This window comes from Peromyscus eremicus, chromosome 7 (genome assembly GCF_949786415.1).
Source record: "Peromyscus eremicus chromosome 7, PerEre_H2_v1, whole genome shotgun sequence".
Taxonomy (NCBI): Eukaryota; Metazoa; Chordata; class Mammalia; order Rodentia; family Cricetidae; genus Peromyscus; species Peromyscus eremicus.
Window position 1 is genome coordinate 15,274,239 of NC_081422.1, and position 72,089 is coordinate 15,346,327.

The 72,089-nt window shown below is 38.0% G+C and overlaps 2 protein-coding genes and 1 pseudogene across 2 annotated transcripts; all 3 read right to left on the bottom strand.

Annotated features, from left to right (window-relative positions):
• Positions 1–7,882: 7,882 nt before the first annotated feature.
• Positions 7,883–8,839, bottom strand: LOC131914081 (olfactory receptor 7G2-like). Its single transcript, XM_059266675.1, has one exon. The coding sequence runs from the start codon at positions 8,819–8,821 to the stop codon at positions 7,883–7,885; it is 939 nt and encodes a 312-aa protein (XP_059122658.1). The 5' UTR covers positions 8,822–8,839.
• A 21,415-nt stretch (positions 8,840–30,254) lies between these two features.
• Positions 30,255–56,411, bottom strand: LOC131914627 (vomeronasal type-2 receptor 116-like; annotated as a pseudogene).
• A 5,530-nt stretch (positions 56,412–61,941) lies between these two features.
• Positions 61,942–62,622, bottom strand: LOC131914082 (olfactory receptor 7G2-like). Its single transcript, XM_059266676.1, has one exon. It carries the CDS (start codon positions 62,620–62,622, stop codon positions 61,942–61,944), a length of 681 nt encoding a protein of 226 aa, XP_059122659.1.
• Positions 62,623–72,089: the final 9,467 nt, after the last annotated feature.

The following is a 72,089-nucleotide window of genomic DNA, read 5'->3' on the forward strand; positions in this document are numbered from 1 at the left end:
GTTACCTAAAAGCAGGTAAATCAGGCTGCTGGGACAGTCACCCAAAGTTTCTTTGCAACCTTGGGGCATCCATCTTTGGTCTATAGGCCTAGCATATCTGGCAAACTTGCCTGTGAAGTAGGGAATTTTGAAGGACTGTCCTATCTTGTCTTGGCAAAGTTCAACAGTTGCCATTTTTTGTGTCCTACTGGTCCAATTTGGTCAGTAACTGTCAGCAATTGAGGCAATGGCAGTTTCTTTGTCCATATGGCTAGCTTTTGCCAAAAAGAAAACGTATTCCATATGGAGTTACTTTGATGCCCACCATCTTCTCTGCAGTACTTTGGTGCTCCCAGGAGCAGATGTATCTCACTCTCGTGAAAAGTTTAAATCATTAAAATATTTTAAATGTCATATTCTATAGGTTTTTGAAGTGTTTTAAGATTACCTATCTATCTAAAATATATCTCTGTATACCTAGAAAACTTAACTAACATGACTAAGTTTGACTATTATAGATGACTATTAATCTATGTTTCTTGATTATACATTATGTTTTAAATGAGTTGCATAAACATAATGTCTTAAACAATAGTTGAAGTATACATATAACAAAATTAACTTTCAATTTGTACCAATAAACTAAAATTCATACCAATGTAAAATAAGTAAGATTAATAGTTGTCTTTTGATTAAAGTATATTCAACAATCTACCCATTTATCCTATCATTTCTATATCCTCTCTTTTTCTTTCAGAAAAAGTTCCCTGAATCTAATCTCATTGTTTAGCTTTTTCCTGACCTTTATCCATAACAACTTGTAACCAACCTCCCTAAAATGACAATAAATATCCATAACCCATTTTGAGGGGATATGAGTATAGTTTTCTAGACTACTTCCTGCTGATTGGGAGTGCTGGTAATTTTCGTGGGACCATGAGAAAACTCAAGATTATGGTCAATTCCTGACTGGAGAATTTTGTGAGTCTGGATCATCTCAACCTTGGAGCCTTTCTGGATGCAGAACTCAGAGGAAACAGCATCAGAGGTGCTCTGAAATGTTGGATTATTGGGGCGTTTGTTCTCATCAGAGATTTTTCAGGGGGTATTTCTCAATCAAACCTGTTTTTTTCTTAACCCAGAATGAATACACAGCCTCTCATTTTCTATGGAAATAAAAACAGAACCTCTTTCCCAAAGTAACATATCTTTTGACTTAAATTTTGAAGTCAAAATATTTTTAAAATATATAGGTTTGTTTAATCTAGCAGCTTTCATAATCAAATGTATCTTAGCAGTTATCATTTGTTCATTAATTGTAAAAAAATTAAAGACAGTATAACAACATATAATATCCACACTGTGTATTTTCCAACTTTATGTGGCTAATCATATTTTTTTATTATTTCATCCCCCTTTTAAGGGTTTTACTATTACTTTTAAATAATATTTTAAAATCTATGACCATTTCTACTCTTTCTCTTCTCTGTCTCAAACCTACACACATTTTTAAAACATACTGTGACCTATTCAGATGTCTTTTTGTCTGAATCTGAACTTACTGTCTATCTTTTAACCCTTTTTGTCTGCATGAACAAAACCCCTAAATCAACCATGCAGCACATTGCTGGGAGATACCTCTCTGTATTGTGGTCTGTGTGAGACTACAGGAGTCTGCCATGTTACAGCTTAAGCCTACATGCCATGGCCAGGGTATACATCTCTATACCACAGCCACATGAGAAACATGAACTAGGAAGCTGTTCTTGGCCCTGTTTTCTCTCTAGAACCCCTTTTTAAGCTTTCTCAGGCTTTTTGTGGATGCACATACACATACCCCACATTAAGCTACCATATGTAATCAGATGTTTCCTGTCCAACTGCCTGTTCCCAAATACCTGACAACCACTTCTCAAATTACTGCACAGAGGCTTATCTTAATTATAAATATCCCAGCTTATGATTGAATACATACCATGTCTGTCCTTCCGAGTCTGGGATACTTCACTTAGGATGATATTTTCTAGTTCCAGGATGATATTTTCTAGTTCCATCCATTTGCCTGAAAATTTCATGATGTCATTGTTTTTTACTGCTCACTAGTACTCTATTGTGTATATGTGCCACCTTTTCTTTATCCATTCTTTGGTTGGAGGGCATCTAAGTTGTTTTCAGGTTCTGGCAATTATAAATAATTTAGACATGAACATAGTTGAGCATGTGTTCTTGTGATATGATTGAGCATTCCTTGGGTATATGCCTAAGAGTGGTAAAGCTGGGTCCTGAGGTAGATTGATTTCCAATTTTCTGAGAAACTGACATACTGATTTCCAGACTCAGAAGGACAAACATGGTATGTACTCACCCATAAGTAGATAGTAGATGTAAATCAAAGGATAGCCAGACTACAACCCACAGCTCCAGAGAGGCTAGCTAACACGAAGGACCCTAAGAGAGACTCATGGATCACCCTGGAGAGGAAAAATAGATAAGATCTCCATGGGCAAACTAGGGGTGAGGGCGGAAATGGAGGGTAGGGGATGGGGCATGAGAACATAAGGAAATGGGATGGTTGATCTGGAACAGAGACAGAGTGGGAGAGTAAGGAAAGAGATATCATGATAGAGGGAGACATCATGGGAATAGGGAGAAACAGAATAAAGGAAGTTCCCAGGAATCCACAATGATGACTCCCCTCACTCCCGCCTTAGACTACTAGCAGTAAAGGAGAGGTGTCTGAACTGGCATACTCCAGTAATCAGGTTGGTGAATAATATCCTAACAGTCATCATAGAGCCCTCATCCAATAATTGATGAAAGCAGATGCAGAGATCCACTGCCAAGCACCAGTCTGAGTTCCTCCAGGAGTTCAGTTGAAGAGAGAAGAGGGATTCTGTGAACAAGGGGCATCAAGATCATGATGGGGTAACATGCAGAGACAACCAAACCAAACTAGTGGAAACTCATTAACTGTGGACCAGTAGCTGTGGAGCCTCCATGGGACTTGACTAAGCCCTCTGCATAGGTGAGACAGTTGTTTAGCTTGACCTGCTTAAGGCGCCCCCTGGCAGTGGTACATGAGCAGGCTTTTTGGAGCCCAGTGCTTATGTTGAGACACCTTACACAGCCTTGGTGCAGGGGGAGGGGCTTGGTCCTGCCTCACCTGAATGTACCAGGCTCTGCTGACTCCCCATGCAAGGCCTTGCCTTGGAGGAGGTGAGAATGGAGGGTGAGTTGCAGGGGGAATGGCTGAGGGGCAGGAGGATGGAGGAGAGGGGTGTCTGTGGTTGGTAAGCAAAATGAATAGAAAAGTTCTCAATAATAAAAAAAGAAAAAGTAATAAATGCTCTGGCAATAGCTCAGGTTTATTACTACCTAGCTCTCACATTTAAATTAACCCGTATTTCTATTTATACTTTGCCATGTGGTAGTACCTTTATTAACATGGTACGTTCATCTCCTGCTTCCTCTGCAGCTGGCTGGCAACTCCTGACACTGCTCTTCTCCTTCCCATCCTAATCTGGTCTCCCTGTCTATACTCCCTGCCTGGATACTGGCCAATCAGAGTTTTATTAAACCAATTTGAGTGACAAATCTTTACAGTGTACAGGAGGATTATTCAACATCAGACCAAGGCAAGCTGTAAAAGAAAGAATTTAATTTAGGGCTTAAAGATTCAGAATGTTAGAATCCATGACTATGGTGTTGGAGAACTAGGCATTAGGCAGGCTAAAAAGGTGGTAGAGTAGTCGCTGAGAGATCACATCTTGACATGCAACCAGAATGTAGAGAGAGAAAAGGCCAATGGGAATGGTGGGAAGTTGTAAAACCTCAAATCCTAACCCCACTGACACACTTCCTCCTATGAGGCCACATCTCCTAATCTTTAACAAACAGTTCTACCAACTGGGAAAAATAAATATTCAAGCATATGACCCTGTAAGGATCATTCTCATCTAAACTACCATAATCCCTTATATCTTTCTGGTAAAGGTGGATATTAACATATATTAAAAACTGTAATAATTGTGATAAATTTCTGCCACCACAAGCACTGCTGCTTATACATTTCTAGTATACAACAGAACAGAGCTCTTACATCATTATTCATATTAGCTGATTTTGTTATTTCATAATAGTTATAAACTATACATTTATTAACTCTAAGTGTCATGTAAGTGTAAAAGTGTTGTGATGAATAAAGCTCACATGGATGCCTTCACAAGTGTGACTCTGGTGTGTGCCCTTAGGTTGAAGTATTTGTAGTCAACATTCTGGAAGTCAGTGGTGAATGTATAACTTAATTTTTTATGACTTTCATGTCTGCACATTTAGGCATCTATAGGTCAATATGATTATCACTTCTGTTACTAGAAGTTTCACCATAATAAAGCTGCCAGGTTTTTGCATTATTATCAGTGTTGACAATTCCCTGAAAATATAGATTTTTCACAGAAACAATAGATTCAAAACAGCAACTGTACTCACAACCTGAAGAGCTATTTCTAATATCAAAACTCGGTGCTCATATTAGACATAATTTTCACCCAAATACTTCTCCGTAAGTCATTGTTTTCATAATGTAATATATATATTACATTTTGCTTCCCCCCAATAAGAAGTAAATGAACGAAAATTGAATGGGATTTGGATATGAAAGAATGAAAAGGAAAGCATGGGCTGGCTTTTTGGAGCCTGGGGCCTATGCTGGGACACTTTGCTCAGCCTTGGTGTAGCGAGGAGGGGACTGGACCTGCCTTGGCTGAGTCTGCCAGACTGGGCTGACTCCCCAGGGGAGACCTTGCCTTGGAGGAGGTGGGAGTGGGGGTGGATTGGGGGGAGTGCTAGGGGGGTGGGAGGAAGGAGGATGGGGGAACCTGTGGCTGATATGTGAAATTAAGTTAATTATAAAATAAAAATACTATTACAAAACAAACAAAAAACAAATACAAACCACACACACACACACACACACACACACACACACACACAAAGAAAAGCTACTATTTAGACTTTTTGTTCATTCATAGAAACATTTGTAGTAATCCCCCAATAGTAATATCCTGCAAAAAGGTAGGAAGAGTATAAACATGAAGACTGGAACAATATGGGGAAATATCATTTAGAGATATGTAAATAATATCTAAAAGTGATATTATTCATCTAAAAGTGATATTTAGCTATCTGTAAATGATATTTAGAGAAATATACATGTAAATTACCAAGAGCTGATGTAGTGGAAGAATATTAAAAAGTGAATCTCTACACATAGTTTATCAGGATCCTGACAAAAGATAGTTATGATGTTATTGTTAACTAGATAAATTATTAATGTATTTGAGAAGTCACTTTATTTATCTTAAAATGTTTAAATTTTATTTTCAGAACTTTTATAAATGATTACAATGAAGTACAATCATATCTGTCTCTATTTCTCCCTTCAACTCTCTTTGCATCTACCCCCACAAAATCCTTTCAAATTTAATGTACATTTTTTGGATAATATACTGAATCTAGTTAGTGCCACCCTTACATGAATGGATGTAGGGAAATCTAAGGGAACATGGGACACTGCCCACTTGCCACACTCTCCCAAATAAATGAATATTCTTCTTCCAACAACTACCCTTTGCCAACAGTTCGTAAGTAAGGAGTTGGACCTTGAGATTGTGTATTTGATCTATGCAAGAGTTTTGCCTGCCTTGATCTTGTACAGTTCTTGTGCAGGTAGCCATAGTCATTGGGAGTTCATGAGTTCAATAGCCATGTCATTTACAGAAGACAACATTTCACGGCACTCCTCATAACCATTCAGCTCTAAGGTGTCCTTTCTTCTTCATCGTCTGCCATGTTCACTGAACCTTGATTTTGGTGTGGTTAATATAGATGTCTCTTTTAGGAATGAGAATTCAATTTCTTATTCTCAGCACTTTGGCCAGTTATGAATTTCTCCATTGAATACTGCCTGCATTAAAAAGAAACTTCTCTGACTATGGGTGAGAGCACCCCAGGTCTAAAGATAGAAGCACAAATATGTGTAAGGCGATTGCATAGACATTAAAAAAAAAAAAAAAAAAAACACCAGCTGGATGGCAGTGGTCCACGCCTTTAATCCCAGCACTCAGGATGCAGAGCCAGGCAGATCTCTGTGAGTTTGAGGCCAGCCTGATCTACAGAGCAAGATGCAGGATAGGTGCCAAAACTACACAGAGAAACCCTGTCTCAAAAAGCCAACCAAATAACCAACCAACCAATTAACCAAACAAAGAAACAAAAATAACAACACCAGGCTTTAGACTAGAGTCTACATACCCATCCATGAGATTTGGACCAGGATTACAGTTTCAAACATGAATTTTCCTTATGTAGAAAAGCCTCAAATTCATCTGAGAAGTAACATTATTATTTAGATCTCTTGCTATTATTGTGTCAGTATGTATATCTTACCTAGCATGTTGGTATTGCTCATATAAGATGTTGCTCTGGATAAGACCATTAATGTATTCCACTGGCCAGCAGCATACACAAAAACTTCCAGCAGTATGGAATGAGAAGTAAGTATGATTGGGATGCACTTTATGAAATTCACAAATCACCAATAAAATATAATTTAATCAGGAATGAAAGACACCATTAGTATCAATATATATATATATATATATATATATATATATATATATATATATATATATATATCAGTAAAAATATAATAAGAAATTATAAATAAATAATCATTTAAAAAGCTACTTCTAGAAGTTTAGCGAAATTTATTTGTACATTGCATATTATAAAAACTGCTTCTAATATATTTTCTATGATCAGATTATAATGAATTATTTCATTTTTAATTGAGGATTTTATAAACTCTTATAATATGCTATGATCAAATCCACACTAATTACTTCCCTTCCAATATCCTCCATATCACTCCACAACTTTCCCATCCCTAGGGCATATTTTCTTTGTTTCTTAAAAGGCTTTTGTCTATTTAGTGTTCCCTTGTATGTGCATGAATGTAGTGTCACATGCTGGAGCACTGGTACCCTCTGCAATCACATCTGAACAACAAAAAACTGGACATGCACATAAGACCACCACTCATTCCAGTACAGAGACATAGTATGGCAATTATTCAACAGTTAAGCATTCATGTAGCAGAGGAAAGGGCAGAAATGGTATGTCTTTGGCATCATATATAATTTGACATCTACATTTTCCCTGAATTCATGGTAGTTATGTAGAAAAGTTCTTGAGAGGAGAGATTTATTGTAGAATCAAGTGATAATTACTTAAAATTTGCTATATATGAAAAAACTGATGTTCTATTTTAATTCACGAATGGAACAATTGATAACTTTGGACTGAAACCCATTTCATGTTCATTTTAAAATCTTATTTATCTAAACTAATTGAATTCTTAATGTATTAAATTTTATTGATGATGACACATTATAGTAGATATTCTTACTATGACAGGTAGATTCTCAGTACACATTTATCAAGTTGCTCAAAATCTAAGAAATAAGTTGCAGTTCTCTGGTTACCAATAATACTATCAAATAGATGCATGTTGTTTCAGTTGTGTTCATAACAGTACGGTTTACCAACTGTAACTACTTTTGAAAACTCAACAGAACAAATATAAAACAATGACATTTGTAATTTTAGGTTGCCTTTCTATATATTGTGGATAAAGCAATTGCTCTAAGAACTAAAGTAATAAACAGATGGAACTTAATTCAGACAATATAACATAGAAAAACCTCAACATGATTTGAAGTACACCAAGTCATCACACATTGAAGTCATTTTAGTGACTATAGGAAAGTGGAGAATTTTCACTCACTAGATTTCTACTTAATTTCAATTTCTTTAAAGTGCCATATGGATAGCATAGGATACATCACAGAAGATAGATGAATCTACCAACAAGTTTCCTCAAGGCTTCCTTCATTTCCCTATTTCGTAGGCTATAGATAAAGGGATTCAGCAATGGAGGAACTACACTATACATCATGGAAGCTATTGCTGTGTTTCGGAGAGATTCTGTTACTGCAGAGCTGATGTACACCCCAAAACCTGTCCCATAGAATAAGGAAACAACAGACAGATGTGATGCACAAGTAGAAAAGGCTCTGTGCCTTCCACTAGAAGATGGCATTCTCAAGACTGAAGATACAATATAAATGTATGAAAAAGCAATTCCACAGACAGGACCACCTCCAAAGATAAAAGCTGCAACAAATATCAAGAAATTATTAAGAAATGTATCAGAACAGGCAAGCTTGATAATCTGAGCAAGCTCACAGAAAAAGTGGGGGATTTCTAGTTCTGTGCAGAAGGAAAGTCTCAGGACCATCAGACTATGGAGTAGTGCATCCATAATACTAAGGAAAAGGGAGAATAGAACCATCAGGACACAGGAAAAAGGGTTCATGATGACTGTATACCTCAAGGGTTTGCAAATGGCCACATAGCGGTCATAGGCCATCACTGCCAGGAGAAAATTTTCCATGCCACCAAAAATTGAAACAAAGCAAATTTGAGAGAGACATTCTATGTAACTTATGCTGTCATCTTGTGCTTGAATGTTGACCAGCATTTTGGGGATTGTGACTGTACTGTAACAAATGTCATTAATGGACAGAATAGAGAGGAAGAGGTACATGGGTGTGTGCAGTTGAGACCCAGAGCTGATGGCCATGATGATAAGCAGGTTTCCAAGAACTGTGATCAGATACATGGAGAGGAACATGGTGAAGATGAGGGGCAGAAGTTTGTGACTGTCTGTCAGTCCAAGCAGATGAAATTCTGAAAGTGCTGTGTGATTTTTCAGTTCCATATTTTTGTTGGGAACTTTGAAAAGGATAAAGTAAAAAGAAAATTGAATTCATGAGCATCTGTGTCAGATTCACTTAAATTCCTGTTTGAATAGTACTGGCTATAGTAATAGTCTACTAATAGAAACCTGTATTCTATTTTTTTACCAACCTCATATAAAATAGTTGGTCTTAATGCTTAAAGCACTCCCAAGATTTCTCTCCACAGTGTGTAAACTCCTGAAAATAGTGTAATATTTTTAAGAGAAATACTTATTGAGAAAGGATAGATTTCTGAATGGAGAAAAATTAGACCTATGGTTGTCCAGAATATAGAACCTGGTAAATAAAACATTGGTTAGTATTGCCCTAAGTTTGTGTGATTATTTGACTGAGAAGAGACAAATCAAAAGTATCACTTTTCATATTTCACTCATTCTTATTTACTCTCTTACTCACGTTACTTAAGAATGGAATTTTCATAAGATATTTGCCTTAATTTTAGAAGCTCACCTGAATATTGGAAATTGAATATCTGTCCTCAAGAAACAATGCATTAAAAATTCCAACTGTTTCTGGCTCTGAGTGTGTAGGTACTATGATTTAAACTTATACCTCACACTGAGTTACATACACAACCTCATATCTCATGGGGATAAATAGAAAAGCTCCTCATTATTCTAGTTATTTACTTCACTGTTACTGTAATCCCAAAGATGCCTATTGTGGTAAGCATGTAGTATTCCAAGTCTCTTGTTCTCTGACTCTGGAGACCAGATATGTGACATCTCATTCTACTCATTGCATCACTTTCACAGATATGGTGTCCAAACAGATGTGAAAATTTTCTCCTCTGCCACATACATGTCCCTGCAATCAGAATATACAACCTAAACACATGGGGCTAAGCAGTCATGGAATGAACTCTCTGGAACTATGATTAAAAACTGAAATCTGGTTTCTTTCTGTGTGTTTTTGGTCAGATATCTCTAATGCTAAGCTAAATTACTTAAACATATAATGAGCACCTTTGCAAATATATATCATCAATTTATATATTGTCTCTATAACCAGATAGATAAATATAGGAAGAGAGTGAATAGGTGGATGTTTATGTGTATTAATGCTTTATTTTTAAGATTAAGTAGTTTAACAGTATACGTAGTATAGCTGAAGTTTTCCTGTGTCCCACCTGGCCTGCAGTCAGGACAAATCTCTCTCATCCACTGGTCCTGTAGCCACTCAGACCCAAGTAAACACACAGAGGCTTATATTATTTATAAATTGTATGGCCATTAGCTCAAGCTTATTACTGACTAGCTCTTACACTTACATTAACCCATAATTCTTATTTATGTTTAGTCACTTGGCTTGGTATCTTTTCTCAGTTCTACCTTCACATCTTGCTTCCTCTGTGTCTGGCTGGCAACTCCTCACTCAGCCTTCCTCTTCCCAGAATTCTCCTTGTCTGCTTGTCCTGCCTATACTTACTGCCTGGCTACTGGTCAATCAGCATTTTATTTATCAACCAATCAAAGCAACACATTCACAGCATACAGAGTGAATGACATCACCAATCATTTCTTCTTTTCTTTGTATTTACAATGAAGGTTTTAACTTCAACATATAATAGAACAGTTATCAAGCAAGAATTACAGTTACAATATCTAGTCTATTTGTATTTGGCAAAATTAAAGAAAATATTCTATTTATCCTATATTTGTGAGTCTAAAGTTTCATATATAATTTATCTTTTATCATAACTAAGCAAAATTCAACTACATCAAAGATACCAGAAGGATATAATATTACCTAAGTAAACAGGAAGATTATTGTAAGCAACTTCCAAAAAATCTAGAATGACAGAGACAGCTGGCTACCTGGACAAAGCTGTTTACCCAAAGCTGTTCTGCAATGTTGGGGCATCCATTCTTCAGCCTACAGGCCTAGAGTCTGTCAGTTTTTTTTCTCTGTGTCCTATAGAATGTCTGCCAGTTTCTTCTGCGAAGCAGGAACTTGAAGGACCATTTCGCCTTGCAATTTAGTGGTTACCTTCCTATCAGAGAAGCAAATAGGCAAACTGAGATCTTCACATTTCCCTCTGTTCTTCCAAGTCCAATACCTCAGCCTTATTCCCTGCTCTATAGCAGACCTTCTGCTGTAGCATCTCCTCACTCTCTGTCCATATTTCCAGGGGAATAACTAAGCACGGTGTTCTATGGAATAATCTACTTTCATCCACCTTGTGAACCCTCTGTGATATCCCCGGTCCATTACCATTCATAAGTGTCAGCCCATCCCCCCTCCTAAGTGTCAGATCACAATATACAGAAACACATTTTATCTGGAACTTCCCCACATCCACACTTATCCAGACCTCAGAAAATTTTCCTACCAGGCAACCCACAGCCTCCACATTCTCCTAAGAACTGTAGAGGAAACAAAAACCAAGTAAAAAAGCGTCCACCTAACAAAGACAAAAATAAATATCAGTACCCAGAACTATAATCTTTCCAATCCCAATTCCTAGATGCCAGTATGAAAACATGAGCATGAAAAATAATATCCAGGACAGAATCCAGAAGCTCTGACTGGACCAAGAGGTGAGTGTCTCTTCTTCTAGCCAGAGAGTCCTGTCTCTAGGACCCAGTCCACAGGGCACTATCTGTAACCCCTTTCCCCACCCATTGCTGCCCCAGGTACAGGCCAGCAGGGAAGACTCCTGTGGGAAGGCATCCTCACCAATACACTACCCCATCAGACCAGACCCTGCAATCTACAAGACCTATTCTCTGCCCCAAACCAACCCCACCTGCTGTGATCTTAGCAGCTCCCTGAGACACATAATCTGCCAGCTTTCACTGGATAAAGAAGTGAATGTCTCCTCTCCTCTCCTTAGAGTCCTGTCTCTAGGACCCAGGACACAGGGCACTATCCATACCCCCTTTCCCCACCCATTGCTGCCCCAGGTACAGGCCAGCAGGTAAAGACTCCTGTGGGCAGGCATCCTCACCAACAACTCCACCAGACCAGACCCTGCTATCTACAAGACTCACTCCCTGCCCCAAACCCACCTCAGTGATTCCCTGAGACACAGACTCCACCAGCTCTGATTGTACTAAGAGGCACAGTTCCTTCAGAATCAGACATCCCTTGCACCAATTTAAGGAAGAGATGGGTAGACGTAAATGCAAAAATACGTACAGAAACATAAAGAGCAATATGTCACCACCAGAACCTAGTGGTTCTACAACAGCAAGACCTGAACAACACAACATAGAAGAAACTGAAGAAAGTGACCTCAAAAATAACTTTATGAAGATGATGCAGGCCTTTAAAGATGAAATGAAAAATTCCCTTAAAGAAATTGAGAAGACAAACAAAAAATGGGAAGAAATCAATAAATCCCTTAAAGAAAACCAAGATAAAGCAATTAAACATGTGAAGGAAACAGTTCAAGACCTGAAAACTGAAATTGAAACAATGAAGAAGACACAAACCGAGGGAATGATGGAAATAGAAAATCTGAGTAAATGAACAGGAACTACAGATATAAGCATAACCAACAGAACACAAGAGATGGAAGAATCTATGGCATAGAGGATACAATAGATGAAACAGATACATCAGTCAAAGAAAACACTACAGCCAAAAAGTCATAATACAAAAAGTCCAGGAAATTAGGGAAAACAATGACACTATGAAAAGGCTAAACTTAATAGGGATAGAAGAAGAATACCAAGTCAAAGGCACAGAAAATATATTCAACAAAATCATAGAAGAAAACTTTCCCAACTTAAAATAGTAAATACCTATGAATATATTTATAGAACACCAAACAGACAAGACCCTCCAAAAAGTCCCCTCACCACATAATAATCAAACCACTAAACATACAGAATAAAGAAAGAATATTAAGAGCACCAAAGGAAAGGGGCTAAGTGACTTACAAAGGCTGACCAATCAGAATAACACCCAAATTCTCAATGAAGACTCTGATAGCCAGAAGGTCCTGGGCAGACACTAAGAGACCATGGATGCCAGCCTAATCATAGCTGGTAGATTCTGTGTCTCAGGAAGCTGCTGAGGTCACAGGGGGAGGGGTGGGCTTGGGGTAGGGAGTGGGTCTTGTAGATTACAAGATCCTTTGGGGGGTGTTGGTGGGGAAGCCTGCCCACAAGTATCCTCCCTGTGGACCTGAAACTGAGGCAGTGATGGGTGGGAATTGTGGAGCATGGGTTGTGCCTCAGGGCCTAGGTCCTAGAGGCAGGATTCTTTGAGGAGTAGAAGATTCACTCACCTCTTGGTCCAATCAGAGCCACTGAGGTTGCAGGGGGATTGGTGGGCACAGGGCAGGGAGTGGGTCCTGAAGACTGCAGGGTCAGATGGAGGTGTTGGTGGGGATGCCCACATGCAGGAGTCCTCTCTGTTGACATGCAATTGGGGCAGCCAAGACAGAGAATTTATATCCAAATCATATAAAGAACTCAACAAAGATTCGAGAAATGACACAATTAAAAAAGAAATATGGACTTGAATAGAGGATTTTCAATAGAGAAAGTAAATGGCAGACATACATGTCAAAAGTATTCATCATCCTGAGCAACTAGGAAAATGCCAAGTAAAATAGCTCTGATATTTTATCTCAACCAAGTCATAATGATTAAGATCAACCGATCAAATAACATCAAATTCTGAGATGTGAGGAAAGAAGAAACTTCATTTATTGTTGCTGGTGATACAAACTGATATAGCCATTCTGAAAATCAGTGTGAAGAATTCTCTAAAAGGTTAAAAATTATATCCACAATGAGACCCAGATTTACCACTTCTTGACATATGTCCAAAGGATTCAACATACTACTATGCAAGTATCTGCTCAGCATTGGTAATTGCTGCTGTATTACCAGTAGCTAAGGAATGTAAACTACCTACCTGTCCTTCAATTGGTGAATAGATAAAGGAAATAAGGTACATATACACTATGAAATACTATTCCTCAATGAAGAATAATAAAATTGTGAAATGTGCATGTAAATCAATGGAACTAGAAAATACTTTCAGTGAGTTAACAGGCCCAGAAAAATAAATGCTGCATGTTCTCTCTTTTCTGTAGTTCCTAGCTTCAAATCTGCATACACGCATATACAACCTAGAATAACCTGCCAAAATAGAAAAATAAGTTAAGCAAAAGAAAAAAAATATACCTTGGCAGGAGGTGGAGGGTTTGAGCAGATCTATAGAGCAATGGAGGGGAGTATCAGGACAGAGGTGATATGCAGGAAGATATGTGTGAGGAATTTAATGGAAAAGAATAATGGAGGTCAGTACAGAAGAAGGAATGAGGATCTATAAATAAAAATAAGATTTCTTGAAAAAGCCTTAAGGAACCATGTGTTTTATTTACCTAAAATTACATGATAGATACATGTGTGTACATATGTAAACAGTTTAAATGAAATTATACCACTTGGGGTAATAATGTTCCTCCCTGGGAAATATATACTATCTAACAAAAACCCAAGTGCCAGAATTAGAATACTCCTTTTGACAGATGGGTAAGGGAATCCAAGGGACTCCTAAAACAATATAGGCTATTTTTATTTTCCTTTTATTATCTCTAAGAAGAAGTAGGAAGTTCCTATTACTGAAGACATCAGGCACTTTGGACCCAGGACAGGATAGAATTCAGCTTGATTTGATGCCAAAACTCCTCTCTGAAAAATAGTACCAGAAGGTGCTATGTATGCTGTCAAGGGAAGATAGCATTCAACTGTCCTAGTCAGCTGCAGTCCTACGAACCAGAACAATACTCAGTCCTGCAAGTTATCCTCAAAGGTTCATTAAGAGCATAAAGACTTTTGTGGCAAACACTCAGCTGTCTAATTGGATGTAAGACCTACTCAACAAAATAGAAAACAGGCCTGGTACTATAAATATCGTCAAACCTCTCATGACTAGTGAGGTTGTTGATGTCAGAGGAGAACTTTATAATGTCACTTGCCTCAACTAGTATAATTCCTAACTGCTTTTAAATGTTTATCCTTATAGCTACAGACAAGTGTAGCTTCCTACCACTAACAGAGCAACTTCCTTTTTCAGCAGATGGAGACTGTTACAAAAGCTAAATGCAGATAACAACTTTATGTGGGCTGCCTAAGTCTTAGCTGACATACTACTTACACCTAAGATTCAGGATACATTGCAGAAGTTGGAACAGAAAATTGTCAGAGTCATAAGACCAGGAAGTCTGCTACAAGAACAAGTTTTAGAAATCATGATGAAGCTATAGCAATAAATTCTCAACTAACTGGCTTTTTAGTGAAGACCTGAACAATGACAACACAGGTGAAATATAAACTTACAACAAGAAGATCTCACAGCATGACAATTAGGGTGTTTGGCCATCTTATCACCAGAGAATGTCAGTTCGGGCTTTCTCTCGACCATTGCCAGTAGCCTATTGTGGAGGTATCTTTGTGGATTTCTGTGGACCTCTCTAGCACTTTGCTTCTTCCTATTCTCATGTGATCTTCATTTATCATGGTCTCTTGTTCCTTGTTTTCCCTCTCTGTTCTTGATCCAGCTGGCATCTGCCACTCCCCTAAGCTCTCTTTCCCTCGACCCTTGCCCTTCATTACCCCCACTCACTTCCAGGTTGTTCATGTAGATCTCATCCATTTCTCTGTCATTGGGCGATCCCTGTGTCTTTCTTAGGGTCCTGTTTTCTAGGTAGCCTCCCTGGAGTTGTGAATAAAAGTCTAGTCATCTTTGTTTTACATCTAGTATCCTCCTATGAGTGAGTAAATACCATGTTTGTCTTTCTGAGTCTGGGTTACCTCACTCAGGATGATTTTTTCTAGATCCATCCATTTGCCTGCAAACCTCATGATGTCATTGTTTTTCTCTGCTGAGTAGTATTCTATTGTGTATATGTACCACATTTTCTTTATCCATTCTTCAGTTGAAGGACATCTAGGTTGTTTCCAGGTCCAATGACTGAGGAAACCAGATGCAGAGATCCATGACCAGGCCCCAGGTGGAGCTCCAGGAGTCCAATTGGAGAGAAAGAGGAGGGTTTGTACGAACGAGAATTGTTGAGACCAAGATTGGAAAAAGCACAGGGACAAATAGCCAAACGAATGGAAACACATGAACTATGAACCAATAGCTGAGGAGCCCCCAACTGAATCAGGCCCTCTGAATAAGTGAGACAGTTGATTAGCTTGATCTGTTTGCGAGGCATCCAGGCAGTAGGACCGGGTCATGTACTCAGTGCATGAGCTAGCTGGCTGTTTGGAACCTGGGGCTTATACAGGAACATGGCTCAGTCTGGGAGGAGGGTACTGGACCTGCCTGGACTGAATCTACCAGGTTGAACTCAATCCCCAGGGGAGTCTTTGCCCTGGAGGAGATGGGAATGGGGAGTAGGGGGAAGTGGGGGGGGAGAACAAGGGAATCCGTGGCTGATATGTAAAATTAAATTAAATTATAAAATTAAAAAAAAAGATCTCACAGCACTTCACCTTTAGATGAAGAGCCACAGACAATTAAAAACTGCTGAGAGAGTGAGAATTAGTGTTTTCCAGAGATGAGGACTGTCTTTATGAGTTTTCTACTGCTCTGGTAGAAACCATGATGCAAAGCAAGTTGGAAGGGAAAGGGTTCAATTGTGTGATATATCTCAGCCCACACTCCATTGAGAGATGTCAAAGCAGGAATCCAAGGCAGGAAACTGGAGGCAGAAAATGAAACAAGCCACATAGGAGTGCTGCTTCTACCTAGCTCTCCACACTCCTTTTCTTACCCAGACCACCTGCTCAGGTGTGACTCTGTCTACAATGAGCTGGATCCTCCCACATCAATTATTAATCAAGAAAATGCCCCACAGAGTGGCCTACAGTCTAATGTGATGGAGGCAATTCCTCAATGAAATGTTCTATTCCCAGTATATCTAGGTTTCTGTTTACTTGACAAAAACAAATGAGCAAAAGGAAACACTCTACAATGTTTTTCCAATTTCTAGTGGTCACCACTAAAAGAATATACATATAAGCAAATGTACACACTTGGATCCATTTACATATTTATTCTCATATATATGTATATATATACATATACATATATGTAACAGTAATTAAAGGACAAAAAGTCATGAATTTGAAAAGCAGTTACCTAAGATGCATGGAGAAAATTGAGGGGAGGAGGGAGAGTTATTGTAATCACATTTTAACAAAATAAAAAATTCTGGAAAAATAAAATAAAAAATTATTTTCTTAAATTCAGGATTCTATAAATTAAACAACTAACTATCCAGATATATGGTTTGAACATGTTCTCAAGTGATGCTGCTATTAATGCTTATGATTTTATTTGCCTTTTCTCTTCATCTTTTCAAAGTTGTTACCTGTGAGATCAAGTTGAGAAACCAAACAGATGCTGCACAATTCTGTCTCCTTTTACTGACAGATGATCACAAACAGCAGCCTCTGCTCTTTATCATGTTTCTGTCATTTTCTTGGTCGCAATCTTGGAAAACCTGCTCATCACCACATCTGTCAGTTCTTACTCCCATATATGTACTGCCATGTAGTTCTCCCTCTCTAGCATGTCCATTAATGTCATCTGTTCAAATGGAAGCAGGATCCTTAGGACTTTGGTGAATATTCAAGTACAGGATGAGATGATTACTGATATAGAATGTCCCTCACATCTGTATTATCCCAATTTTTAATAGCATAGAAATCTTTCTTCTCAAAATGATGGTCTATGTCCTCAACAGGTCCATTTGTTACTATCAAGAAAATACATCTATGACATGCTATTTACTTGGTGCATTTTCAGAAATTTAGTATAATCAAATTACTAGTAAGCCCAAATGATTGACCATTCTGACTTATTAGTTCTTAGAGAATTTCATACAGTGTATTTTGATTATATTCACCTCTTTCCTTCTGCTCATCCAAGGTTCTCCCCCAGTTCTCAACCCACCTGACTCTTGTTCATTTTCCAATCACCTCCAGTTTGTGGTACTCATATATTCTTGGATGTGTGAGCATCACTGGATGATAGTTATCTAACTAGTGGCTTTATCCTCAAGGGAAACTGACTTCCTCTCTCTCTTATATGCCATCAATTCCCAATCTTAGTTACTAGTGGGACTTTAACATCACTTCTCCATGTTAGGATTTGTTCTGTCTTAAGCATGGGGCATATGAATACTTTCATAACTGCTATGAATTCATACACGTAGCTACTCTGAATGTACTTATTCATTGCCTTTGTCTCTTTGCCACTTGTGAGCCTCTGTGTTAATCAACATCTACTGCAAATAGAAGCTTCTCTGATGAAGGTTGAAAAACGATTTAATCTATAGTTATAACCCATTAGAAGTCAGTTCCATATTGTATTCATGAGCATAATATTATTTCCATTTAATAGAACACAAAAGCTTCATCTCTAGTACCTAGCTTTCACAGTGCTAGAAGGTGCTATTTGTACTACCAGATGGAAAGCAAGGAGTCCTGTAAAATATAATTATGACTGGTCTAAAAAGAAATGCTCACTGGTGCAGTAATGATATGAACATTTTGGGAAAAACAAACCACTTTCTCACTTCATTTAAATATTGTTCCACAAGATGAAACCTATAGTTGGCACAATTGTTTGTCTGTGAAACTGGTTAGATAGGGATGAAACTTCTATTGCAGTACCAGCATAACATCTCCATATTCTGTGACTCTTAGTCTTTGTATTTATTTTTATTCATTATTTTCTCCTCTATGCTGCCCTCCCATCTCCTAGCCCATTTTACCCTTCCTGTTCCATTATTCCCTTTGAAAATTTTCTGTAATTGCTTTTAATACCCCTCCCATTGAAAGACATTTCCGTGGTCCCTTATGAATTCTTTGACCTCTGTGGGTATTCCAAATGAAACAAGTGTACCTGAAGTTCAAAGCTAAATTCCAGAAAGGGGAGAACACATGTGACTCTTATTCTTCTGGGTCTGGGATAACACATTTAGAATACTTGTTTCAAGCTCATTCCTTTACTTATGGATTACATTTTCACATTTTATAGAAGTAGATGAATGATATTTTATTGCATAAATATACCGAATTTCATTATCTGTTCATAAGTCTTGGATGTCCAAGAGTCTTACATTCTTTAGCTATTGTGAATAGAATATCAAAGAACATGCTTGAAGAGGAATCTCTGTAATAGGGGTTTTCTTTTTTCTTTTTTTTTTTTTTGCGGGGTATATGTTGAAGAATAGCATAGCCAGATAATGCATTAGATCTTTATTTAGATTTATTTATTTATTTATTTATTTATTTGTATTTTGGTTTTTTGAGACAGGATTTCTCTGTGTAGCACTCGCTGTTTGGAACTTACTATGTAGACAAGGCTGGCCTCAAGCTCCGAGGTATGCCTGCTTTGACTCCTGAGTATTAGGACTAAAGTTGTGCACCCCCATGCCTTTAGTCATGTAGTATTTAGAGTTTTTATTATTATTATTTTATTTTATAATTTAATTTAATTTTACATATCAGCCACGGATTCCCTTGTCTTCCACCCTCCCGCACCCCTCCCACCTTCCCCCAACCCCATCCCCATTCCCATCTCCTCCAGGGCAAAGACTCCCCTGGGGATTGAGTTCAACCTGATAGACTCAGGCCAGGCAAATCCAGTCCACTCCTCCCAGGCTGAGCCAAGTGTTCCTATATAAGCCCCAGGTTCCAAACAGCCAGCTAGCTCATGCACTGAGTACATGACCCGGTCCTACTGCCTGGATGCCTCGCAAACAGACCAAGCTAATCAACTGTCTCACTTATTCAGAGGGCCTGATTCAGTTGGGGGCTCCTCAGCTATTGGTTCATAGTTCATGTGTTTCCATTTGTTTGGCTAATTGTCCCTGTGCTTTTTCCAATCTTGGTCTCAACAATTCTCGCTCGTACAATCCCTCCTCTTTCTCTCCAATTGGACTCCTGGAGCTCCACCTGGGGCCTGGCCAGGGATCTCTGCATCTGGTTCCCTCAGTCATTGGATGAGGTTTCTAGCACGACAATTAGGGAGTTTGGCCATCCTATCACCAGAGAATGTCAGTTTGGGCTTTCTCTCGACCATTGCCAGTAGCCTATTGTGGAGGTATCTTTGTGGATTTCTGTGGACCTCTCTAGCACTTTGCTTCTTCCTATTCTCATGTGGTCTTCATTTATTATGGTCTCTTGTTTCTTATTTTCCCTCTCTGTTCGTGATCCAGCTGGCATCTGCCACTCCCCTAAGCTCTCTTTCCCTCGACCCTTGCCCTTCATTACCCCCACTCACGTCCAGGTTGTTCATGTAGATCTCATCCATTTCTCTGTCATTGGGCAATCCCTGTGTCTTTCTTGGGGTCCTGTTTTCCAGGTAGCCTCCCTGGAGTTGTGAGTAGGAGTCTAGTCATCTTTGTTTTACATCTAGTATCCTCCTATGAGTGAGTACGTACCATGTTTGTCTTTCTGAGTCTGAGTTACCTCACTCAGGATGATTTTTTCTAGATCCATTCATTTGCCTGCAAACCTCATGATGTCATTGTTTTTCTCTGCTGAGTAGTATTCTATTGTGTATATGTACGACATTTTCTTTATCCGTCCTTCAGTTAAAGGGCATCTAGGTTGTTTCCAGGTTCTGGCTATTACAAACAATGCTGATATGAACATAGCTGAGCAAGTGCTCTTTTGGTATGATTGAGCATTCCTTGGGTATATGCCCAAGAGTGGTATAGCTGGGTCTTGGAGGAGACTGATTCCCAATTTTCTAAGAAAACACCATATTGATTTCCAAAGTGGTTGTACAAGCTTGCATTCCCACCAGCAGTGCAGGAGAGTTCCCCTAGCTCCACATCCTCTCCAGCATAAGCTGTCTTCAGTGTTTTTGAACTTAGCCATTATGACAGGTGTAAGGTGGTATCTCAGAGTCCTTTTGATTTGCATTTCCCTGATGATTAGGGGTGTTGAGCAATTCCTTAAATGTCTTTCAGTAATTTGAGCTTCCTCTGTTGAGAATTCTCTATTTAGTTCTATACCCCATTTCTTAATTGGACTGTTGGACATTTTGATGTCTAATTTCTTGAGTTCTTTATATAGTCTGGATATCAGTCCTCTGTCAGATGTGGGGTTGGTGAAGACCTTTCCCATTCTGTAGGCTGTCACTTTGCCTTGTTGACCATATCCTTTGCTCTACAAAAGCTTCTCAGTTTCAAGAGGTCCCATTGATTGATTGTTTCTCTCAGTGTCTGTGCTACTGGTGTTATATTAGGAAGTGATCTCCTATGACAATGCATTCAAGACTACTTCCTATTTTCTCTTCTATCAGGTTCAGAGTAACTGGATTTATGTTGAGGTCTTTGATCCACTTGGACTTAACTTTTGTGTACAGTGACAGATATGGATCCATTTGCAATCCTCTACATGCTGGCATCCAGTTATGCCAGCACCATTTGTTGAAGATGCTTTCTTTTTTCCATGGTACAGTTTTGGCTTCTTTGTCAAAAATTATATGTTCATAGGTGTGCGGATTAATATCAGGGTCTTCTATTCGATTCCATTGGTCCACATGTCAGTTTTTATGCCAGCGCCAAGCTGTTTTTTTTTTTTTTTTTACTGTAGCTCTATAGTACAGCTGGAGGTCAGGGATTGTGATGCCCCCAGAGGTTGTTTTATTGTACAGGATTCTTTTGGCTATCTTGGGTGTTTTGTTTATCCATATGAAGTTGAGTATTATTCTTTCCAGGTCTGTGAAGAATTGTGTTGGTATTTTGATGGGGATTGCATTGAATCTGTAGATTGCTTTTGGTAAGATTGCCATTTTTACTATGTTAATCCTGCCTATCCATGAGCATGGGAGATCTTTCCATTTTCTGACATCTTCAATTTCTTTTTTCAGGGACTTAAAGTTCTTGTCATATAAGTCCTTCACTTGCTTGGTTAGTGTTACCCCAAGGTATTTTATGTTATTTGTGGCTATAGTGAAGGGTGATATATCTCTGATTTCCTTCTCAGCCTGTTTGTCAATTGTATATAGGAGGGCTACTGATTTTTTTTTTTTAGTTGATCTTGTATCCTGCTATGTTGCAGAAGGTGTTTATAAGCTGTATCAGTTCCTTGGTGGAATCTTTGGGGTTGCTCAAGTATACTATCATGTCATCTGCAAATAGGGAAAGCTTGACTTCTTCCTTTCTAATTTGTATCCCCTTAATCTCCTTATGTTGTCTTATTGCTCTGGCTAGAACTTCAAGTACTACATTGAATAAGTATGGGGAGAGCAGACAGCCTTGCCTCATTCCTGATTTTAGTGGAATTGCTTTGAGTTTCTCACCATTTAATTTGATGTTGGCTGCTGGCTTGCTGTAAATTGCCTTTATTATGTTTAGGTATTTTCCCTGTATTCCTGATCGCTCCAAGACTTTTATCATGAAGGGGTGTTGGATTTTGTCAAATGCATTTTCTGCATCTAGTGAGATGATCATGTGTTTTTTTTCTTTCAGTTTGTTTATATGGTGTATTACATTGACGGACTTTCGTATGTTGAACCACCCTTGCATCCCTGGAATGAAGCCTACTTGATCATGGTAGATAATTGTTTTGATGTGTTCTTGGAGTCTGTGTGCCAGTATTTTATTGAGTATTTTTGCATCAATGTCCAGATGGGAGCTCTCTTGTCCAAATGGGAAGTCTGGGGCAGGATGGGGCTCAGGTGGATGGGCGTGGGGGCAGGGCGTGGAGACTGCAGGGTCTGCCAAGGGTTTTGGAGAAGGGGATCCTTCCCGGTGGGGCTAGAAGGGAACCTGCCCGGTGGCCAGAACCTGGGGCCAAGTTGGGCAGGTCTTCCCCGGAGTGGCTGGTGCCCAGGGATGGGGTCTGGGCCCAGGTAGGGCACTCACCTGTGCTCCAGGAGGGAAGTCCGGGGCAAGATGGGAGCTGGGGGCCGGCCTCTCTATTTTTTCTTTATTCTGTAGGTTTAGTTGTTTAATTATTATGTGGCAAGGGGACTTTTTCTGGAGGGTCTAGTCTGTTAGCTGTTCTATAGACTTCTTGTATCTTCATAGGCATTTCCTTCTTTAAGTTGGGAAAGTTTTCTTCTATGATCTTGTTGAATATTTTTTCTGTGCCTTTGAGTTGGTATTCTTCTCCTTCCTCTATCCCTATTATTCATAGGTTTGGTCTTTTCATGGTGTCCCAAATTTCTTAGACACTTTGGGTCATGGCTTTGTTGGCTTTAGTGTTTTCTTTGACTTTTGAATCTATTTCTTCTACCGTATCTTTAACACCAGAGATCCTCTCTTCCATCTCTTGTATTCTGTTGGTTATACTTGCATCTGAAGTTCCTGTTCATTTACTCAAATTTTCTATTTCCAGCATTCCCTCTGTTTGTGTCTTCTTCATTTTTTTCTATTTCGCTTTTCAGGTCTTGGACTGTTTCCTTCATCTGTTTCATTGCTTTTTCATGATTTTCTTTTAGGGATTTATTGCTTTCTTCTGCTTTATTTGTCCTTTCCTCTAGTTTTTTATAGCGTTCTTTCCATTTTTTGCTTGTCTTTTCCTCAATTTCATTTTTGATTTCCTCTATATAAAGCTCTAGCCTCTTTATGATGTTATTCATAAGGTTGCTTTCTTTTGCTTTTTCCATTTTTTGATGTACAGGTCTAGCTGTTGGAGGAGGGCTAGGTTCTGGTGATGCTGTATTGCTCTTCATTTTGTTGTATGTACTTCTGCCTTGATGTCTGCCCATCTCTTTGTGGATTCGTTCTTGGTCTTATCAGTGCTTTTGGTGCAGACAGAGCTGACAGATTCAGGAAACCTCTCTCTGGTCCAAATGGAAGCTCTCTTGTCCAGATGGAAGCTCCGAGGTAGGATGGAAGCTGGGGGCTGGTCTCTAAGTCTCAGGAAGTCACTGGGGTCTTGGGTGGATGGGCATCGGGGAAGGATGTGGAGATTGCAGGGTCTGCTGGGGGTCTTGGAGAAGGGGAACCTTCCCGGTGGGGGTGGAAGGGATCCTGTCCGATGGCCAGAACCTGAGGCCAAGTTGGGCAGGTCTTCCCCAGAATGGCTGGTGCTCAGGGATGTAACCTAGGGGCAGGCCTCTCTGGGTATAAGCCCAGGCACTCACCTCTTGCCCAGATGGGAGGTCAGGGCAGGATGGGAGCTGGGGGCTGGTCTCTAATTCTCAGGAAGTGGTTGGGGTCTCTTGTGGATGGACATGGGGGCTGGGCGTGGAGATTGCAGGCATATTTAGAGTTTTAAGTAATGACCACAATGAGTTCCACAGTGGCTGAATCAGATGGCATTTACAGCAGCAGTGTTCTACTTTCTCTATAGCCCACAGTGGAATTTGTCAGCTTTGTTTCCAATGTTTTTGTATTTTTGTTTTTCTTTTTTCTTTGTTTTGTATTGTTTTTGCCTGATCTTATGCACTCTGACTTTATTAAGATAAAATTTCAATGTAATGTTAATTTGCACTTTCCTGATGGCTAAAGATGGTGAAATTTTAAAAATATTTGTCTGCCAACTTTCAATTATATTTCAACTTTAGAGACCACTCTGTTTTGTTCTATGGCCTAATTTTGTAAAAGTTAATTCTCTCTCTCTTTCTTTCTTTTTTGATGTTTAGTATCTAGAGGTTCTTACATATTTCAGAAACTGACCCTCTGTCAGATGCATAAGAAGTAAAGATTTTCACCTGTTTTGTAGTTTGACTCCTCATTTGAATAAAGATGTCCTGTGATGTACAGAGGCATTTTAGTTTCATGTAGCCTGATTTGTCATTTTTTGATCTTTTTTTTAAAAAGCAGTACTTCATTTTATTTGCTCAGCAATTAACAAAGGAATTGGAAGGCTCATAGCTTTTGTATTCTACAAGTTTGGGTCAACAAATTTGAATTTTTTTATTCTATTGTTAGTCCCATCCTCTGGAAGGGTTTCACTTCTTTGCATTTGTCTTGCCATAAAAACCTTTCATTCCTTTAAATCTCTTTTTTCTACAGTTGTCTAAGTTTTGCTGTTTGCATGCATTCTGCCCAACAAAATGAAATATATTAGTCCTGTTTTCCTACCTCAGAAAGTGGCATGACTAATTCTCTTCTACACAACAGCAAGAGTGTCCTACCAGGTCTGCTTCCAATAGCACCATTTCTTCAATCCATTTCTCATCCATTGCAGCCCAGTAATCCATCATCATGCCAGGCTCCAAGAAGACACTGTTCAGCTTTATATACATACAGCAAAACCTTCTTTTATTTCTATTGCTCACATAAAGAGTAAGCATGCATTGTAGCTTTAAAGCACACATGATTTCTTAAGCCATCATTATCATGTTGTACACATAATGGAGAACATTTCCCTAAATGTATTATTTTGCACTTCACCATTCTGAAGCTTCCATAGATCATTTTTCCCTCTTTCAAAGTATTCTGAGCTGCCCTTTTTCTCTGATATAAGGAAACTGCAATTCTGTCTTGATTATACATTAGAATTACATGGGAAGATTAAAAACATACTCCTGCCTATTTTCCATCACAAATAATTCTAAATTAAGTTCTGTTGAGCACGGCTTTCTGCTTTTTAACTCCCTCACCAACTCTATTGTGTTAGGAGAATTGTTCTAAATGTCTGGCTCAAGAATGGAAAGACTAGGAACCATCAGCACCGGACCACCTGCAGCATCCAGGACACACCCAGACACGATGAATCAGAGCATGTTAACCAGACTACCTTCTCCCACAGTGGTTCCATGTTTACTCTAACTTTCACTGTGAAATTTTCCACCAAAAACCATTCGCTAAAATGATCAAAGAGGAAACCCCATCATCTGCTGGTAGGAGCTCTGAATTCTCATTTCTCACCCAAGATCTTCATCTGTCCATGAGTTCTGACTTAGGAAATGTATAGTAGTGTTTTCTCTCAAGGTCAACAAAAAGACTGTAAGAAATTATTAGCTCAAAAGTGGTCAAGGTGTTCTTCAATTATTTTGTCCTCGGAAGGAGTAATTATTTAACACAAAAATGTTTCTTTCATTTTTCAAGCCAATATACTCTACCACACCCATCAGGAAATGTCCCACCACCAAGGTGGCAATCAAAGGATCTTCCCATATTGATCCAAATGTTACTTCTATTACTCCAGAGCAGACTCAGAAAGACCTTCTTAGAATGGATGGCCTTCCTCCCAGACGTGTGGATTTTTACAAAAAGAAAACACCTGGAGAACCTCTTATTCTACCATTTTCATCACTGTCACGAAATGCCCGAGAGAATCAATTTAAAAGCTAAAAGGTTTACTTAGTCCATGGTTTCAGAGTTTCAGCCCAGGGTTGCTTGGCCTGTTGGTTTGGACCTGTATAATCCCAGCACAGGGAGGCAGAGACAAGCAGATCCTGGAGGCCCTCTGGCCAGGTGGTGTAGGTGGATTTCTGTGAGTTTAAAGTCGAAGCCAGTTCCAGGAAAGTCAGGCTGTTACACAGAGAAATACTGTCTCTTTTATTTCCAGCATATTTATCAGCCCAAGATACTTGGTTTAACTCATGTGTCAACCTAGGTTGCAGATTGGAGTTGTCTTGAGAGTTTCTGGTTCAACTCAAGATTGTATGATGCAGTTTTGAGAGAAGCTTAGACATTGAAATTTGGTAAGTTCCCCAGCTGACTCCAATGTACAGGCAAAGCAGGGATTCTCAGGACTCTTTAGACCTCCTGCTGTGTTTGGAGTGGGTTCACTTTGTGTCATTTCATCTTCCTGGTTTTCTTACAAAGTAACTGCAGGTAAAGGTTTCAAGGGATTTTAACTTTTATTTATTCTCTTACTTGCCAACTCCTCAGCCGATCCTACTTCCTTAGACTGAAAGCCTCAGAGTCCTCACCCAAAAGGGTGTCAGCTGATCTGCTGCTGCCACTAGCTTACCTCCAGGAAATCCTCAGTCTAAAGAGCCATTTTTTGATCTTACTGCCTTTGCCATCAGGGCCTTGCTCAGAAAGTCTTTCCAGTGCCATAATTTCAAGCATATACCTTAATCTTCACTCTGTTAGGCTCAGGGTATCAAATCTTACGTTGAGATCCTTGATCAATTTAAAGTTGACTACTGGGACACTTTGCTCAGCCTGGGTGAAGGGAGGAGGGGACTGGACCTGCCTGGACTGAATCTACCAGGCTGAGCTGAATCCCCAGGGGAGTCCTTGCCCTGGAGGAAATGGGAATGGGGGGGGTGGATTGGGGGGAGGGGGAGGAGGGAGGACAGGGGAATCTGTGGCTGATATGTAAAATTAAATTAATTATAAAATTTTAAAAATGATCCCAGAAGGAAAAATAAATAAATAAAGAAAGAAAGAAGAAAGAAAGAAAGAAAGAAAGAAAGAAAGAAAGAAAGAAAGAAAGAAAGAAAGAAAGAAAGTGAATTTGGCCTGAAAAAAATAAAAATAAAGTTGAGTTTTGTACAGGGTGACTTATTAGGACATGGTTTCATTATTCTTCATGTAGCTCTCCAATTTGAGCAGTACCATTTTCTGAAGTTGCTATTTTTTCCCCAAATATATACTGCTGGTCTCTGTCAAAAATAAGGCTGATGTGTATGTGTGAGTTTATGTGTGTGTAAGCAGTTTCCTTCTATTGATCAGTGAATCTGTTTTATGTTGTTTCTGTATTTGTTTCAATACTGTAGTTCTATAGTCTAACTTGAAACTTCATATCATAACTTACATCCAAAAGTTTTCTTTTTCCCATTCAAGATTGTCTTCCTCCTAAGTTGTTTTTATTTCACATGAAATTTAAGGTTTGCTTTGTTTTCTTTTCTTTTTATTTTTTCAACTGCTGTAAAGAATTGTACTGATATCTTATGGGAGACTCCCACCGGGGAAGCTGACAGACTAACTGCAGAACTTGGTGTCTCCCTCTGCTTTTCCAAAACCAATCCCTGAGTCTCATCCATAGATCTTCAGCAGAATGCCTGCTGAATCCTCCCTTAACTCTCTGCCCCATCTCCAGTAGATCACACAGATCTTCCTCTCCTAACTATTCTTCCCCTACTCATTGCTTTATCCTAAACCTCAACATCAGCAGTCACTCCCTGAGGAACCATCAGCCCATTCAAGCCAGGGAAGCAGGTAGGCTAACTGTAGATTGTCAACTCCCTTTCATTCCTCCAAGTCCAATTTTTCATTCTCACCTCCAGCTTTGTGGCAGACCTTCTGTTGTGGCCTATCCTCACTCTCTGTCTCCATTTACAGGGAACTAAGCAGATCATGGTGGATCCTTCTGCTTCTACTCTCCTGTGGATGCCCTCAGCCCCAATACTTTCCCCATTCTCATTCATAAGTGTCAGCTCCCAATAGCTAGAAACACATTTTATCTCTTACCCTAGTAGCTATATTCCTATCAGGATCTCAGGAGAATTTCCCATCTGACAACATACAACCACCACATTCTCATAAGAGACAGAGAATAAAAAAACAAAGCAACCATCCAACAAAAACAAGATCAGACAACACCAGCACCTAGTATTACTATCTCTCAAACTAAGATGCCTAGAAACCAGTATGAAAACACAATCAATAATAGCTACCTACAACAGTATGTCTCCAGTGGAGCCCAGCAACTGTAGAACACCAAGCTCTGAATATAGTCTTTATGGATAGAGGACACCGAGAAATAACTCCTCTAAACACAACAGGACAAGCACACCTATGAACTAACAGAGACTGAGGCAGCATTACAGGGACTGCAGAGATCTGCACTATAGAGGGTCCTAGAACTGAATAAAGAAGTGAACACATGACTCCATCCTTAGCCCAAAAGCTACCTCCAATTGATAATTGCTTTCTAATGAAAATTTAGTTTTATCCAAGAGAGTATCACTGGGGAAACAAACTACTGTTATAGGTAACCCACATGCCTAGCAGTAGATGGTCATCAGAAGATAAACTCAATGGCATCTTTGGAGGTCCTTGTCACATAGAAGTCAAAGGTTTTTCTTTTTTTTTGTTTTCATCTCTCTCTCTCTCTCTTACTCTCTCTCTCTCCCTAGAGATTCATATATATATATATATGTGTGTGTGTGTGTGTGTGTGTATGTATGTATTATGACTTCTCATCTTATGTTTTTATGGGAAATAAAAATACGTGTAAAATACATGATTCTCTGCATGTATATCTGTTTATTGTGCTTTTTCATGGGCTCTTTTCCTTCTGCTTGTTTTGTCATATTCCAATGTACTTTATTGGTGAAATTATTAAGGCCACTCCACGTAGTTAAAAAGGAGGTTTATTTTGTGGGGTAACTTACAATTGAAGGGATAGGTAACAGGGTCTGGGAAAGGTGTAGCTCAGTCCGGCGGTGTTCTCTGGAGAACTCTCCTTGGTCTAACTCCAGCGTCCAAGGTCCAGGAACCAAGAGAGCCAGTGGGTCTTCAGGGTCCTTTCTTGGCTCCGCCTTGTAGGTGTGACAGTTACCAAAGCCTTAATGGGGGTTGGAACTTCCAGATAAAAGCTGGACTGGCTACTCACTATAGTACTTGTTTTTGATTTATCTTATTTTGCTTATTCCAGAATAGTGCTTGTTTACTATTGAATTTCTATTGGATCTGGATGGGGGTGGGTTAGGGAGGAACTGGGATGAATAGAGGAAAGCGAAGCTATAATTAGGATATATTATATACAAAATACCTAATTCCAATAAGAGGAAAAGAGTAAGAAATGATATTGTCAGCTTTGATTCAAGTGGCTATCTGGAAAAGAAAATTTTAAAAATACATTTCTTATTAAAAATTTTTTCTTCAAGGTAAATAAATAAAAGTGAAAGCATGACAAATCAGTGAATAGTCTTGAGGGGTTCAGAATCACACTGACATATGTTTATAAATTTGGTGCACTAAAATGAAATCAGGAATGATATAAAAGTATTTGTAATCTACATATATAACTTTTGAAGTTCATATAACAAATGATTAAAGAAAAAATGGAATGTTTGTCAGAATCCATTTTCCAAAATGAGAAAATATTTGCATAATAAAATAAGATTGAAAAAGTGCAGATAGCAAACACAAATTGAGCCAATAACTAGAAAATTAATGTTTAAAATAAAAGGGGACACAAAGGATCAACCTTGGGCAGATGAGGTGGCACAGGCTTTTAATCTCCGAAAAAGAAGAGCCTATGTATTCAAGGATAGTCCTGTTTCTATAGTCATGCTCAGGCCAGTCTGTACAGTGAGGCCATGTCTGAAGAACACTCACAACACTGATAGTAGACTTGGAAATCTGATACCTACATTTGAAAAAAGGGAATTTTAACATAATTAGATGAAAGAAGAATAGCTCATGGGATTAAATATCATATTACAACTTTGTAACTAGTAGTTAGAATGGCATGGGACTGGCTTCATTCCTTGTATTTGATTTAGAAACATGTGGCCAAATATATTGTTTCATTAATATTAATTAAGGTTATTTCTTCCATAGTGTGTATTGTATCTGATGCCATGAAACACATTCTTATCTGGCTTTAACAAAATAATGTAACATTTAGGGGCAAATATGAAGCCTAGGAGTGCTGCACTGGAAGCCAAGATAGCGAAGACTTCCATAGCCACCATAACCTTCCCCTTGATGCTGTGGTAGACAGGAAGGAAGGTGACCCACACACTGAAGAACACAAGCATGCTGAATGTCAAAAACTTGGCTTCATTGAATTTGTCAGGAAGATTCCTGGACAAGAAGGCCATGGTATAGCTCCCAAGGGCCAAGAAGCAGAGGTATCCCAGGACACAGTGGAATGAAATGGCTGAGCCCTTGTTGCACAAAATGATGATGTGTCCATGTTGAGCATGAGCATCTTGATCAACAAAGGGAGGAGCGGTTCCCAGCCAGATTCCACAAAGAATGATTTGGAGCAGAGTAAAAATGGGAATGACATAGTTAGTGGCTCTTGATATCATTAACCACCTCATCAACCTCCCTGGAAAGGTGACCTTGAAGGCAATAACTACTGTAAGAGCTTTGGCCAACACAGTGGAGAGAGCCACAGTGAATGCAATTCCAAATGTGGTCTGCTGCAGGATACAGGTGGCTGTGTTGGGCTGCCCAATGAAGAGCAAAGAAGAGAGGAAACAGATGATGAGTGTGATGAGCAGAATGTAACTGAGGGCCCGATTATTGGCCTTTACAATGGGAGTGTCTCGATGCTTCACAAAGACCCCAAGAACAGAAGCTGTAATTGCAAAGAAGCACAAGGCTATGCTGCTGAGTGCCATGCCCAAAGGATCTTCATAATGTAAAAATGTCACAGTTTTCTGGAGGCAGTGGTTCTTCTCTGTGTTTGCATAATGGCTTTCTGGACACTTCAAACAATGATCCATATCTGGTAAGAAATTAAGATGATCATGAGTATGTGTTCAGATGTCTCTTTTTATCCTAAGGTACTTTTCGACACCAACTTATTGGATTGTCTCCTAAATGACTTTGTTTGGTTCTTTCCGACATTAATAAATATTCTATAGTGAGTAATTCCAAATTAATATAGGCTATTTTCTTTATGAAGCCACAAATTAACTAAGTCTAATGTCTTATATCTATACTTACTTTCATGCTCACCCAGAATTTTTCAATGTTTTTTGTTTCTAAAGTCACTTCATTACTAAATTCCTTTGTATAAACCTAATTTAGTTCTAATATAATTTTCTTATTTCATCTCCACCTTTACTTCTCTAAGTCTGTTCATTACTGAGGGAGCTTGAGTATTGCATATTCTTATATTTTTCATGTCTTAAAATCTTTACTATTAAAACTCTTGTTGTAAAATGTGGTTACTATCTACATCTTGCACACAAGACTATTACTGAAGATACAATGTACTTATGGCATAGAATTGGGGAAATCAAGCTGGTACTTAACTGGAAGCTTCATCACTTCTAGTTAGCAATCATAGTGCTAGAAGAAAAGCAATCATCTATCTCACTCAGCTTCATATTCTGTGAACTGTAACAACAGACTACTTGTAAAGTATGTGCACTGATGCAACAGTGTCAGGACTGTTAGAAGAGTAACTAGCTGCATTTTTATTATACTTCACACCCATTCCCTAAGACAGAACCCATATCTGATACTATTAATGATTCAGGAAACTGGATAGATTGGTTGCAAGCCCAGGATCAAACCTAATATTATCAATCTGCTAAATGATCACAACAATAAAATGATTCCTACTGTTGAATTGCCATACTCATATATCAGTTTATCATTCCATCCTCAGAAATTTTTCTTGCAGTAGATAGTAGTTAATGAGACCCACAACTGAACCCCATACAGAGAATAAAAGACTTTGTACTGTTATTCCTGAATGAAATGTCTTTATCACATCTCTCCTCTCAAGGCTTGGGGATCTGTGTGGAAAAGGAGAAGGAAAATTTGTAAAAGCCAAGTGTTTGAGGGTTCCTATTGTTGTGAAGAGACACCATGATGGTGGCAACTCATAAAGGAAAACATTTAATTTGGGGTGATTCGTTTACAGTTCAGAGTTTCAGTCCATTATCATTATGGTGGGGAGCATGGCAGCACACAGGCAGATATGGTGCTGGCAGCCTCTTGATTGGAAGTCAACAGGAATTGGACTGTGACATTGAGTGCCATATTTAGCATAGGAAACCTCAAAGCCCACCCCCACAGTGACTAACTTCCTCCTGGAAGGCTATACCTGCTCCAACAAAGTCACACCTTCAAATAGTCTCACTCGTTATACGCTTATTTGGGCCAATTACATTTAAATTACCAAACAAGGGGTAGTAGATTATTTTAAAAAACATTTTTCAACATAACAAGGCAAATGCACCTATGAAGTCACAGAGACTGTAAGTATATGCACAAACCTGCACAAATAATAAAACCTTTTATATTTAGATGTTAGCTGTGTGTTTTATTTGAACTATGCTCAGAGGTCAGGATGTTAATAATGTCTCTATTTCAAAATTGTTTCCTGAATAATATTTGTGTTTTCAAGGTAATATGATAAACAACACATTCAGTGGATAATGATACAATCTAATTGCTCTATAGGCCTCATTTGTTGTTACTAATCAATGGTATATTATTTCTCTTTTGGGGGCACCCTTTTTATTAAATTTTTTCATTTATTTTACATATCAACCACTTTCCCCTCCCTCTTCTCTTCCAGTTTCCTCTCCCAGATTCCATCTATCCCTCCCACCCACTCCTCCTCCATTCAGAAAGGAGCAAGCATCCCATGGGAGTTCACAAAGTATGACATATCAAGGTGAGGCAGGACAAAACCTCTTGCCCTGCATCAAAGCTTGGTGAGGGATCCCAGTATGGGGAATAGGTTCTAAAATGGCATTTCATGTGCCAGTGACAGGTTCTGATCAGACTGCTAGGGCCTCACAAACAGACCAAGCTACACAACTGTCATGCACATGTGGAGGCCTTAGGTCAGTCCCATGCAGGCTCCCTAGCTGTCTGTCCAAAGTCCAAAGTCCATCAGCTCCCTCCAGCTGAGGTGAGCTGTCTCTGCGGGATCTCCTTTCATGATCTTGATCCCCCTTACTCATACAATCCCTCCTCCCTCTCTTCAGCTGGACTCCTAGAGCAGCCCATGCTTGGCTGTGGATCTCTCCATCTGCTTCAGTCAGTTACTGGATGAAGACTCTGTGATGACAATTATGGTAGTCACCAATCTGATTACAGGAGAAGGCCAGTTCAGTTACCCTCTGTACTATTGCTAGGAGTCCTACCTGGGGTCATCCTTGTGGATTCCTTGGAATTTCCCTGGCACCAGGTTTCTTTTTAACCCCCAAATGGCCCCCTCTATCAAGATATCTCTTTCATTGCTCTTTGCTGTGGGTTGTCTTTCTGTTCACTGTGAATGTGTTGCTCTGACTGGTTGATAAATAAAGCTGTTTAGCCTATGGAAAGTCAGGCTATAGCTAGGCAGGAAATTGATGAGAGAGACAGGAAGAAAAAAGGCAGAGGGGAGAGACTCCAGCACCGCCAGGAGAAGCAAGATGTGAAATTACTGGTAAGCCACAGCCACGTGACAACTTATGGATTAATAGAAATGGGTCAAGTTATAAGAGCTAGCTAGCCAGAAGCCTGCCATGGGCCATGCAATTTGTAATTAATATTAAGCCTCTGAATGATTATAAGTGGCTTTGGAACATTGAGGCTGGGTGAGACCAGAGAAACCTTCCGACTACAACTCTCCCCCTCTGTCCTGTCCCCAAATCGACCAACCTGACCACTCAAGTTCCCATCTTCCCATCCCCTCCTCTCCATATCCTCTGCCCCTTCACTCCCAGTTTACCCAGGACAACTCATCTATTTCCTCTTACCAGGGAAATCCATTCAAACCTCTCAGGGTCTTCCTTGTTACCTAGCTTCTCTGGGGCTGTGGAATGTAGCCTAGTTATCATTTGTTTTACATTTAATATCAACTTAAGAGTGAATACATACCATATTTGTCTTTCGGGGTCTGGGTTACTGCACACAGGATGATTTTTTTTCTAGTTCCATCCATTTGCCTGCAGATTTTATGATGTCATTTTTTTATTACACTGAGTAATACTCCACTGTGGAAATGTACCACATTTTTTTTATCCATTCTTCTGGGAGTCCTTATTCAATATGTCTTAGTGCTCATGCTCTTTTTACTGATTATAGTTATATTTCCTCCTTTTTACATTCTCCAAACATACTTTGAAACATTTTAGTCTATTTTGCACAATTAAGCTTGGAACTAATGACTTTTCAGTTGTCATTAGTACAGGTCTATACAGCTATGCCTGGATATCCACTCCACCAACATTCAATGAAGTGGTTATATGCTATGAATTTATATTATAACTAGTAGCCACAAGTTGTTAATTACCCTGTAATTATTTTAGATAGAGGAAACATTACATTAATATTTATAAACTATAAGCATTTGTAGGTATTGGTGCATTAATCAGCATTATGATCCCTAAAGTTTGAAAATCTTCATCAATATGTGATTTTCATCATAATATTGAAAAGTTACACAATTATAGATGCAACAACACTAGTAGATGTGGAAATACCAACTTCTATTTTTTTCTCTGCCATGGAAGTAAATTTGAACATGTTTATGACCTAATCTGGAAATTGAAATCCTGTAGACTATTGCATTTCTTAGGTTTCTGAATGTCATGTCATAGCAGACAGATCATATTTTCTTGAGTTTACTTCTTAAATAATGTTTCTTATTCCAGTGGAGCAAGAGAATAAGAAAGAAACCCTACTTTTCATTAAGTGTGCAAGATATCAATTGTTATGCACAAGAAAACTCAAACAAAATTTCCCTGTCATCTGCTATGTGTAAACAATTGTGGTGGGAAATATCCTTAAAAAAACACAATAAGCCCAAGCTTTGAGTTGATGTGACTAAATGTAACTAAAATTTAATTTGAAAAACATAATTAAAACAATTGGATATGGAAAGTTTTTTTCAGTTGACAAAATCTATAATTTAACAATAGCATAAATCAAGCATAAATTATAATTTAATTCTTATATAATTTCAAGAAGAAATATAATTATTTATACCATTAAAGTTCATATAAAAAGGAAAAAAGTTTTATTTCTTCAGTTCTTTCATAGATCTGTTTCCATTTGCTTTGATTTTTCAGAACTGAATGGAGAGTTTAAATGTTTCTAAGACTTGCTTTTACCTGTCTCATTGGAAATTTCATTGTGTGAACAGGAAGTACAATCAAAGCAACAGGCAGCTTTACCCTCTTGGACAGTTCTTCTGAATCCAGGTCCACAGAGCTTATAGCATACAGACTTAGGAATCTGAAGAAAATGAAAGGTGTTTTAGAAAATGTTCAGAGTTCTAGGGATAAATATGGAGGTTTTAAATATTACACTATTAATTCTTAGATTTTATACTTATAAATGAAGATAATGATACAGTACTACCAATTTTGGAAGGTTGCGCCCAACACAAACTCATAGGATTAAAATTTGGCCTAAAGAACATGAATTTGATGAATGTTTATAAACTTTAAGGAACGTGGTTAATTAGGAAGAACGTTCGTAATTGCAGCATGTCCACGTGTGATTCTGGATTGATCTCACCTCTACCTATATTGACTTGTTATGTAATCAGCTAGTATTTCCAAAAGTGTTTCTAATCCTGTCAACCTGGAAATATTTATAATGACTATGAAACAAGTGTTTGCTCACTCATCTGTGGTATTTCCAGGTGAGCTTACATGGGTTAGAAAGAGCCACTCTTAAAATGGTTTCCACTATTCCATTGTGAACGAAAAGGAGAAAGAAAGTAAACAGTAGCATTCACTGCTTGTGATTTCTAAATATAGATGTAATGTGACCAGTGACTTTCTCTTTCTACAGTTATGATTTATACAACATAATTAAACTGTTTTCTCAATATGGGAGCCAATGTAATCCTTTAAATTATTTTTGTTAACAATTTATTTTCAGCAGTGAGGTAAGTAACTAAGATATACACACATGCCCATTATACTTTGTAGCTGTGCTAGCGAACTAAATTCCAGGAAACTTTGTCCTGCTATTTCACAAGCAGGCATCAAAATAAATCTCATACCAAGTGTTTTGAAGCAATGGCATAAATTTTACTTAAACATACATTTATGACAGAAAATGAGTGAAAATAAAGGAACATTGGAAAAAAAAAACAGTTCCACTGATCAGGATCTGGATATCAAAAAATTCTGTGCATATGTTTCTTATGCTATTCTGAATTGGTATTTGTATACTGATTGGATCTGAGTCAGGAACTAAGAATTATTACATACAAAAACACGTTTTGGTTTTATTTAGTAATTTCAAACTATTGAGATAAGAGCCAACCTACTTCAGTAAATCTTGTGGGCCATTGTATCAAACTGGTAGTTAAAGACAATTGTTGACCATGTGGAGCATTTGGAGAAAATGATCCTACTTTCACCTTTAGTCCAATGCCTTTTGGGAAATTCCAGAAGTTGATAATGTCATACTTGGAATCTAACTTAGATTTTATATCCATTAACATATGGCTTCCCACATAATTATTCATATAGATATTCAGTAGGGATTGGTGGAGCTAAAAGAGATACATGAACTTATATTAAGGTAGGTCCCAGACAGTTACAACAGAACCAAAATCATGAAAAATCGCTCTGGTTTTTTTTCCAGAAGTAAGATGCAAATTTTAGTATAGGCAATTTTACTGGATAATGTTTTGTAAATGGGATTCAAGCTGATATGAACTACTATTGTAATAATAAAAGGTACAGCTGTTTCAAGAGAAAACATTGAAGCAATACGCATAAGCAGTCAATGATGAGGCAAATCTCAAAAACTGGACAACCCTATTTATTTGCTAAGTGTGTCTAAGGTTTCAATGTAAAATATGAAGATAATAATGCAGAAATGGTACTTAAAATTATCATTTACATACATCATCCTTGCTGCAGGTATCAACTTTTCTTATTTCTACTGTGAAAAATGTGTGAGGTGAGTCAAATTTTCATATTGAAATGATTACTAAGGAGATTGTGAGGCTATTGTAAAACAAATTAGATACTGCCTTAACACATGTACTCTTGCAACTGGCACCCTATTGATCAGAGACAAAGAAACTTAGGCAAGTATTGAGCTCCAGAGAAACAAGTATAGGCCCTCCTATGCTATTTGAACAAATGTGTCACCATCTACAGTGTTTGTGTTTGGTAACTTTGAAAAGTATCTCAATGTAACAATGCTGATTTTAAAACATAGTAGAAGAGAGGTTACCTGCCAGGGGAGGAATATAATTCTCTCTCCATTATCATATTGTTGAATTTGAACTTGCTTAAGAATCATCTCATGGAGACTGTGGGCCACAACATACACAGCACTGTATATGTAGTAACTCTCTTCACTCATGGCCATGTCAAAATTTTGTTTAGGCAATAAATTCAAGGAAGCATTGGGTTGACAGTTCTCCAAGAGTTTACAATCAATCCTGGAGAATGGGCATTTGAAGAACAAATGCCACAATTTAGGAAGATATGTATCTTCTGGGTCTTTGGAAGGATGAACTGTTTCGATAAAATGTGTAAAATCAACCATCTCCTCATAGTAGTGTGAAAAAATGAGACTCCCATGAAAAGAATCTAACATAAAATAATCCAAGTGGCTGGTAACATCCCAAGGTGAGTTCATGACCCAGACTTTCCCTGTAGTTAACTTCTGTCCTATATTTTTCACTAAACCATGTAGAGAATCTATGTCTCCATAAATGATAATCACATTTGCAGATGAGTCTTGGATCCTTTCCACACTTTTCCAGAAATTGTCAGAAAATGAAGCCAGTGTACCTGAAATCATTTCCACAAAAGCCATACAGACCATATTTTTCCTCATCTCTTCTTTCAAGTCAGATAAAATTTGATTTCCTCTGTGGTCATCTGTGAGGAGCAGTCCTACCCAGGTCCATTTGAAATGAAGCATCAAAGAGACAATGCCAAGTGGCAGAGATGTGTCATTGGGAGCCATCTGGTAGAGAGAAGTAAACTGTGCTCTATCACTCAGGATAGTATCAAAAGGCCCAAAAGTAAGCTAAGGCGAAAGCAGAATTTTGAAAACAGGGTGAGAACGTTGGCATCAAACACAATTTTATTTTGAAGCAACAGTTGAGACTTTCTAAAATACTAGTCTGCCAAATTGTGTTTTTAAAGACTAACCTCCCTTGCTGTGAGGTTTCCAAAAAATTATGTCAAGTCTCCTACTCAACAGAAATCTTTGTCTTCACTACCCTGCTGGTCCTTTCTATTCCTAGCAGAAAAAATATAGATAAATCATCAAATGTCTAGATATTTATCCCTTGATATATTCGTAATTCAAATGACCATGTTTTTCCTCGATAGACACACTAAATATCACCAAATGAAAGCTATTTTCCTGTTCTTTAAACCCCCCTCCCTCACCTGTGGTATTTTGTAGAGTTGAAGCAGTGTTGCCATATGGGCTGATATTGCGAATGATGTTCCTGTAAGTGCTGCTGCTGACTTCCTGCTGCTGACTTCCACTTCAAAGTAATTAACTTTGAAGTGATTCATACCTGTGAGCCAAATAAAAGCATTCATAAGAGTATTCTTTTCAATGAAAGGGACATTATAAAGATCAAATCCAAGAGATGTGTTAGGTAAAAGATGAGGGTTCCTGTTGATCCCCTCAATGGCAAATAGCAGGGCCAGGACAAACTGGTAGTTCTTAAACTTATACCTGCACATAGGATATAAAAATATACAGGAGGAAGACTTAGACAACATACATTTGCTCATTTAATGAAATACACTTTATAGTTCAAATGCTACTGTTCCTACAAAACGCATACTTTAAATTCTCCATTGAATGGCTACTATTAGAAGGGTTTTTTTTTTATAGTTAGGATTAATTATGTTCCCATAGTTATAACAATGATTAATGAAAGCTAAAAGTGGGCTTATTTTGTCTGTCTGTCTTGTGACAATACACTAAAAATTCTGCCCTGGAAGCAGAAAATAAGCCCTCAAAAATAAAAATGTCCTGATGCCTGCATCATAGTTTCTCAGCCTCTACAACTATGAAAAGCCAACATTTTGGATTTAGCCATTAAGTTTTCTAAATTAACATTGTTTTTGTTTATTTTTGAAATTTTAATTTATTTATAACCTTTCTCCCTTGCCTTTTCTAACTCTAAATCCTCCCATTTACTCTACCATATTCTCCTTCAAATTCATGTCCCCCTTTTCATCAATTGCATGTATATATGTATATGTATATACACATATGTTTCTAAATATAACATTTCAATCCATGTTGTGTATATGTATATATGTTTCAGTGCTGACTACTTAAGGAGATCAAGGAGATACAAATAGGAATGGAAGAACTCAAAGTATCATTATTTGCTGATGACATGATAATATATATACATGACTCTGAAATGCCACCACTAAAATTGATAAACAACTTTACCAAAATATCAGAATTAATGCACAAAAATCAGTAGCCTCCAGATGTACAAATGACAAATAGAATGGCAAAAAGTCAGAATTGCAACACCTTTTACAATAGACTCAATTTATAAAATATCTTAAGGTATCTCTAAACCAGAAAGCAAAAGATCCGTATAATTAAAAAAGTTTAGGAAATTGAAGAACAAAAATGTAAGAAGATATCATAAGAAGGAAAATCTCCTATGCTCATGGATTAATAGGATAAATATAGTAAAAATACCATCATAAGAACAGAAATGCATGGATTCAGTGCAATCTCCATCAAAATTTCAACACAATTCTTCACAGAATTTGAAAGGTAACTTTTCAGCTCATATAGAAACACATGCACACTCACACAAACAAAACAAATGCAACAAGAGCAATAACAAAGGTTAGCTAAAACACTTCTGAATGATGTGAGAACTGCTAGAAGTATCATCATTCCTGGTATCAAGAAGTAGTCCAGAGTACTTCTTATACTTGTATAGTATTTGTGATAATATATTGTGTGCCCTAATAAAATTTGCCTGAAGATCACAGAACATAAGAAGCCATTTGATTAAACATAGAGGCCAGGCAGTGGAGGTACACATCTTTTATCCTAGCACTTGGGAGACAGTGATTCATCTGGTTCTCTGTGAGTTCAAAGCCATTCTGGACTACATGAGATTGACTCAGTCTAGGAGAGAAAACAGAGCCAAGCAGTGATGGCACAGACCTTTAATCCCAGTGCTGGGAAGCACACATGCCTTTAATCCCAGGAAGTGATGGTTGGGTGGAAAAAGGTATATATGGCAAGAGAAGACAGAAACTAAAGGCTTTTTGGCAGAAGAGTCTCTTTTAGCTAGAGGCTTTCTCAGCTGGAGCCTTTTGGGTGAGGACTCAGAGGATTTCAGTGAGGTGAGACATGGCAGTGGCTTGTTCCTTTTTCTCTCTGTTCTTTCAGCATTTACCCCAATATCCTGGCTCAGGATGTTTTATTAAAAGACCATCTAGAATTAGTGTTACAGTATTGCCATATAAACAGACACATTGATCAATGGAATCAAATTGAAGGCGCTAACATAAATACACACAGCTATGGATTCCTGATTTTTGAAAATGATGCACCTTCAACAAATGCTGCTGGTCAAACTGGATGGCTTCATGCAGAAGAATGCATGTGCATTCTTACTTATAAATCTGCACAAAACTAAGTTCCAAATGGATCAATGACTTCAACCAAAAGCCAGATATATTACAGAAAGTGAGAATTTGATAGAGAAAGTGAGGAATAGAGTTGAAGTCATTGGGACACTGATAGCAGAGGCACTCAGATAAACAATTAACAATTGGGCTTCACAAAACTGAAAAACTTCTGTATGGCAAAGGACAGCATCATGCAGAAAAATTGGCAGAGTACAAAATGGGAAATGTTTTTCACTACTACATATCTGATACAGGGATTATTTCCAAAATACATAAAGAACTCAAAATTTGAACATAAAGAAAACCAATAGTCTACCTAAAAATGAGTACAATTCTAAACATATGTTTTCCAACAGGAAACTCACATAAATGAGAAGCACTTAAAGAAATGTTCAAAAAACTTAGTCCATGGGGAAATCCAAATCAAACCTCCTTTGTGTTTTCATCTTACACCTGTCAGATTGGCCAAGCAAGATCAATAAAACACATGACATCATATGCTGGCAAGGATGTAGAGTAGTGGAAATACTCATCCATTCCTGGTTGTACTGCAAAGTTGTACAGCCAATATAAAAGTAAGTGGGAGTTCCTCAGGAAGCTGGGAATAGATCTACCTTAAGATCCAATGATATATCATTCCTAGACATATACCAAAAATTATGCTTCATCCTATTAAAAAGACATTTACTCAACCATATTCATAGCTGCTCTATTCATAATAACTAAAAATGGAAAGAACCTAGATATCTACAAAAATGAATGGATTAAGAGAATGTGGTATTTTTACATAATGGAATATTACTCAGCTTAAAGGCAACAACAACAAAAAGAAATTCTCGGGTAAATGGATGGAACTAAAAAAATCAGTCTGAGTTAACTCAGCTCCCCCAACACAAATATAATCTATATTCGCTTATATGTGGATGTTAGCTGTGATGTTGTCAATAAGCTATATTCCATATATCCACAGAAATTTGTTATATAAGAAGGGATTAGCAGAAAGGATGGATGTCCATAAGAAGGGGAAATAGAAAAGATAGTTATGGACAGATGGGGTGAGAACTGTAACAGGAGGATCAAACGGGACAGCAGAGAGAACATTTGGGCAAGGCAGACAATATGTAGAGGGATAGCTAAAACTAAGGACATTTGAGAGGTCATATGGAAAACTAATACAGTATTGGCTTCCTGAAATTTATACATATATGAGGGTAATTTAAATGAAATTGCCAAATAATGTGGAGACAGATCCATAACTAGATACTTCTTATGACAAAATGAACCTTTTAGTACCAGAAATGGCTTACATCTAATCAAGTTCTTGGTTAAAGTATTTCATGAGAACACTTAAACAACCCAGGATATTATCAAGAGAATTGATGCTTCTCCACAAACCAATAGGAAAGTTCTACTGCTAAAAACAATCTCTATACAACTTTCTTAGGCAAAATCCTATGGTCATGAAGAGACACCATGACCATGGACATTCTTATAAGGAAAAGTATTTATTTGGGTGTTTGCCTATACTCTCGGAGGCTTAGTCCATTATTATCATGGTGGAGAGAATGACAGGCATAGTGTAGTCATCCCGATCCGCAGGAAGAGTTGGGGAGAGAGAGACTTGGCCTGGCATCGGCTTTTGAATCCTCAAAGCTCAGCCCCAGGGAGATACTTCTTTCAACATGGCCATATCTTCATGGAACGCTCAGCCCCCAATCAAATTCTTCCCCTCAGGGTTCAATGACATTTGAGAAGAGGATATGGAAAAAGTGAAAGGGCTTGAGTAAATGGATTGCTTGAGGGAAACAGGGCCTTTGTAACACAGCAAGAACAGTGCACACATGAGCTCACAGAGACTGAGGCAGCATGTACTGGGTCTGTGCAGGTCTGGTCCAGATGAAGTAAGTCTTAGAGCTGAAAGGAGAAGTGAACACTAGACACTATCCATAACCCAGAGGATATCTCTGATTGATAGCTACCTGCAAATAAAAAATTAGTTTTATCGAAGAAAGTCTCACTGAGGAAACAAACCACTCTTAAAGGGCAGGTCCCACATCTAGTAGTAGATGCTAAACATAAAATTAATTCAGGAATATTAATTTAATTAAAATTAATTAAAACTACACAGTAAAATGATGTTGTTAAATAATGTGATAAATCCAGAGTCCCCAGGAATCCCCACCCAACTCTGCCCCACTTGACAGCCAGCAGGGAAAACTCCTGTGGGAAGTTCCCCAACCACCAAAACCCTCCATTGGACCCTGCAATCTACAAGTCCCACACCCCACCCCAATACTCACCTGTCTGTGACTCCAGTAACTTCCTGAGGCACAGAAACCAAACTGCCAGCTCTCATTGGATCAAGAGGTGAGTAATTCTTCTCACGCCCAGAGAAGCCTGCCCCCAGGACTCAGGCCCTGTGACCCAACCAGCCCCCAGGAACCCCCACCCAACTCTATGCCAGTTGCTGGCCAGCAGAGAAAACTCCTGTGGGAAGCCCCACACACACACCTAAACGCCCATCGGACCCTGTAATCTACAAGTTCCAAACCCTGTCCAAATACCCACCTTCCTATGACCCCAGTAACTCCTTGAGGCACAGAGACCAAACTGCCAGCTCTCATTGGATCAAGAGCTCTCATTGGACCAAGAGTAACTTCCAGAGACAGGGAATCCCTGAGCCTTCATTGGACCAAGAGTGGCTTTCTGAGATATAGAATCTGCCAGCTCTCAGTGGACCAAGAGAGGCTTCCTAAGACACAGAATCTGTCAGCTCTGACTGGACCAAGAGCCCCCATAAGACCAAGAGTGGCTCCATGAGTCACAGAATCAACTAGCTTGGGTTAGGCAAAGAGCAGATCCTTGAGACACAGAATCTGCCAGCTCCAACTAAGCCAAGAGCCAAGACTGGACCCAGAGGGGCCCCCTGAGACATAGACACAACAAGCACAGAGTGGACCAATAGCAACTTTCTCAGACACAGGCACGTCTTACATCTATGAGAGGAGGAGATGGGCAGACATCAAGGCAAAAATACATACAACAACATAAAGAGCGATACGGCATCACCAGAACCTACTCCTCCTCCAACAGCAAGACCTGAATATCACAATGTAGAAGGAGCAGAAGAAAGTGACTTTAAAAATAGCTTCATGAAGATGCTAGAGGCTTTTCAAGAATAAATGAAAAATGAAATTGAGAAAAAACAAACAAAAAATTGGAAGAAATCAATAAAGAAATTGAGGAAAAGACAAATAAAAATTAGAATAAATCAATGAAGAAATGGAGAGAAAGACAAATAAAAAAATTGGAAGAAATCAATAAATCCCTTAAAGAAAGCCAAGAAAACAATGAAAAAGCAATTAAACAGGTGAGGGAAACAGATCAAGACCTGAAAAGTGAAATAGAAACAACGGAGAAGACACAAACAGAGGGAGTGCTGGAAATAGAAAATTTGAGTAAACGAACAAGAAACACAGACGCAAGCATAACCAACAGAATACAAGAGATGGAAGAGAGGATCTCTGGTGTAGAGGATACAATAGAGGAAATGGATTCTTCAGTCAAAGAAAATACCAAAGCCAAAAAAGTCGTAACACAAAATGTGCAGGAACTCTGAGACACAATGAAAAGAGCAAACCTAAGAATAATAGGGATAGAAGAAGGAGAAGAATACCAACTCAAAGGCACAGAAAATATATTCAACAAGATCATAGAGGAAAACTTTCCCAACTTAAAGAAGAAAATACCTATGAAGATACAAGAAGCTTATAGAACAACAAACGGAATAGACAACCAAAAAAGTCCCCTCACCACATAATAATTAAACAACTGAACCTACAGAATAAAGAAAGAATATTAAGAGCAGCAAAGGAAAAAGGCAAAGTGACTTACAAAGGCAGACTGATCAGAATAACACCCAACTTCTCAATGGAGATTTTGAAAGAAAGAAGGACTTGGGCAGATGTAATGCAGACACTAGGAGACCATGGATGCCAGTCTAGACTAATATACCCACCAAAACTTCCAATCACAATAGATGGAGTGAACAAGACATTTCAAGACAAAACCAGATTTAAACAATACCTACCCACAAATCCAGCCCTACAGAAAGCACTAGAAGGAAAATTCCAACCTAAGAAAGTCAGATACACCCATGAAAACACAGGCAATAGAAAACCCCACAGCAGTAAACCCCAAAGAAGAGGAGTACACACACACTACCACCAAAAGATAATAGGAACTAACAATCACTGGTCATTAATATCCCTTAATATCAATGGACTTAATTCACCTATAAAAAGACACAGGCTAACAGAATGGATATGAAAGCAGGACCTGTCTTTCTGCTGCATACAAGAAACACACCTCAATTTCAAAGATAGACACTAGCTCAGAATAGAAGGCTGGGAAAAGTCTTTCCAATCAAATGGTCTTAAGAAGAAAGTGGGTGTAGCTATCCTAATATCCAACAAAATAAACTTCAAACTAAAATCAATCAAAAGAGATCAAGAAGGACATTACATACTCACCACAGGAAACATTCACCAAGATGAAGATTCACTTCTGAACATTTATGCCCCAAATACAAGGGCACCCACATATGTAAAAGAAACATTACTAAAGCATAAATCACACATCAAACTCCACACATTAATAGTGGGAGACTTCAACACCCCACTCTCACCACTGGACAGACCTGCCAGATCAAACCTTGAAAGAGAAATAAGGGGCTCAAGTGATATTATGACTCAAATGGTCATAATAGATATCTACAGAACATTCCATCCTAACAAAAAAGAATATACCTTCCTCTCAGCACCCCATGGAACCTTCTCTAAAACTGACCACATACAAGGTCACAAAGCACATCTCAACAAATACAAAAAAACAAGTTGGAATAATCTCCTGTATTCTATCAGACCACCATGGTTTAAAGTTAGATTTCAACAACAACAAAAATTACAGAAAGCCTACAATCTCATGGAAAATGAATAATGCCCAACTGAATCCCCAAGGGGTCAAGGACAAAATGAAAAAAGAAATTAAAGACTTCACAGAGATCAATGAAAATGAATGTACTACATACTCAAACTTATTGAACACTGTGAAAGCAATGCTAAGAGGAAAATTCATAGCACTAAATGCCCACATAAAGAAGTTGGAGAAATCTCACACCAGTGACTTCACAGCACATCTGAAAGCACTAGAACAAGAAGAAGCAAAGTCACTCAGGAGAAATAGACACCAGGAAATAATCAAATTGAGAGATGAAATCAATAAAATAGAAAAAAGAGAACAATACAAAGAATCAATGAAACAACAAGTTGGTTCTTTGAGAAAATCAACAAGATAGATAAGCCCTTTTCCAGACTAACCAAAAGGCAGAGAGAGAGAGAAAGAGCATCCAAATCAACAAAATCAGACATAACAAGGGAGACATTAAAAGGGAGACATAACAACTAACATTGAGGAAATCCAGAGAATCATCAGGTCATACTTCAAAAAACTGTACTCCACAAAATTGGAAAATTAAAAAGAAATAGACAATTTTCTGGATATGTACACTATTTCTAAGTTAAATTGAGACCAGATAAACTATTTAAATTGACCAATAACCCCTAAGAAAATAGAAACAGTCATAAAAAGTCCCCCAAACCAAAACAAAAAAAGCCCAAGACCAGATGGTTTCAATGAAGAATTCTACTGGCTCTTCAAAGAAGAGTTAATACCAATACTCTTTAAATTGTTTCACACAATAGAAACAAAAGGAACATTACCAAACTCCTTTTATGAGACCACAGTTACTTTGATTCCCAAGCCAAACAAAGATGTAACAAAGAAAGAGAATTACTGACCAATCTCCCTCATGAACATTGATGCAAAAATGCTCAATAAAATATTGGCAAACAGACTCTAAGAACACATCAAAAAATTATCAAACATGATCAAATAGGCTTCATCGCAGAGATGCAAGGGTGGTTCAACATACAAAAGTCGATCAATGTAATACACCATATAAACAAACTGAAAAAAAAAACCACATGATCATTTCATTAGATGCTGAAAAAGCCTTTGACAAAATCCAACACCCCTTCATGATCAAGATCTTGGAGAGATCAGGAATACAGGGAACATACCTAAATATAATAAAGGCAATTTACAGCAAGCCAACAACCACAATCCAATTAAATGGAGAGAAACTCAAAGTGATTCCACTAAAATCAGGAACAAGACAAGACTGTCTGCTCTCCCTATACTTATTTAATATAGTACTTGTTGTTCTAGCTAGAGCAACAAGACAACAAAGGAGATCAAGAGGATACAAGTTGGAAAGTAAGAAATGAATATTTCACTATTTGCTGATGATATGATAGTATACATAAGTGACCCCAAAAATTCGACCAAGGAACTCTTACAGCTGATAAACTCCTTCAGTAATGTGGCAGGTTACAAGATTAACTAAAAAAAAAATCAGTACTCCTATATACAGAGATACATCACCCTTTATAATAGCCACAAATAATATAAAAAATCATGGGGTAACTCTAAGCAACTGAATCGCCTCTATGACAAGAATTTTAAGTCTCTGAAGAAATAAATTGAAGTTCTCTAGAAATAAAAGAATCACTAACACAGAGAAGGCATACACAGCAAGAAATATCATCAACTCTGGTCTGAAATCAATAAAATAGAAACAAAGAAAAAAACAAGAAATTAATAAAATGAAGAGTTGGTTCTTTGAGATTGATAAACCTTATCCAAATTAACAAAAAGATGTAAAGAGAATTTCCAAATTAAAAAATTAGACATGAATAGGGAGGTATCATAAGAAACACCAAGGAAATCCAGAGAATCATAAAGACATACTTTAAAATACTGTAATCCAGGAACTGGAAAACCTAAAAGAAATGGTTAAATTTCTAGATATGTATGACACACCAAAGTTAAATGAAAATAAGGTGAGCAACCTAAACAGGATCATATCCCTTGGTGAAATATAAGCAGTAACTTGAACTTCTCCAGCAACAAAAATCTAAAAAGATGAGGACAATGTGGATTCAGAGCAGAATTCTACTAGACATTCAAGGAAGAATTAACACCAGTACTGCTCAAATTATTCCACAAAATAGAAATGGAAGGAACATTCCTGATTATTTTCATGAAGAGACAATTGTTGTGACACCTAAGCCATACTAAGAAAATTGTGTTCCAGTACACAAATGACAAACAGATTGAAATAGAAATCAGGAAAATAATACCTTTTACAATAGCTTCAAAATATAAAATACAATGGGATAACTCTAACAAAGGAAATGAAAGATGTCTGTAATAAAAACTTCATGAAATTGATGAAGACATCAGAAGATGAAAAGATCTTCCATGCTCATGGATTAGTAGGATTAATATAATAAAAATTGCCATCCTACAGCTATATTCAGATTCAAGACAATTCCCATTGAACTTCCAACACATTTCTTTAAAGAAATTTTAAGGACAATTTTCCACTTCATATGGAACTGCAAAAAATCCAGGATAGGTAAAAGAATCCTCAGCAATAAAAGAACTGTGGGAGCTATTACCATCCCTTATATCAAACAGTATTATAGAGCTATTGCAATAAAAACAGCATGGAGTTGGCATAAACAGAGACACACTGATCAATGGAACGAAAGTGAAGACTCATACATAAGTGCATACATCTATGAACAACTGATTTTTAACAAAAAAGTAAAAAATATGCAATGGAGAAGACACCACCTTTAACAAATGATGCTTGTCAAACTGGATAAATCAGTGTAGAAGAATACAAACAGACCAATGTTTATCACCCTGCAAAAAATTCAACTCCAAATGGATAATGTAGCTGAAAGATTTCCTGTGCCCATCTGGCTCCAGTGTCCTTGTGGTCCCACAGTTGCTCAGACCCAAATGAACATACAGAGGTTTATATTAATTACAAACTGTGTGGCCTATTGGCTCAGGCTTCTCACTAGCTAGATCTAGCATATTAAATCAACTCATTTCCATAAATCTATACATTTCCATGTGGTTCATGGCTTACATGGCAGAGGCTGGTGGCATCCTCTCTGGTTTGTCTTTCTCCTTTCTCCCCTATATTTAGAATTCCCTACTTAACCCTATTCTGCCTCACCACTGGCCAAATTATTAACCAATCACAGCAACATATTTTCACAGCATACAAAAAGGTATTTCCTCATCAGATTAAGACCCTTAACATAAAGCCAGATACCCAGAATCTGATAGAAGATGAAGTGAGGGATAGTCTTGAACATCTTGGTACAGGAAAAGACATTCTAAACAGGACACCAAAAGCACAGGTACTAATAATAACAATCAGTTAGTGAGACCTATTGAAATTGAAAATTTTCTTTATGGCAAACACACCATCATTCAGGCAACGTGGAATCCTGCAGAATGTGTGGACCAACTACACATTCAATAGATGATTAATATCTATTAATTAATAAATAAGTTTAAAAATGGACATCAGAAAACAAATGACCAAAAAATGGGGTATATAACTAAACAGATAGTTCTCAAAAAATGAATAGAAATTGCCGACAATTGTTTAAAGAAATGTTCAACATCCTTAGTCGTTAGAGAAATGCAAGTAAAAACTACTCTAAGATTTCAACTTAAACCCAACACAATGGTCAATATCAATAAAACCAACAACAGCCCAAGGTGGCAAGGGTATGGAACTAGTGAGCACTTATTCATTGTTGGTAGGAATACAAAATTGTACAATAGCCATGCAGATAAATGTGGCACTTCCTCAGGAATCCAGGAATAGTTCTACCTCAAGATCCAGCTACTGCACTTATATAACTATACCAAAAGGTTTGTGCATCCTATCTCAGTGTCTCTCAAATATTACAGAGACTCTACATTGCATCTGTAGATTGATTTTGGTAGGAAATTTTATCCATGTTCATTATTGTACTTCCTAATATCCAGAAATTAGATAGAGCTTATATCCTCACCAATAGATGAATGGATAGGAAAATGTGGTGTGTTTAATAATGGACTATTATTTACCTGTTAAATATGGAATGATAAAATGTACATGTAAATAGATTGAATTAGAAAAATATCAGGCTAACCCAGACACAAAAAATACAAATATTGTCTATATTTTTATATATGTAGTATTACATTTTAAGCTTTCAATAGGCACTCTACTATCCATGAAACAGAGGTCAGGTATAGAGTATGAGACTAGTTGGGAAGAGAGGATCACACAAGGTGAAAGAAATAGAATATATATTTTTGGAAAGACAGAGGAGCCTGTAGCTGGAGGATTAAATAAAGGGGCAGATATAGAATATGGTAAGGAAGGAAATATGGGAAGGGACAACATTTGAAGGATTATATGGAACCTTACTATTGTATAAGCATCTCAAAATATATTCATATAGAAAAGTAATCTAAATGGAATCAACAAATAATGGGGGACCATGGCCCAACTAGATATCTGTCTTAAGCAAGTGAAACTTCTAGTAGCAGTAATGGTTTACATATAATTAGATTGTTGGCCAAAGGAACTCTAAGTCAATTATGCTATTGCCAAAGCTTTTTGTTACTCTCAACAAACTGATGGTAAGGCCTATTTTGGAAGACAGCACTTCATGTGTTTAATTGAGTAAGGAGAAGTTTGTAGGTGCCTAACTAGAGCCTTCACCACTTTTGAATAGTATTAGTCTGAGGTGTACTAGAAGGTTCTCTGCATACTACCAGAGGAGAAAGGTAACCATATACCTAGCTATAAACCCTGCAATTTACAATGGTGACCTCCTTGCATAAAATGCTGGTGCAATAGTTGCACAAATATTGTGGTACTAAAGTTTATATTGGTAGTAAGCAACCACTCTCTAATTGGATTTATGGGCCTCTTCAGAAGATAGAAGTCATACCTAACACTTCTCAGGTGTCTAAAGATTAAGGCTAAATGGAACAAGGTCCTAGGGGGAAACCAAATGCTATTTTTCTGCTAAAGGAACATAACAATAAAATAGCTCCTAGCAATGTTCTGCTATACCCATAGATCTATGCATTACTTGGCCATAATCAGAGAAGCTTCCTCTTGCAGTAGATGGGAGCTTATATAAAGACCCACATCTGGACAACATCCAAAGAGTGAAAGAATTTGGTAAATGTAGGTAGATTTTTTTCATTGGAACAGTCAGCTCCCCAATAATTACAAGGAGACTTATAATTAATTATGATAGCTTAGGCTTGTCCTATTAGCTCTTATAACTTAAATTAACCCATTTCTATTCATCTATGTGTTGCCATGTAACTCATAGCATTTACCTGTCCTCCTGTGTGTCTTGCTCCCTTTCTACTTAGCTGGTGACTCTGTCTTTCTTCTTCCCAGCATCCTCTCTGCCCCCTAAATCCTGCCTAGCTTTTAGCCATTAAACTTTTTTTTAAACCAACCAGAGTGACACATATTGTAGCATGAATCTTAAAAGTTCTTATTAATAAAATCAAACCTGAGGCCAGTTATTGGGGTCAATGCTGGTAGATCAGAGACAGAACAAGCCACAGCTATCTCACCTTGCCAATTCCTCAGCTGGTCCTGTTTCCTCAGACTGGAAGCCTCTGTGTTCTCATATCCAAATGGCTCTCAGCTTAACTGTGCTGCTAGAAACCTGAAAGCTTAACCAGCCAAATGCTTAACCAGCCTAATGCTCCTAGTTTCTGGTCCTCATGCCTTATAAACCTTTCTGCTTTCTACCACCACTCCCTGGGATTAAAGGTTTGCTTTCTGGGATTAAAGGCGTGATGAGTCACCATACCTGTCTGTATCCTTGAACTCATGGATTTCTGCCTCTGGAATGCTAGGATTAAAGGCGTGTGCTATCACTGCCTAACTAGTGGCTTTTCTGTTCTCTGACCCCAGATAAGTTTATTAAGGCACACAATATTTTGGGAAACACAATACCACAACACATTCGCAGGATACAAAAAGATTATTCCACGAAAGGAAAAGTCAGTCCTAAATGGGATGGCTTCATCTGTCTCCTCCCTTCAGAGGTGAGAAGAGGAGGCGCAATGGTTGTAAGAGGAAGAGGGAAATGAATGACACCAAGAAAACAGTATCTTTCTGACACAACAGAACTGACGCAAATATGAACTCAAAGAGTCTGTGGCAGTATGCACAGTGTCTGAAAGGTGCAAGCCATTCAGGGCCCCAGTGCTGAGATAGGGAAGTGGACATATCTACCATCCTTAACGAAGAAGCTGTTTCTCATTGACAGCTTTTTGCAAAGAAAAAAAAATCAGTAATTTCCAGTGGAATCTCTTTGGGTATATAAACCACACTTAAGAGTAGTAAGTGACCATGCCCAGCAGTAGACGACGAACAAAAATGAAGTGAATGGCACTTCTGCAGAGACAAAAACGGTACTCATATTGTTTTAGCATTTTGAGTCTTCCTGGTCTCCTGTTTGTATATTATGCTTCTTGATTTTGAGATTTTTATGGATTTTGCTTGCATATTATGGTTCTTGATTATGTGACTTGTGGATTATGTATCTATGTGTGTTTCTTGTGCTATTTTACTTTTAAAAATCATGTTTGTTTGATTTTTTTATTGGCCTGTTTGTGTAAGGAGGTGTGGAGGACCTTGGAAGAGATGGGGGAGGGAATCCACAATCAGAAAACACCATAGGACTTTTCATTTAAAAAGGTTTGTATCTCTGATTCTTTGGGTTTCCTAACTTTCTTTTAAGCCTTCTTCCTCTTCATGTAGCCGACTCTCCGTCATGTATCTGGCCACCTAGCCATCTTAAAAAAGCATGACACTTTTCCTTCCCTTCTCTATTATCCCTCTCTTGTCACATTCTATGATTTATAACTTGTGTTCATTGGGGTATTTTTATTTTAAACCCCTATGACTTTGCTATTGGACTTTGGAAGAAGTTTGTATCCTACATTATCCAAAACCAAGAACTAAGTGATCCATAATATTAATGAAAACGGAGTCATGGAAAACCAGACCACATGGGAGAAGAAAAACTCATGAAAGACTGCAAAGTCTAAGAATGAATGTAAAATGCTGTGAAAATATTTTTAAATGTTTCTCATCTTTTTTCTGCTCAAGATAATTAGCATAGCTAAGGTGATAAGTCAATCATTAACCTGCCATAAAAGGATGAGAAGGGAAGTGACCAGTAATTAAATATTTATTTCTTTTAATGTATAGATATGGTCACAAACGAGATAAATTATCAGGGGATATATTTCAATGAATCATGTTTTTAAGTTATTAGTATAAAAAAGCATATATGCTAGGTGGAAAACCATTTTAACATATAATAAACCATATTTTTGGTAGATGTGAGGAAAGCTACTCACATATTAAGACTAGAGAAAGTTAGTTTCTTGGGTTTTGTTGTTGTTGTTTCTTGTTTTATATTTATTTTTTAGTTCATTGGTTTCATTGTACTTCACTTACATATACCAATCAGTAATTATAAAGCACTTCTTTCTTTTAAGCTTTCTTTAGTTTTGGTTGCATTTTTCATTGAAAATATTTTTCCATAGAACATATTCTTATGCTTTCTGCTCCCTCAACCCTTCCAGATCCTCCATACCTACCCAATTCCACATCCTTTCTTTTTCTTTCTCAGTAGAGAACAAGTAGGCATTTAAAAATTAATAAAATAAGATAAAATAAAAATGAACAAACCAGAATAGGATAAAACTAAGGAACAAATAAACAAAAAAATAGCAAAAAAAAGCACAGGAAATACATGTAGATACAGAGATACACAAATTTCACATACAAACAGATGCTATAAAATCACAGAATTGGAAACCATAATATGTAAGCAAAAGACGTATAAGCTTAAAACTAAAAACCTCAGACAAAGTACTAGTTCTTATTGATTTGGAAGGATATTAGCCACCATGCATTTGAATTTCCAATGGGGGCTAGCCCTATAGCTTATCAAGTAAGGGTTGCTGACACTGAGCCTTATAAACTGCATTTGATCAGCAACTCAGTCCTGATGGAAGAATTGAATTCACTACTGTAACTTCTTCTCTGACCTCTACATGTAGGCCACAGAAAGTGTGTGTGGTGTGTACACATACACACAAACAAAAATACACCAAACTAAACAAACATAGTAAAAATTTAAAGACTTTAACATTCACAAAACCATTTGCCAAACAATTGTGTTCCTAAAAATAACCTTGCATTAATCAGAAAGCTAGCATGTATTTCTGATGCTCCATGTAGAAGGACATGCTCATAAGTAATTATATTTGATCAGAATTAAAATCATATTTGAAGATAGTTTCATACAGACACTAACGTAATACCAAATAATTGTGCTCCTTGGGTTATGACTTTCTTTGTAATCATGATCATTGAGTAGAAGAATACAAATAAATTCAATTAAAGAGAGAAATAGAACAACCTCTCCTTCAAAATATGTACATCCAGGCACATATCTAGAAAGGGAACTTAATCAGAATCAAGAAAGATGCTTTTCTTATTTTGCTTTGAAGTATATACCCTTTTTGTGTCCCAAGTATATGAAAAATATATTGAGAAAAAGAGCTGCATAAAACAGTCCTTTATTCTTTCATGCTAAATGTAACATTTTCCTAGTCATGAATTTGATCTGATATTTTTCTGACATAATAAGAAGTAAAATAATTCTTACAGGCCACTATCCCCTTTTATTGTGGACAAGCCAGCCACTAAAATCTCTTGTAAATGAGAGCATGTTATTTGCAGGCATAGCTGTGCTACTGTACAGTCTAAAAAGAAATACATAATATATAATAATATATATTCTTACTTTACTGGAAAATTAGAGAGTAAAAGGGAACAAGAGTTCAGGTAGCATTATCTTTTATGAAGTAGAAGAGTCTCCATCCACCATGCAAGGTTATTATATCAGCTAAAACATATAATATAAAAATTGAAATTTTATTGATATAAAATATGATACTGGGGGCTTGTAGACCATGAAATATTCTACAAACCCAGTTATGAACTTCTGTGACCACGTTTACTGTGGCAGTTCAAAATAAAAGTCAAGATATCCTTAATATCCAAAAGCATTTCTGAACATTTTTTTTCTTCTCCACTCTAACTGATGTAATGACTTAATACCTCACCAAGTTTTGAGGAAAATGACAGTTATGTTATACTGATTGCATTCCACTTTCACTCCTGCTTTTTCCTCTTATTTGGGGTTTTCCATCAGCTGAATCCCTACATGGCCTTGATTAGGTAATTCCATTTTCTCATATTGTAGTCAATCTGAAGTGCAAGCTATGTTCTTTCATAATGGATTGTTACTGAATGTATTCCTACTGCTCTGAGAACATCTGCATGGGATAAAACACAACTTATTTCCTTTAAAATGAAACATATATGATTACTTTTCTTATATTGGACTAAGTATATCAAATGGGAATGTCTTAAACCATCCCTTAACCTTGCAGATTTGAGAATAGTTAAGAAACAGTCTTAAGTGTATACCAACACAATCAATATGTCTTTATCAAAAACATTTTTTAGCTATGAGGAAATGCATATTGGAAATATATAGAGAAAATCAACAAACACGAAAAATATTTGTGAGATCAGGAAAATTAACAATCAAATATACAGATACAAAAAAAATCTTACATTTGTATATTAGTAAATGGTCCAAATTCTAATTCTGACACTCCTGAACCAGAATTATCAGCATCTAATATAAGCTAGAATTCTCATTCTAAAATCATATGTGGAATTCAGGAGTAGCTGCTTTCAGTACATCATCTCTTATCATATATGCACAGCTCAATTTCTAGAATGCCATAAAGTGTGATAGAAATCCTTAATTAATATTCCATCTGAAGAACTAACATAACATTTAAAATATCCAAAACGTGGAGTGTTACAGACATGACATAAAAAGGACAAGAAAATTCAATTATTAAAAGTGGACATTAAAATGAGCAAAAAACAGAATTATTACCCCAGGTGAGAAGAAAAGAAATCAAGAAGAAAAGGTATTTAAAAAACAACAAACTCAAGAATGGAAAAGAGTGATTGTCCTAGTGAAAATCAGAGAGAAGAATGACAATTGAATCCATACAGCCCCAAGGTTCTAAGAATTCTGGAAATGAAAAGGCACTTACTGTAAATAAAAATCCCCATAATGGTTTGGCAGAAATTTATGAGGAATTTTCTTAATTGTGTAATAATAATGAAGAGGGAAAAATGCACCAATCATCACATTTCCATCACGACAAAAGTCTTTGATACTGAAATAGCACTCAGATCTCAAAAGCACACATTAGAGGGGGAATCTGCAGGATCCAAGGGATGAAACTCCAAGAGATCATACTATTAGTATAAGTGTCTTTCAATACATAAAAAATGGCTAGTTATAGAAGCCATAGTGCCCAGCAGCTATATACTCAGTTGATGTATTTTTGTGCAAGGGAGCTTACAACTTTGTTGGTCAGTGAAGTTGTGACTCTAATCACACCAAGTACTTGGTGACAAGCTTACTACATTGCCCCAGAGAGCTCTTTCCTTAGGCTCTGCATCTGAGGCCCTGTATTCAAGTGAAACTCAAGCTGAAAACATGTTTGTGGATCTTCTTTTCCAGCTGCATGCATTATGACTTTAGACAAGACAAGTGACAGCAAGTCCTCAGGGATAAACACATCCTAGGTGGTTTTGGCCACAAGAGTGAACTAAGAAGTCTTACATGTGAAAGCCTTGAGGATGATGCAAACATATTAGAAATGGGTATGGGGCTTCAAGAAAATGTCCATGTCATCCAAAGTATTTTGGCAAAAACAAGAGTTTTACTCCCATAGAACACAGTTCATTTTATTAACATTTCCTACATTTTCCCCTCCTGTTTTAAACCGATTTTCATTCTTCCCTCCAAATTAATTTAACATTGCATGGCTTTCCTGTTCTGGAGAAAGTCATTAAGATACTTTGATGAGAACTAGGAATAGGAATTTTGTCAGTTGTAGCTGTTTCAATTCATCATGGAACATGCCAAAAGATGAATGGAATTACATAGCATTCAACTATAATCTTGAGTTATAATTATGGAGGTCAGGAATAAGGTTATTTTCTGTTTTCACTATGTAAATCAATTTTTTATTAAATAGGAAAAAGGGTCCTTTATTCCTCAATTTTCTAATTCTAACTTTGTGAAGAGGTTAGCTCTTAAAGAGTGCTTCTAATGCTGCCATCAGAAGTCAGGTTATTAGGAGTGAAAATGCAGTATTTTCCCACTGTTATTCCAAAGACCCCACATTTTTGTGCTCATATCATGTCCAGGGCTAGTCCATTTTTCCCATGCCATTTAAATGGTTGTTTTCAAATGATCAGGTATAGTCTAAAAATTTCTTGTATGATTCATAATCTTTGCAGCTTCTAGTTTATATAATTAATCAAGTCTACATTGTTACTTATGGTAGTCCAACACAAAGCACTGACTCAAACCCTGATTATGTTCATCAGAGACTCACCTTGGCACTTCAGTTAAATCTATATAAATTGATGGTCAAATAAAGTTCATGGAGCCACAAGCTTCCTTTTTCTATAAGTTAATTGATGTTGACCTTGATATGTTGAAGATACAAAATACTGAAAGACTAACTAAGTGTACCAGGCTGTAGGTCCCATTCCAACTGACCAGTTATATTTTGAGTTATTGCCAACCTTAATGGTTTCACATCTCCTCAACAACTCAAAGGACATCACATCCAAATACATTTAACAATGATTCCAATTCCCCCCCTGTCTTGAAGTAAAGAAGTATAGACAGCTTTGATATAACGAGGCTAATTATTTTCTGAAGGTCTTTTCCTCGTTCACTTTCTGGCTGGGAATAGAAGGAACAAGGATTTATAAAATGAGTAATAACTTTTTTAAATGGTCAATATAACTACCCACCCACCAGGGAAATTAAAACTATTTTGAGACATCACCTCACCTCACTCAGAATAGCTATCATCAAGAAATCTGACAAAAATATTGGGAATGATGTGAAAGAAAAGAACCTTCATTCTCTGTTGGTGTGGGTACAAATTAGTAAAGTCATTGTGGAAATCAGTTTCTACTAAACAAAGTTAAAAATAGAATATGACCAAGATATGTTATAGAATATTTGTTTACACTATGTAAAGATGCATCACTGTGATTGGTTTAATAAAGAGCCAATTGGCCAATAATAAAATACAGGTTAATATAATGAGCAATATTGTACAAAGTAATTAGTACTATGGATTTTGTAATAGAATACTTTAAAGCAAATATACTGAGTGTGATGGCTATTCTTGGTTGTCAACTTGACTATATCTGGAGTGAACTACAATCTAGAAATTTGGGCATATTCATGATCTGGATCTTGAAGCTGGCAGACATACTCTTTTGATCCTCATCTTGAGGAGGGATGGCATACACCATTAATCCAGATCTTGTGGCATGGGAAGGTTCACCTTTAATCTTGGCCACATTTTCTCCTGGAAGCCTACATAAGGACAATGGAGAGAGGAAGAGTTATTTGTTTGCCTGCTTGCCTGATCCTTGATATCGCCTCCATTCCTTCACTGGGATTGGAGTCTACTTCTTCAGGATTCCAGCATATACTGAAGACAAGCTGACACACCAGCCTCGTGGGACTTAGCAACGGCTAGATTCTTGGATTTTCCATTTATTGCTAGTCATTGTTGAACTACAGCCTGTAAGTCAGTCATTCCAATAAAATTCCATATATATATTACACATATATCTCTATCTATACCTATATGGAGAGAGAGAGAGATTCATTTTATAGGTTCAATGACTCTTGAAAACCCTAATACATTGAATGCAAAAAGCATTGACTATCCATCAATCACAGTTGAATGTTGTACTGGCATTTAACTGTTCTTCTACCAGCTTTTCTAAAGCCTGGAGTTTCTCTGTTGTTAAAGGCCATTTCTGAACTCATACAGGCTTGTCTGTTAACCATTTTAAAGGTAGAGCTGTTGATGTCTTTAGAAGATCATCAGTTGTTGTGCCCTGTTCTTGTGTAATATGGATGGCTGGTGAACCACTCATTAGAATAATATCTTCTAATGTTTCTCTCAGAAACATATGCTAGTTTATGATTTGTTTCTGAGGTTGGAGGGATGTTAATCTGAGTATTCCATTGTTGCAACAGGTCTCGACCCCACAGGTTCATAGCTATGTTAGCCACATATGGTTTTAATTTTTCTCTCTGTCCTTCTGGACCTATACTTTCGAGCCATCTTGCACTCTGTTTCACTTGAGATAATGTCCCAATTCCTAACAGTTGAACGTTTACCTCCTGAAGAGGCCAAGCTGGATGCCAAAATTCTGGTGCAATTATGGTAACGTCCGCACCTGTGTCTACCGGACCAGACAACAAAACACCATTTATTTTTATTGTTAATTTGGGTCTTTGTTCATTTATAGAAGTTTGCCAAAAAAATTTCTCTACATTTTCTCCTGAATTTTCTGTTCTCTCTGTTTCATCATCCCAACCAGCAGGATCAATTCCAACAGGCATTTGGTTATTTAATTGCTCTGAGTAGGGGTTTCCTCTACAACTACAGGAAAGGTTTGAACTGGATTTGCTATGGGGGCCTTCCTGAGGCCCCTCTGGGAGCTTCCCGAAGACCGAGGCAAAGGATTACCTTGCCTTTCCCTTGTTGATCTACATTAGTTGGTCCAGCGTTTTCCCTTACCACACCTTCTGCATACTTCAGAAGGAAGGGGCATTCTGTTGCCATTGTTCCTTGAAGAAACATTGTTTCTAGGAATGACCTGTTTACAGTCCCTTTTCAAATGTCCTTGCTTTTCACATCCAAAACATCTAACATTCCTCAAACCTTTTGAAATTGCTTCTCCTACCCACATAGCATCATGGTCATTAACCGTGTCTCTAATCCAATCTTCCAAGGGGGGAAAACTTGCCTTTAATGGCCTGATTATTCTTTTGCATGCTGCATTCATGTTCTCAAAAGCCAAAGATTCAATTATTATCTGACTAGCTTCTAAATCCGGGACCATTCTCTTTACTGCTGAAGCCAGTCTGTAAAAAAAAAAAAAAAAATCTGTGAAAGATTCTTTTGGGCCTTGTATAACCTTTGTAAATGACTCAGTTTTTTTCCTGGTTCCTCAACTCTGTCCCATGCATTCAAGGCTGCTGTTCGACATAGAATTAGGGTTTGGACATCATATAAACATTGTGTTTGTACTGAACCATACTGGCCTTCTCCAATAAGCTGATCCTGGAAGACTTGTATTCCTTTATCCCTCCATTGTTTTTCTATGTTTTAGCCCCCTCTTTGAACCACATTTGCCACTAGAGCCTCTGTCCAGGTTCCAGAACAGCATGTGCCAGCTACCGCCAGTCCTGTGGTACAATCCTATTATAAGTTGACCAGGTGTTAACATTTGCTTTACATATGGGAAATGCATGCCATAAGATACTATTGCCTCCTTAAACCTCCTTAAATCTAACATTTCAATTGGAGCCCAAATATTTTGTGTATTCACTTGATCAGGTATTTGCTGTGTAGTTACTGGAAAAATTAAGGGTGATTGTGTAAAAACAGGCTTTCTTTCTGTAACCTTATGATCCAATCTTGAAACAACTTCATTATTAATTTCTTCTGTCTGAATTTGAATTTCTCTATAATTCATTTTAACAGGTTTTTCTAAAACTTTTATCCTGGCACTTAAATTGACTATCTTTTTAAATAGTGAAATGAGGATAAGAAAAGAAATAAAGTGCATAATTTGATCAACATTAAACTTCTCACATAGTTGTTCCATTGTCAGACTGCCTTAAATTTCAAACAAAGCCCAATTTTCTTCCAATGTACACATAAAACCCATTTTTTTAAATGTGGAAAAAAAATTCTCTTTTAAATAGTTTCCTTTAAAATATCTGATATCTTAATTGACTTACCAAGTCTGCAAAGAACAGTAGAAATCCAAGAGAATTTCAAAACAGCTACCTAGTGTCTGAGGTGTGAATCCAGAGAGAGAGAGAGAGAGAGAGAGAGAGAGAGAGAGAGAGAGAGAGAGAGAGAGAAAGCATAGCCACAAGTTCTGGCTAAAAGCTTAAATCCAGCCACATGTTCCCGCTTGAATTGAGTCAAGCCTGGGCTCCGGCTTACTTAAGCTCCGACCAAGTGTATTGGCTTTACAGGCAGGGGCCCTGTTGGGCAGGGCAGGCCTGAGTTGTTTCTAGCACCGGCTTTAAGCAAGTATCTCCAGCTGCAGCTAACCGCTTGGGGCTATGGTCAGTCCAGCCTGAGACCAAGCCGACCTGGGCCTGAGCTAGGGAGCCAGTCTGCCCAGGCAGGAAACCAGACCTGCCACCAAGCCAAGCAGTTTTTAATGGATTCTTGTCATGTTGGGTGCCAGATGTAGAAGTAACCATCTTATTCAATAAGAAACACAGAGCCAATACAGAGATGAAAGCCAAGAGATCAGAGCAATAGCTAAGAGCTAAAAACCTTACCCTTCACTGTCGCTGTTGCACTACCTCTCCAAAAGAGAGCTACTTCCTGTGTCTGTCTTTTTATAGTGTTTCTGTTCTGCCTTCTCATTGGTTGTAAACCCAACCACATGACCGCCTTGTCACTGCCTGTCTTTACAGACCTCCAGGTCTTCTATGTTTGGTATTGAGATTAAAAGCATGTGTCTCCATGCTGGCTGTATCCTTGAACACACAGAGATCTACCTAGCTCTGCCAACCAAGTGCTGGGATTAAAGGTGTGCACCACCACCACCCAGTTTCTGCTATGGTTTGCTAATAGCTCTGACCCCTAGGCAACTTTATTTATTAACATACAAATAAAATCACATTTCAGTACAAATAAAATATCACCATACTGAGGAAACAATGTAAATATATGAAAAAGCAATTCCACAAACAGGACCACCTCCAAAGACAAAAGCTGCAACAAATATCAAGAAATTATTAAGATATGCATCAGAACAGGCAAGCTTATTAATCTGAGCAAGCTCACAGAAAAAGTGGGGGATTTCTACTTCTGTGCAGAAGGAAAGTCTCAGGACCATCAGACTATGGAGTAGTGCATCCATAATACTAAGGAAAAGGGAGAATAGAACCATCAGGACACAGGAAAAAGGGTTCATGATGACTGTATACTGCAGGGGTTTGCAAATGGCCACATAGCGGTCATAGGCCATCACTGCCAGGAGAAGATTTTCCATGCCACCAAAAACTGAAACAAAGCAAATTTGAGAGAGACATTCTATGTAACTTATGCTGTCATCCTGTGTTTGTATGTTGACCAGCATTTTGGGGATTGTGACTGTACTGTAACAAATGTCATTAATGGACAGAACAGAGAGGAAGAAGTACATGGGTGTGTGTGGTTGGGACCCAGAGCTGATAGCCATGATGATAAGCAGGTTTCCAAGAATTGTGATCAGATACATGGAGAGGAACATGGTGAAAATGAAGGGCAGAAGCTTGTGATTGTCTGTCAGTCCAAGCAGATGGAATTCTGAAAGTGCTGTTTGATTTTTCAGTTCCATATTTTTGGTGGGAACTTTGAAAGGATAAAGTAAAAAAAAAATTGAATTCATGAGCATCTGTGTCAGATTTACTTAAATACTTGTTAGAATACCCTTAGAATAGCACTGGCTATAGTAATATTCTACTGATAGAAACCTATATTCTATTTTTTACCAACACCATATAAAATAGTTGGTCTTAATGCTTAAAGCACTCCAAAGATTTCTCTCCACAGTGTGAAAAATCAAGAAAATAGTGTAATATTTTATGAGAAATATTTATTGAGAAAGGACATATTTCTGAATGGATAAAAGTCTGACCTATAGCTGTCCAGAATATGAAACTGGTAAGTAAAACATTGGTTAGTATTGTCCTAATTTTATGTCATTATTTGACTGTGAAGAGATAAATCAAGAGGATCACTTTTCATATTTCACTCTTTCTCATTTACTCTCTTAATCATGTTACTTCAGAATAAAAATTTCATAAGATATTTGCCTTAATTTTAGAAACTCACCTGAATATTGGAAATTGAATATCTGTCCTCAGGAACTGATGCATTATAAGGTCCACATATTTCTAATTCTGAGTGTGAAGGTCCTAGGATTTAAACTTATATCTCACACTGAGTTACATACACAAACTCAAATCTCATGGGGATAAATAGAAAAGTTCCTCATTAGTCCAGTTATTTACTTCACTGTTATTGTAATCCCAAAGATGCCTATTGTGGTAAGCATGTAGTATTCCAAGTCTCTTGTTCTCTGACTCTGGAGACCAAGTGTGCGCCATCTCATTCTATTCATTGCATCACTGTTATTTTACAGATGTGACACACAAAACAGTTGTGAAACTTTTCTCCTCTGCCACAGAGTTCTGCAACCAGAATAACCACCCTAAGCACATAAGGCTAAGCAGTCATAGAATAAACTCTCTGAAACTATGATCAAAAACAGAAATCTTATTCTTTCTGTGTTTTCTTCAGATTATCTCCAGTTCTAAGCTAAATCACTTAAACATACATTGAGCACCTTTGCACATATATATCATCAATTTATATATTGTCTTTGTAACCTGATATATAAGTAGGTAGGTAGATAATAAATAGGTAGATGCTTATAATATATTAATGCTTTATTTTTAATATTAAACAATTTGACTAGTATATATTCTCAAGATAGTAAATCTTCTACAAGTTAAATTTGTGAAAAAAGTTTCTAAGTATGTGCTTTCTTTGACCTGATGCTTGATTCAATTTGTGTACAAAAGTATTTAATTTTACCAAATACAATTTGTGAATTTGGATTGGAGGTTATCTGTGCATTTAAGGAAGTAACATTAAAAAAATAATATTACTAGTCATCAGAGAGGCCTCTTCAAGCAGCTGATGGGAGCAGATGCAGAGACCCACAGCCAAACATTAGGAGGGAAGAGAAAACAAACTGGATGTCTACAGTGAGAACCTCCACTCCAAGCTTAAGGAACCCCATGGAAGAAGGGAGGGAGAGAATTATAGGGGCCATAGGGGTCAAGGACACCAGGAGAATATGGCCCACAGAACCAAATGAGCAAGTCTCATAGGGGTTCACAGAGAATGAAGAGGCAAGTACAGAGTGAGTCTGCTCTAGGTCTTCTGCAAATATGTTATAGTTGTTAGTTTGGAGGTTTGTGTGACTCCTAACAGTGGGAATGTGGGTGTCTTTGACTCTTTTATCTGCTCTTGATACCCTTTTCCTCCTAATGGGTTACCTTGCCCAGCCCTGAGAGGGTGGGTGCCTATTATTATTATATTTTTTTTTGTGCCTTGTTTGGTTGGTGTCCCTGGAAGCTTGCTCTTTTCATAAGGAAAACTGGAGGAGAAGTGGATCTGGTGGAAAGGCATGGTAGGGGTGGGTGGCAAATGGGAGGAGTGAAAAGAGGAGAAACTACAGGTGAGATGTTATATGAAGAACAATAAATAAAAGCAAAATGCTCCCATAAAAATATTACTCAAGGCAATTTCATGAACATTTTTTCCTATGCTTTGTTTTAGTAGTTTGATAACATTACACTTTTACACATGAACTTTTAAATGTTTAGTGTGTTTTTATTTCATAATTTTAGCTAATGATATATTAATATCTTATAAAAGCTTCTACATAGAGCTCCTTTTTAAGACATATGTATCAATAACTAATTATAGCTGAGGCCCATTCCTTATGACCCAAAACATTTGAAACAATCTTAAAATATTCCAAAGAACAAATTATCATATTTGGATGGGGATTTCTGATACGGAATGTATAAATTTGCTTATACCGTTCAAAATTTAAAATATTAGAAAGTAATTTAAACTACTGTTATAGTATAGTAATTGTGTAAAAACAATTAAGCATGGTGGATGGAAAAAGGGATTAATAGGATATAATTTTCTAGTAGCAAGTCTCAGAACCTTTAGAAAAGAAAGCAGGCTTTTGCTATCAAACTCATAGCAGCCTGAAACTCCAATTCTTCGGCTACAGCCTCTGATTGATGAGATTGCAGTTATGTATCACATGCCTGCTAGTGCTTTTTAAAAAATATGAATAATATCCATTTGAACTTACATAAAGAATATAAGCAACATAACCCTAGGCATGTGCTATTGCAGAAGCTGAGCTCTTGATATGCGTAAAAGTACAAGCTTCCTTAACTTGTTCCTCTCCATAACTACCTAAGATAGCATTCCTTTTTTGAAACACATTGATAAATATTTGTGGAAATTGAAATCCCAACTGAAAATCAGTTTTAATGGAGTCAGATCCCACAGTTTATGGAATGGGATCACTTGAAAACGTACACAGAGCTCAACACACAACAGAATAAGATTTAAAGTCCAAACTGATATGTACCTAGATATCATGTTACTATTCATTGTGAAGAATGTGATGATGGATGACTCAATAAATGAATTTCATAGTTACTTTGTTATATTAATACATTGCAGAAATCAAAGTCCAAATCAATTATACAATTACCAAAAATAAGTACAAAGAATGAGATGACTCAAGGCATTCTTTATTTCCCTATTCCTCAAACCTTAGATAGTGAGGCTGAACATTTGAGGGATTAAAATTGTACATCATTTGTAAAAGCATATTTTAAATGATGACTAGGAAACTGAAGAGCTGAGGTACACAACGAAATCTGTTTCATCGAGGTTTTCAACAAGGTTTTCAGTTATTGTTGAGAAGCACAGGTAAGAAAGCCTTTATATCATCCCTCCATGTCTCCTCAAAATAGATGATATAATTTAAATGTATAAGAAAATATCTTAGATAGTAGTACGTTATAATATACGATACATATATATATATATTTATTTATGTATATATGATGTTATTGTTTAAATAATCAGAAGAGGCAAGTTTGATGATCTGTGCAAGTTTACAAAAGAAGTATTTGTTGCTGGATGGTGGTGGTGCATACCTTTAATTTCAGCACTCATTAGGCAAAGGCAGGTGGATCTCTTTGAGTTCAAGGCCAGCCTGGTCTACAGAGTGAGTTCCAGGACAGCTAGGGCTGCTACACAGAGAATCTTTGTCCTTAAATTTTTTTTTAAAAAAAAGTATTAGCTCTCATTCGCACAGAAGGACAATTGCAATACCAACAGACTGATGAGTAGGGCATGCATCATGCTAATGAGAAGCAAGACTAGAACCAGCAGGTCACAGAGGCATAGGCGCAGATGACAGTGTACCTCAGCTGGTGACAGATGTTGACATAGGAGTAACTTACCATAGCTGTGAGGAGGCAGTTTTCTAGGCCAAAATATTCAAGATAATGAAGGACTGAGTGATGTATCTATTGAAAGTATTGAAAGTGATTCTTTGAGCTCTTGTTTAGATGTTTATCAGCATCTTAAGGACAATGGTTGTGCCTTTTTTTATTTATTTATTATATAGACAGCATATGTGACTGCAGGCCAGAAGAGGGCACCAGATCTCATTACAGATGGTTGTGAGCCACCATGTGGTTGCTGGGAATTGAACTCAGGACTTCTGGAAGAGCGGTCAGAGCCCTCAACCTCTGAGCCATCTCTAAAAAGTGCATTGTTGTATGAAGATGGAAGTCAGAGCTGACAGCATGTAAAATTAGTAGATTCTCCAGAATGGTGACTTGGTATTTGAGTGACAACAGGCTGAATATGAAAGGCTGTGGTGGTGGATCATCTGTTAGTCCCAGGAGAAGAAATTCTGTCAGTGTCTGTGCTACTGGTGTTATATTTAGGAAGTGATCTCCGATGCCAATGTGTTCAAGACTACTTCCTACTTCCTCTTCTAGCAGGTTCAGAGTAGCTGGATTTATGTTGAGGTCCTTGATCCACTTGGACTAAAGTTTTGTGCACGGTGATAGATATGGATCTATTTGCAGCCTTCTACATGTTGATATCCAGTTATGCCAGCACCATTTGTTGAAGATGCTTTCTTTTTTCCATTGTGCACTTTTGGCTTCTTTGTCAAAAATTATATGTTCATAGGTGTGCAGATTAATGTTACGAACACCCTAATTGTCATGCTAGAAACCCCATCCAACGACTGAGGGATCTGGATGAAGAGAATCATGGCTAGGCCCTGGGTGGAGCTCTGGGAGTCCAATTATCGAGAAAGAGGAGAGTTTATATGAGCGAGAATTGTTGAAACCAAGGTTGGATAAAGGACAGGGACAAATAGCCAAATGAATGGAAACACATGAACTATGAACCAATGGCTGAGGGGTCCCCAACTGGATCAGGCCCTCTGAATGGGTGAGACAGTTGATTGGCTTGATCTGTTTGGAAGGCACCCAGGCAGTGGGGCCGGGTCCTGTGCTCATTGCATGAGTTGGCTGTTTGAAACCTGGGGCCTATGCAGGGTCGCTTGGCTCGGCCTGGGAGGAAGGGACTGGACCTGCCTGGACTGAGTCTACCAGGTTGATCTCAGTCCGCGGGGGAGGCTTTGCCCTGGAGGAGGTGGGCATAGGGGGTGGGCTGGAGGGAATGTGAGGGGGGGCGGGAGGGGGAAGAACAAGGAAATCCATGGCTGATCTGTAGAACTGAATTGTATTGCAAAATAAAAAAAAAAAATTGAAATGTTTGTTTCATTTAAATTTTTGATAGATTATACCAAAAAGAAAAGATTGAAAATAAAATGAAATGAATAATTTCTTTACAAAATGCCACAGTAGCACATGGTGACATTTTATAAATGAAAAAGGGGTAGCTATATGGCTTTTCTTATAAGGTCTATTGAGGAAAATCAGAAGTCTCTGTTTTAGAAAGCACTTGAGATAAACTTCTTTTTTCCATTTTTCTTTTTTTTATGAGTTGATACATTCTTACAAAACTCTTTAATAGGTTTAATATATGTATTATGAGGAACAGTATTTTTTTTTTGCAATACAATTCAGTTCTACATATCAGCCACAGATTCCCTTGTTCTCCCCCCTCCCGCCCCTCTCACCTTCCCCCAGCCCGCCCCCCATTCCAATCTCCTCCAGGGCAAAGCCTTCCCCACAGACTGACATCAACCTGGTGGACTCAGTCCAGGTAGGTCCAGTCCCCTCCTCCCAGGCCGAGCCAAGGGACCCTGCATAGGCCCCAGGTTTCAAACAGCCGACTCATGCAATGAGCACAGGACCCGGTGCCACTGCCTGGATGCCTCCCAAACAGATCAGGCCAATCAACTGTCTCACCCACTCAGAGGGCCTGATCTAGTTGGTGACCCCTCAGCCATTGGTTCATAGTTCATGTGTTTCCGTTCGTTTGGCTATTTGTCTCTGTGCTTTATCCGACCTTGGTCTCAACAATTCTCGCTCATATAAACCCTCCTCATTCTCGCTAATTGGACTCCCAGAGATCCACCTGGGGCCTAGTCATGGATCTCTGCATCCAGATCCCTCAGTAGTTGGATGAGGTTTCTAGCACGACAATTAGGGTGTTTGGCCATCCCATCACCAGAGTAGGTCAGTTCGGACTGTCTCTCGACCATTGCCAGCAGTCTGTTGTGGGGGTATCTTTGTGGATTTCTGTGGGCCTCTCTAGCACTTTGTTTCTTCCTATTCTCATGTGGTCTTCATTTACCATGGTCTCCTATTCCTTGTTCTCCCTCTCTGTTGTTGATCCAGCTGGGATCTCCCACTCACCCAAGCTCTCTTTCCCTCGACCCTCGCCCTTCACTACCCCCACTCATGTCCAGGCTGTTCATGTAGATCTCATTCCATTTCTCTGTCATTGGGTGATCCCTGTGTCTTTCTTGGGGTCCTGTTTTCCAGGTAGCCTCCCTGGTGATGTGAGTAGCAGTCCAGTCATCCTTGTTCCACATCTAGTATCCTGCTATGAGTGAGTACATACCATGTTTATCTTTCTGAGTCTGGGATACCTCACTCAGGATGATTTTTTCTAGATCCATCCATTTGTCTGCAAACCTCATGATGTCATTGTTTTTCTCTGCTGAGTACTATTCCATTGTGTATATGTACCACATTTTGTTTATCCATTCTTCAGTTGAAGGGCATCTAGGTTGTTTCCATGTTCTGGCTATTACAAACAACGCTGATATGAACATAGCTGAACAAGTGCTCTTGTGGTGTGGTTGAGCATTCCTTGGGTATATGCCCAAGAGTGGTATAGCTGGGTCTTGGGGGAGATGGATTCCCAATTTTCTAAGAAATCGCCATATTGATTTCCAAAGTGGTTGTACAAGCTTGCATTCCCACCAGCAGTGGAGGAGAGTTCCCCTAGCTCCATATCCTCTCCAGCATAAGGTGTCTTCAGTGTTTTTGATCTTAGCCATTCTGACAGGCGTAAGGTGGTATCTCAGAGTTGTTTTGATTTGCATTTCCCTGATGATTAGGGATGTTGATTAATTCCTTAAATGTCTTTCAGCCATTTGAGTTTCCTCTGTTGAGAATTCTCTGTTTAGTTCTATAGCCCATTTCTTAATTGGACTGTTGGGCATTTTGATGTCTAATTTCTTGAGTTCCTTATATATTCTGGATATCAGTCCTCTGTCAGATGTGGGGTTGGTGAAGATCTTTTCCCATTCTGTAGGCTGTCGCTTTGCTTTGTTGACCGTATCCTTTGCCCTACAAAGGCTTCTCAGTTTCAAGAGGTCCCATTGATTGATTGTTTCTCTCAGTGTCTGTGCTACTGGTGTTCTATTTAGGAAGTGGTCTCCTATGCCAATGCGTTCAAGACTACTTCCTACTTTCTCTTCTAGCAGGTTCAGAGTAGCTGGATTTATGTTGAGGTCCTTGATCCACTTGGACTTAAGTTTTGTGCACAGTGATAAATATGGATCTATTTGCAGCCTTCTACATGTTGATATCTAGTTTTGTCAGCACCATTTGTTGAAGATGCTTTCTTTTTTCCATTGTGCACTTTTGGCTTCTTTATTTAGAAATTTTCTACTCACTCCACATACTATCCACAGATTCCCCCCTCCTCCCACTCCCAGCCCTCTTTCCCAAGCCACCCCGCATCCCCACATCCCCCAAATCAAGATCTCCCATGGGGAGTTAGCAGAGCCCAGCACACTGAGCCTAGGCAGGTCCAAGCCCTTCCCACTGCACCAAGGCTGTGCAAGGAGACACAAACTGGGATAAACTTCTTGACTTTAAATACTAGAAACAAATCCTGATTATCAAAGAAGGGGACATTTTCATGAATATTTGACAATAAAGATAGTACTCAGATACTCACTGCCCATTCTTTCTACTTTCTTTCAATATTTCTGTGACTTATTAAATGAAAATGGATGGTTTCATAATTCAAGTTTGCAAAATTATGTCAGGATATTTTGTTTTTGTTTTTGTTTTTTAAGACAAGATTTCTCTGTGTAACTCTGGCTGTACTAGAACTTGCTTTCTAGACCAGGCTGGCCTTAAACTCAGAGATCTTTCTGCCTCTGACTCCTGACTACTCCAGTAAAGGCTTGGGCCACCAATTTGGCTCAGATGGGGGAGTATAGGATGGAGGAGAGAGTATGTGAATAGATGGCTTGAATTTGGGGACACTTGGGAGGAAATGTGGAAAACTAATCTAGTGGAAACTTCCTGGAATACATGAGGGTGTCCCAAGTGAGGGTTAGTAGCAAAGGAGAATATAGAATCTGAACTGCCCATCTTTTGTAGCTAGGAAAGGCTTCCAGTGGATGAGCAGGCTTGCATTCAATACAGTTGCTGATCTAGAGGGTCCAGTGGATATATCTCAAAACAACCCAGGCTGAAGTTAGGACACAGGATCACTAGTTAAAAAGTAAAACCACAGCCTCCTTGTCAAAGGCAACACCCACACAGTTCCTTGAATATAGATAGGTTGAATAGTGCCTGCCTGGAGCTCTCATCCCCACATTCTAAATTCTTTAGCTTGAGAAGGTACTCTGTAGGCTACAGACAGAGAAACCAGGACACAAACCATTGATGTACAATGTTTCCTTCCCACAAGGTGTGCTGGGACAATGGTGGCCTGAGAACTTACGTGAGTTGCCAACCAATGTTTGCTTTAACTTGATGCCCACACCCGAGAGTTAGCCCATGCGCTCCCTGTACTGACTGGATGGATAGGAAACAGACTGGACAGCCCAGGGACCTAGAGGAGAGCCAAACAGGATTGTCAAAAAGTACCAAACAAACAAAAATAATAAAATTATTCCTAATGAAATTATGCTATATTCATAGACCATGGCCTTGTCTATTCATCATCAGAGACTTCCTCTGGTAGCAGATGGGAGCAGGTTCAGAGACCCAAGGTCAGACATTAGGCAGATACAGAGAGTCTTAATTGGAGGTCTCTATCAGATCATACACCTCAGAGATTGGGCAATCTCATAGAAGAGGGGGAGGAAAAATTGTGGTAGTAAGAGCGGATGGAGGAAACCAGGAGAACATGGCCACCTGAGTCAATTAAGAAGAGCACATATGAACTCACAGAGACAGAGGCAGCAAGCACAGGGCCTGCATGGGTCTGCACCAGGTCCTCTGTGTACGTGTTATGGCTGTTTGATTGGTGTTTTTTTGTGGGACTCATAACAGTGGGAGCAGGTGTAGTTTAACTCTTTGCATGCTCTTACAACTCATTTCCTGCTATTAGCTTGCCTTGTCCAGCCACAATATGAGAGCTTTTATCTTGTCATTTTGTATCTTGTTTTGTCCTGCTATGGCTGTCATCTCTAGAATGCCTGTTCTTTTCTGACAAAGAAATGGTTGGTGAGTGGATCTTGGGAAAAGGGGAGGTGGAGAGTAACTAGGAAGAGTGGAAGGAGGGGAAATTGTGGTCCAGATATTTTGCATGAGAGGCAAATCTATTTTTAGTAGAAAAAAGAAAGAAAATAAGGAAGAAAGTTAAATGACATTTTCAGACATTTCTTGTACTGAAATAAGGAAGGTATTTTCATTGTCTACCAGCATTATTCTACACATTCAAACAAATTAAAGTTAAAAGTGAACTTATCACATGTGCAAATTTAAGTGTCTACAACTTTAGCATGCC

Bases quoted from the DNA above. Each gene is read 5' to 3' on its own strand.
- LOC131914082 (XM_059266676.1), bottom strand. From the start codon at position 62,622: ATGGAACTGAAAAATCAAACAGCACTTTCAGAATTCCATCTGCTTGGA.
- LOC131914081 (XM_059266675.1), bottom strand. From the start codon at position 8,821: ATGGAACTGAAAAATCACACAGCACTTTCAGAATTTCATCTGCTTGGA.